General features: G+C 39.2%; 4 protein-coding genes across 7 annotated transcripts; 1 reads left to right on the forward strand and 3 right to left on the reverse strand.

The window, feature by feature from the left end:
• Window positions 1-29,838: 29,838 nt before the first annotated feature.
• On the reverse strand, window positions 29,839-30,522 carry LOC122276993. Its single transcript, XM_043086872.1, has one exon. It carries the CDS (start codon window positions 30,520-30,522, stop codon window positions 29,839-29,841), a length of 684 nt encoding a protein of 227 aa, XP_042942806.1.
• Window positions 30,523-40,777: 10,255 nt separating this feature from the next.
• LOC122275124 (G-type lectin S-receptor-like serine/threonine-protein kinase At1g11410) lies at window positions 40,778-44,120 on the forward strand. 4 transcript variants are annotated; one of them, XM_043084079.1, is made up of 7 exons: window positions 40,778-42,055; window positions 42,184-42,312; window positions 42,540-42,691; window positions 42,779-43,013; window positions 43,102-43,348; window positions 43,461-43,611; window positions 43,688-44,120. In XM_043084079.1, exons 1-7 carry the CDS (start codon window positions 40,795-40,797, stop codon window positions 43,988-43,990), a joined length of 2,478 nt encoding a protein of 825 aa, XP_042940013.1. In that variant the 5' UTR covers window positions 40,778-40,794; the 3' UTR covers window positions 43,991-44,120. The 4 variants fall into 4 exon arrangements, with proteins under 4 accessions (XP_042940013.1, XP_042940014.1, XP_042940015.1 ...); XM_043084080.1 differs by having other exon boundaries at window positions 42,803-43,013; XM_043084081.1 differs by having other exon boundaries at window positions 42,256-42,312.
• Window positions 44,121-58,983: 14,863 nt separating this feature from the next.
• On the reverse strand, window positions 58,984-60,078 carry LOC122276996 (protein FAR1-RELATED SEQUENCE 5-like). The gene has a single exon (XM_043086873.1). It carries the CDS (start codon window positions 60,076-60,078, stop codon window positions 58,984-58,986), a length of 1,095 nt encoding a protein of 364 aa, XP_042942807.1.
• Window positions 60,079-60,081: 3 nt separating this feature from the next.
• LOC122276997 (putative protein FAR1-RELATED SEQUENCE 10) lies at window positions 60,082-60,809 on the reverse strand. The gene is made up of 2 exons (XM_043086874.1): window positions 60,803-60,809; window positions 60,082-60,761 (listed from the first exon to the last, which is right to left on the reverse strand). Exons 1-2 carry the CDS (start codon window positions 60,807-60,809, stop codon window positions 60,082-60,084), a joined length of 687 nt encoding a protein of 228 aa, XP_042942808.1.
• Between the last annotated feature and the right edge of the window lie 11,280 nt (window positions 60,810-72,089).

The following is a 72,089-nucleotide window of genomic DNA, read 5'->3' on the forward strand; positions in this document are numbered from 1 at the left end:
ATATTCTATTTATTTGCAGTTGGGGTTGGGAGAAATCAAACCAACCACTGTGGTATTACAATTGGCTGACCGTTCAGTCAAAGTACCCCGAGGTGTGGTAGAGGATGTTCTAATTCAAATTGATAAATTTTATTATCCTGTTGATTTCCTAATCCTTGACACTACCTCTATTGTTGATACTACTTCTAAAATTCCTGTGATTTTAGGTAGGCATTTCCTTGCCATTGCTAATGCTCTTATTAATTGCAGGAATGGGCTCATGAAGCTTTCTTTTGGAAACATGATTCTCGAGGTGAATATCTTCCATATTGCAAAACAGCCAGAAGATGATGACGAGAGCCACCATACATACATGATTGACTCACTCATAGAAAGGGAAGTTTCTATAGCTCATGATTTTGACCCCCTTGAGTATTTTCTTGTTAATTCTGAGTTTGATTCTATCAGTAATTCATTTGATGTAGTTGATATTTGTGCTACCTTTGATTGAACTTAGGATTATGGCACTCGGGCATGGCAACCGAAGTTTGAGGAGTTGCCTGAGAAAGAGGAAAAACAAATTCCTTCAAGTGTGGAAGCACCCAAAGTTGAACTGAAACCTCTGCCTAAGGGTTTAAAGCATGCTTTCCATGGTCCAGGTGATACTTTTCCTGTTATTATCTCATCTGAATTATCTGAGTCTCAAGGTGAGAAATTAATTCGGATCCTAAGTGAGCATAAGTCAGCCTTAGGTTGGAGCATTGCTGATATAAAAGGTGTTAGTCCCCTGGTCTGTTCTCATAAAATTAATTTGGAGGAAGGAACTAGCCCTCGTAGAGACGCCCAGCGTAGGCTTAATCCTACTATGAAAGAAGTGGTGAAGAATGAAGAATGAAGCTATTAGATGCAGGAATCATATATCCTATTGCTAATAGTAAATGGGTAAGTCCTACACAGGTTGTTCCTAAGAAGTCAGGTGTTACTGTGGTGAAGAATAACCTGGGAGAGCTAGTCCCTACAAAACTTGTGACTGGGTGGCAGATGTGCATTGATTATAGAAAATTGAATGCTGCCACCCGGAAAGACCATTTTCCTCTCCCTTTCATGGATCAAATTCTTGAGTGTGTGGCTGGTCATCCTTTCTATTGTTTCTTGGATGGTTATTCTGGTTATTATCAAATTGAAATTGCATTAGAAGACCAGGATAAAACCACTTTCACTTGTCCTTTCGGTACTTATGCTTTTCGTAGAATGCCACTTGGATTGTGTAATGCACTTGCTACTTTTCAACGTTGCATGATAAGCATTTTTAGTGACATGGTTGAAAATTGCATGGAAGTTTTTATGGATGACTTGACTATTTTTGGATCTACTTTTGATGCATGCTTATTGAATTTAGAGAGGGTGTTGACTCATTGTGAGGAGAAGGAATTGGTTTTGAATTGGGAAAAATACCACTTTATGGTACCTTCAGGCATTGTGTTAGGGCATATTATTTCTTCTAGGGGGATAGAGGTAGATCAATCTAAAATTGAATTAATCTCTAAGTTGCCTACACCTAGGACAGTAAAGGACGTGAAATCCTTTCTTCGTCATACGGGCTTTTATAGGAGGTTCATACAGAATTTTTCCACCATATCTAGACAACTATGTGACCTCCTAGCTAAAGATGCCCCATTTGAGTGGACACAAGATTGTCAAGAGGCCTTTAAAATGCTAATTGGCAAGCTTACCTCAGCACCCATAATGCAGCCACCTGATTGGACTTTACCTTTTGAGATTATGTGTGATGCAAGTGATTTTGTTGTAGGTGCTGTACTTGGACATCAAAGGGAGGGAAAGCCTTTTGTCGTTTACTATGCTAGTAGAACTCTAAATAGTGCTCAGATGAATTACTCCACCACTGAAAAAGAGTTGCTAGCTGTAGTGTTTGCTTTGGATAAGTTTCGTGCTTACGTGATTGGTTCTCCTATTATTATTTTTACAAATCATGCAGCCCTTAAGTACCTTCTTACAAAGAAGGATGCTAAGGCACGATTAATATGATAGATTTTACTTTTGCAGGACTTTGACATCACCATCAAAGACAAGAAAGGAGTGGAGAACGTAGTGGCTGACCATCTCTCGAGGCTCACATTTGAGGATACCTCTGACCACCTGCCAATCAGGGATGATTTTCCCTATGAGCATTTACTATCTATTACTTCTCTACCATGGTTTGCTCATATTGTGAATTATTTGGCTGTAGGTGAGATACCCGTGGATTGGAGCGCTCAGGACAAGAGGAAGTTCATAACTGAGGTACGTAATTTCTATTGGGATGATCTTTTCTTTTCAAATACTACTCTGACCAAATTTTAAGGCGTTGCATCCCTGATGAAGAGATTGCTAGCATCTTGGAATTTTGTCACTCTCAAGCTTGTGGGGGCCACTTTTCAATGAAGAAAACCGCTGCAAAAATTCTGCAGTATGGATTTTATTGGCCCACCATATTTAAGGATGCAAACATCTATTGTCACTCATGTGAAAAGTGTCAAAAGTTAGGAGTTATATCCAGTCGTAATATGATGCCCTTAAACCCAATTTTAGTGATTGAAATTTTTGATTGTTGGGGCATTGATTTTATTGGACCATTTCCTCCTTCTTTTGGATATCAATATATTATTGTGGTAGTAGATTATGTGTCAAAATGGGTAGAGGCAGCAGCTTGCAGGAGCAATGATAATAGGACGGTAATTAAATTTCTCAAAGAGAATGTGTTATCTCGATTTGGTACACCACGTGCTATCATTAGTGATCGGGGTACACATTTTTGCAACTGTTCTTTTGAAGCTTTGATGAAAAAATATGGAGTGGTACATAAGATCTCTACTGCCTACCACCCCCAGACAAGTGGATAGGTAGAACTTGCAAACAGGGAAATTAAGCAAATTTTAGAAAAAAGGGTCAACCCAGATTGCAAAGATTGGTCTTTAAGACTAGTTGATGTGCTTTGGGCTTACCGTACAGCTTTCAAAACTCCCTTAGGCATGTCACCTTATAGGCTTGTTTTTGGGAAGCCTTGCCACTTACCTATGGAGCTCGAGCATCGAGCTTATTGGGCCATCAAGCATTTCAATTTTGACATGGGAGAAGCAGGTAAGCTTAGAAAATTTCAGTTGACCGAGTTAGAGGAGTTGAGAAATGATGCTTATGAGAACTCTAGAATCTATAAGGCTAAAATGAAAGCGTTTCATGATAAAAATATTTTGATAAAAACGTTTAAGCCTAATGATCGAGTGTTTTTATATGATTCTAGACTCCATAAGCACCCAGGAAAACTTCGGTCTGGGTGGACTGGCCCTTTTGTAGTAAAGAATGTTTTTGTAAATGAGGCAGTAGAAATAGAAGATCTTAAGGATGGTCAGATCTTTAAAATAAATGGTCAACACCTTAATGTAGTAATTGATAGGCAAGTTCCTGAAGTGGAAGACATTCCACTTGTGGATCCAGTCTATCGACCTTGACCACACCACCCAGGTATGTTTTTCTTTATTTATTTTGTTTTGGTTTGTTCTATTTTTGTTTTCTCTTATTTTCTTTCTTTTCCTTTTTGTTTGCTATTGTTTTCTTTGTTTTTGATTGCAGGATAATTTCATTTCGTCATTTCAGGTTACCATCTTTGGTGCTTAGCGAGCTACCATCGTCACTCATCAGGTGTATTCTACCATTTTCAGTTACTCCTCATTCAATTTTGATTCTTAAACATTGAGGACAATGTTTCATTTAAGTTGGGGGGTGGTGGTGCAAATTCAGTATTTAAAATGCTTGTTGGAACTCTGTGGCATATTTTTATGTGTCAATTTTTTTTTAATTTGCATTACACGTGCATCATTTTCACATGTGTACTCGTTCTCATTCATAGCCATCTTCGTGAATTCACCAAACCCACCATAATCATTTTTGCTTAAGCATTCACAGAACCCTTAATGCACTTATCCAAGTTTTGTGATAAGATGGTGGTTTGACACATGTAGCTAGAGAACTCTTTTGCTTAAGTATTCATGTGAGTTTGGAGAGGATTGAGAGCATACAAATACAGTAAATTGTGATAAGCATTCATTGATCTGTTGAATTGGGCACTTCTTTTGAGAACATCATTATATGGTTTGTGGTACGATGGTGAATATACTTGGGATACGATGAAGGTCAACTTACGATTAACGTTTGAGCCTTTCAACCTATCCCTGTCCATCATAGACCCCTAGTAGCCAACTTTGAACCAATAAACACATGTAGCCTTTTTTTTTCATATGCCCATATCATCCATACCTCTCCACATTGGAGTATAACCTATACACTGAATTTCTTACCCTTTTTACTTCCAAGTGTATACTAGGTGTGGAATTTGCATTCTCTTTCTTTTATTTTATCATTTTTAATTAAAATAGAAGAAGAAGAAGAAAACAATAGAAAAAAGAGAAGAGTACAAGTTGCAAAGTGTTCAATTAAGTGAGCTCCGAAAAAAAGAAAAGAAGAAAAAAAAAAGTTGGTAGAGATGGAAAGAATACAAAAGTGACATGTGTTTGTCTATCAAATTGTTGAAAAAAAAAAGAGGAAGAAGAAGGAAAAGCATTATTATTTGATGATCTGAAAAGTTGGAGAGTACATCAAGTGAGAAGTGTGGTCTATTGAGATATTTAATAAAATTCCCTTTGTATGTACTTGGAAGTTTTTGAATCCCTTTCATTCTTTTTTTTCATATAGCCCCGAAACCAAGCCACATTACAACCTTTTGTGTTGACCGTTATGATCCTAAGTAAGCTGTTGGAAAGACTGGTGGAAGTCTCATTTGTTAGTGTTCCTATCATAAGATCAATGTTTGCTTGTTGCTTGTACATAATTGCCTAATTTTTCATGAGAGTGTGTATACACCCATTGTCAACTCCATAGAGAGAGCCCTTACACGAAACACTATTATACCCGTGAGTTATGGAGTTGAACCTTTTGCTTGAGACATTCTTGATGTTGCATGTGTCAAGGTTAGTAGTAATATGGTTATGGCTTGGAGAACACACACACACTCTGTGGATGGCTATAGGTGGATTGATCTTGATGGGTTATTGGATTCCTTAGATTGTTTTGATATGTGAATTTGGAAAGTGTGACTTGATGGCCTTTATGTGTGATTTTCTTTGGTCTCTTTCGTTGTTTTGACATGAAAATTGCTAGGGACTAGCAATGAGTAAGTTGGGGGGTGTGATGAGGGTGCGAAAGTGCACTCTAAATACCCTATTATTGGACTAAAATGCTAAAATGTGAATAGAAATCATAGGAATTAATGTGTATTATTAAATTAAATTTCTATTTACGTTGGGATACTCTTAAGCAGTTTTTTTATGTCTAATTTCAAAGTTTATAAAAGAGCAAGTCAAGCCCAGTCAAATTCAAAGGATGACATTCATGGGATTTGAGAGCAATTTGGAAGAAAAGAAAAAGAAAAAAAAATCACAAAATGAAAGCACAAGAAGTCCAAGTCCGAAATTCGCTAGGAGACAGTCTAGACATACTTTAGTCTTTTGACTATATCTTTTTACTCACATATTGGATTGATTCAATTCTTGATGCATTAGAAAGCTATCTTAAAGGGCTATAACTTTGTCTCTAATAAGGATTTCCAAATTCGAAACCTTGAAGGGCATACATGGCTGCCAAGATAAGTCCTAAACTTTAGGCGATTGTTTTATGCGGAAATTAAGAGGACATTAGGGTTTCTTTCCTACCCTATATAAGCATATCATTAGCACGAAATAGGAAGGAGGAGGAGCTACAAGAGGTAGATCTAAAGAGAGGAGAAAATCACTTCCGTGGCCACCGTTCGCTTCAGTTTTCTCTGGAGATTTTTGTTGTCCAGTATATTTATAGGTAACTAAATTCTCAAGTAGGGGTGTCAAATCGTGTTAACAGGTCGTGTTCATGTCGTGTCAAATCGTGTTAACGGGTCATATAGGTCAACCCTAACCCGACCCGTTAAGCTTATCATGTCAAAATTTCAAACCCTAACACGACCCATTAACATAACGGGTCGTGTCGTGTCAACCCGTTTTGACCCATTAATAAATATTACGAAATATGTTTTTTTTATAAGTAAACAAATAAATTAAGAAAATATTACGAAATAGGTTAATACGACACAATACAACTCATTTTAAACTATTTATGTAAATGGGTTGAATAGGCCCGAAATTAACCTTTTTAACCTGATTAAATTTAGCATAATTTTATATAAATGTTAAAATTACAATATCTATAAAAATTATAAAACTAATTATAAGTCCAAAACTACAATCCAAATAATAAAAATATTGAAATTGAAATTCTAACAATTTTATTTTTAGATATAAGGGTATAATTGTAACTTTAACTTTCTTAACGTGTCATAACGGGTCAACCCATTATCAACCCGTTAATCAATCGTGTCTTAACAGGTCAACCTGTTTTGACCCGAACCCATTAAGGCTAAACCCTAACCCGCTATTATCGTGTCGTGTTCGTGTTTGGTTAACGGGTTGTGTGACATATTGCCACCCCTATTCTCAAGTACGACTAGGGATGAACTTGCACATTAGATGTATTTGGATCAATTATTTCTATTGAATGGATTAGTTCTTTGATTATGTTTGGATCAATTATTTATTTATATTGATTTAGTTTTTTTGCTGCAATATCTCGCCCTGAGTATATTGTCGTCATTGGATTTTCTCAATAAGGGTAGTAATTAATGTATTTTAAAAGTGGTGAATGTTTTTTTAAAGGGTTAAATTTGATTTAATTTTGGTTTATAAATCTATACCTTCCGATTGGGAATTTCATAAATTGAGTTCCTAATTGAGTTATCAAATGAATTCAGAATAATTAAAATACCGGATTTGTGCAAGGGATTCCTGACGCTCTACTGTTTGTCAAATTTGAGTATTTTTTTCGTTAATCACTTTGCTTCACTTTAATTTACATTTAAAATTAATCTTTGTCCTCCATTATTTATTTAATATTTTTCTTTAGTTTCTTTGTTACTCTTGCTATTCTTTTAATTTGTCTCCCTACGGAATCGACACCCAAAAGCTGTGCTACAATTACCGCGTTATTCTTTGGGCGTAATCACCACCTTAACCCGCCTAGTTCAGTAACAACATCTAACGAGTTGGCTCCCAGACAACTGTCTTTCATTCTTCTAATTGATGCCCACATACACGTTACCATCGGTTTCCGTCAAGCCCAAGAAGTATAAGAAACCCCCGAGGTTCATAGCTAGCCGAGATTAAGCTTCTGACTCACGTGCAATAATCAACTTACACATGATTATTCATCTCCAAATCATGTTTTGAGGTTAATTTCCCTTTCAATTCTCTCTCCTTTTTTATCTAGACCTTATTGTTTTCATTGTTACTCTTTCATCATTTTTAGATTTAATTAGAAGATTAGTCTTGATCCAAGGCATGGCAATTGATGAAGCAAAGCCATACAAAATGCCCAAGTCACCGCAAATCGGCACCTAGGTGCACCTTCATGTGCATTGCAACAAATCGGCCCCAAGCCCATGCCTCTTGCACCATTTTCCCAAGGGAACTTTCATTATTTACACTCCAGATTAACCATCCTAGTTCAGTTCTTGCATCCGCCGAATTAGCTGCAAGAAACCCATCTTTTATTTTTTTTTCTTCCAATTGAAGCCCACAAACACCTTACCATTGGTTTCGGTCAAGCCCAAGAAATGTAACAAGCCCCCAAGGTTCACACCTAGCCATGGTTAAGCTTATGACTTGAGTTAAGGGCGATAATCAACTCACACATGATTATTTATTTGTAGACCGTGTTTTGAGATTAATTTATCTTTTAATATTCTCTCTCACCCTTTTTATCTTGACCTTATTGTTTTCATTGTTGTTTTCCATCATTCTTAGATTTAATTAGAACATTAGTATTGATCCAAGACATGTTAATTGAAACAAAGCCATGTAAAAGCCCAAGTCATCGCAAATCGCCACCTCGGTGCAACTTCAAGAGTGCATTGCAACAAATAGGCGACAAGCCCATGCCTTTTAGACATTTTCTCATTGGAAACTTCACTATTTACACCCCACATTCACCCTCCAACTTCAATTCTAGCATCTAATGAATTACCAGCAAGAAACCCCGTCTTTTATCTCAGTTTTCAGTTGAAGCCCACATACACCTTACCATTGGTTTCCCTCAAGCCCAAGACGTGTAACAGGCCCCCAAGGTTCACATCTAGCCATGTTTAAGCTTCTAGCCAGAGTTAAAGGTCAACAATCAACATACACATGAGTATTCATCTCTAAACCATGTTTTGTACTTAATTTCCCTTTTAATATTCTTTCTCACCTTTTTTCCTTAAACCTTGTTGCTTTTATTGTTGTTTGTCATCATTCTAGGGTTGAATTAGAAGATTGTTCTTCATTCAAGACATGTCAATTGAAGGAAAGCTGGGTAAATGACCAAGTCACCGCAAATCGGCACCTAGCTGCCCCTTCATGTGCATTGCGACAAATCGGCCCCTAGCCCACGCATTTCGCAATATTTTCGCTAGAGAAATCCCACTACTCACACTCCACATTAACCTGCCTAGTTCAGTAATAGAACCCGACGAATTGCCACCCAGATTTAATTAGAAGATTAGTCTTGATCCAAGGCATGTCAATTGATGAAGCAAAGCGATACAATTGCCCAAGTCACCGCAAATCGGCACCTAGGTGCACCTTCATGTGCACTGCAACAATCCGGCCCCAAGACCATGCTTCTTGCACCATTTTCTCAAGGGAAGTTTCATTATTTACCCCTAGATTAACCATCCTAGTTCAGTTCCTGCATCTACCAAATTAGCAGCAAGAAATCCATCTTTTATTTTATTTTTCTTCCAATTGAAGCCCACAAACACCTTACCATTGGTTTTGGTCAAGCCCAAGAAAAGTAAGAAGCCCCCAAGGTTCACATCTAGCCATGGTTAAGCTTATGACTTGAGTTCAGGACAATAATCAACTCACACATGATTATTTATTTGTAGACCGTGTTTTGAGATTAATTTATCTTTTAATATTCTCTCTCACCCTTTTTATCTTGACCTTATTGTTTTGATTGATGTTTTCCATCATTCTTAGATTTAAATAGAAGATTAGTTTTGATCCAAGACGTGTCAATTGAAGCAAAGTCATGGAAATGCCCAAGTCATCGCAAATCCGCACCTCAGTGCATCTTCATGTGTGCATTGCAACAAATCGGCTTCAAGCCCATGCCTTTTACACCATTTCCTCATTGGAAACTTCACTATTCACATCCCACAACCCAGACACCTGTCTTTTATTTAATTGTTGAAATTGAAGGCCACATACACCTTACCATTGGTTTCGGTCAAGCCCAAGAAGAGTAACAATCTCCCAAGGTTCACATCTAGCCACGGTTAAGCTTATGACTTGAGTTAAGGGCAATAATCGACTTCCGCATGATTATCTTTCTCTAGACCATATTTTGAAATTAATTTATCTTTTAATATTCTTTCTCACCCTTTTTATCTTGACCTTATTGTTTTCATTCTAGTTTTCCATCATTCTTAGATTTAACTCAAAGATTAGTATTGATCCAAGACATGTTAATTGAAACAAAGCCGTGTAAATGCCCAAGTCACCGCAAATCGCCACCTCGGTCCACCTTCATGTGTGCATTGCAACAAATCGGCGTCAAGGCCATGCCTTTTAAACATTTCCTCATTGGAAACTTCACTATTTGCACCCCACATTCACCCTCCAAGTTCAATTCTAGCATCTGATGAATTAGAAGCAACAAACCCCGTCTTTTATCTCATTCTTTCAGTTGAAGCCCACATACAACTTACCATTGGTTTCCGACAAGCCCAAGACGTGTAACAAGCCCCCAAGGTTCACATCCTGCCATGGTTTAAGCTTCTAGCTGGAGTTAAAGGTCAACAATCAACATACACATGATTATTCATCTCTAAACCAAGTTTTGTGCTTAATTTCCCTTTTAATATTCTCTCTCACCTTTTTTCCTTAAACCTTGTTGCTTTTATTGCTGTTTTTCATCATTCTTGGGTTGAATTAGAGGATTAGTCTTGATCCAAGACATGTCAATTGAAGCAAAGCCATGTAAATGCCCTGGTCACTGCAAATCGGCACCGAGGTGCCCCTTCATGTCCATTGCAACAAATTGGCCCCTAGCCGACGCCTTTTACACTATTTTTGCAAGACAAATCTCATTACTTGCACCCCACCATAACCCACCTAGTTCAGTAACAGCATCCGACGAGTTGCTTCCAGACAACTGTCTTTCATTTCATTCTTCCAATTGATGCCCACGTACATACTACCATCGGTTTCCGCCAAGCCCAAGAAGTGTAAGAGACCCCCGAGGTCCATAGCCAGCCCACGCACCACAATCAACTTACACATGATTATTCATCCCGAAACCAAGTTTTGAGGTAAATTTCCCTTTCAATTCTCTCTCCTTTTTTATCTAGACCTTATTGTTTTCATTGTTGTTTTTCATCTTTCTTAGATTCAACTAGAAGATTAGTCTAGATCCAAGAAATTTCAATTGATGAAGCAAAGCCATACAAATATGCCAATGTCACCACAAATCGGCACCTAGGTGCACCTTCATGTGCATTGCAAAATAAAGGACCCAAGCCCATGGCCTCTTGCACTATTTTCTCAAGGGAAGTTTCATTATTTACACCCCAGATTAACCATCCTAGTTTAGTTCTTGCATCCGCCATATTAGCTACAAGAAACCCATCTTTTATTTTTTTTTTCCTTCCAATTGAAGCCCACAAACACCTTACCGTTGGTTTCGGTCAAGCCCAAGAAGCGTAACAATCTCCCAAGGTTCACATCTAGCCACGGTTGAGCTTATGACTTGAGTTAAGGGCAATAATCGACTTCCACATGATTATCTATCTCTAGACCATATTTTGAGATTAATTTATCTTTTAATATTCTTTCTCACCCTTTTTATCTTGACCATATTGTTTTCATTGTTGTTTTCCATCATTCTTAGATTTAATTCGAAGATTAGTATTGATCCAAGACATGTCAATTGAAACAAAGTCATGGAAATGCCCAACTCACCGCAAATCTGCACCTCAGTGCATCTTCATGTGTGTATTGCAACAAATCGGCTCCAAGCCCATGCCTTTTACACCATTTCCTCATTGGAAACTTCACTATTTACATCCCACATTAACCCTCCTAGTTTACTTCTAGCATCCGATGAATTAGCAGCAATAAACCCAGTCTTCTACCTCATTCTTTCTGTTGATGCCCACATACACCTTACCATTGGTTTCCATCCAGCCCAAGACGTGTTGAAACCCCTAAGGTTCACAAGTAGCCATGCTTAAGGTTCTAGTTAGAGTTAAAGGGCAATAATCAACATACACATGATTATTCATCTCTAAACCATGTTTTGTGCTTAATTTCCCTTTCAATATTCTTTCTCACCTTTTTTCCTTAAACCTTGTTGCTTTTATTGTTGTTTTCCATCATTCTTGGGTTGAATTAGAGGATTAGTCTTGATCCAAGAGATATCAATTTTAGCAAAGCCATGTAAATGCCCAGGTCATTGCAAATCGGCACCGAGGTGCCCCTTCATGTCCATCGCAACAAATTGGCCCCTAGCTCACACCTTTTACACCATTTTCGCAAGGCAAATCTCATTACTTGCACCCCACCATAACCCGCCTAGTTCAGTAACAGGATCCGACGAGTTGCTTCCAGACAACTGTCTTTCATTTCATTCTTCCAATTGATGCCCACGTACATACTACCATCAGTTTCCGCCAAGCCCAAGAAGTGTAAGAGACCCCCGAGGTCCATAGCCAACCCACGCACCATAATCAACTTACACATGATTATTCATCCCCAAACCAAGTTTTGAGGTTAATTTCCCTTTCAATTCTTTCTCCTTTTTTATCTAGACCTTATTGTTTTCATTGTTGTTTTTCATCATTCTTAGATTCAACTAGAAGATTAGTCTAGATCCAAGGCATGTCAATTGATGAAGCAAAGCCATACAAATATGCCAATGTCACCACAATTCGGCACCTAGGTGCACCTTCATGTGCATTGCAAAATAAAGGACCCAAGCCCAAGGCCTCTTGCACTATTTTCTCAAGGGAAGTTTCATTATTTACACCCCAGATTAACCATCCTAGTTTAGTTCTTGCATCTGCCATATTAGCTACAAGAAACCCATCTTTTATTTTTTTTTTCCTTCCAATTGAAGCCCACAAACACCTTACCATTGGTTTCGGTCAAGCCCAAGAAACGTAAGAAGCCCCCAAGGTTCACATCTAGCCATGGTTAAGCTTATGACTTGAGTTAAGGGCGATAATAAACTCACACATTATTATTTATTCGTAGACCATGTTTTGAGATTAATTTATCTTTTAATATTCTTTCTCACCCTTTTTATCTTGACCATATTGTTTTCATTGTTGTTTTCCATCATTCTTAGATTTAATTACAAGATTAGTATTGATCCAAGACATGTCAATTGAAACAAAGTCATGGAAATGCCCAAGTCATCGCAAATCCGCACCTCAGTGCATCTTCATGTGTGCATTGCAACTAATCGGCTCCAAGCCCATGCCTTTTACACCATTTCCTCATTGGAAACTTCACTATTTGCATCCCACATTAACCCTCCTAGTTTACTTCTAGCATCCGATGAGTTAGCAACAATAAACCCAGTCTTCTATCTCATTCTTTCAGCTGATGCCCACATACACCTTACCATTGGTTTTCGTCGAGCCCAAGACGTGTTAAAAGCCCCCAAGGTTCACATCTAGCCATGCTTAAGCTTCTAGCTAGAGTTAAAGGGAAATAATCAACATAAACCAGATTATTCATCTCTAAACCATGCTTTGAGCTTAATTTCCCTTTTAATATATTCTTTCTCACCTTTTTTCCCTAAACCTTGTAGCTTTTATAGTTGTTTGTCATCATTCTAGGGTTGAATTAGAAGATTGTTCTTCATCCAAGACATGTCAATTGAAGGAAAGCCGGGTAAATGACCAAGTCACCGCAAATCGGCACCTAGCTGCCCCTTCATGTGCATTGCGACAAATTGGCCCCTAGCCCATGCATTGCGCAATATTTTCGCAAGAGAAATCCCACTACTCACACTCCACATTAACCCGCCTAGTTCAGTAATAGAATCCGACGAATTGCCACCCAGACAACTATCTTTTATTTCATTCTTGAAATTGAAGGCCACATACCATTGGTTTCGGTCAAGCCCAAGAAGCGTAACAATTTCCCAAGGTTCACATCTGGCCACGGTTAAGCTTATGACTTGAGTTAAGGGAAATAATCGACTTCCACATGATTATCGATCTCTAGACCAAATTTTGAGATTAATTTATCTTTTAATATTCTTTCTCACCCTTTTTATCTTGACCTTAACGTTTTCATTGTTCTTTACCAACATTCTTAGATTTAATTCGAAGATTAGTATTGATCCAAGACATGTTAATTGAAAAAAAGCCGTGTAAATGCCCAAGTCACCGCAAATTGCCACCTCGGTGCACCTTCATGTGTGCATTGCAACAAATTGGCACCAAGGCCATGCCTTTTAGACATTTCCTCATTGGAAACTTCACTATTTGCACCCCACATTCACCCTCCAAGTTCGATTCTAGCATCTGATGAATTAGCAGCTAGAAAGACCGTCTTTTATCTCATTCTTTCAGTTGAAGCCCACATATAGCTTACCAATGGTTTCCGTCAAGCCCAAGACGTGTAACAAGCCCCCACGGTTCACATCTAGCCTTGGTTAGCCTTGGTTCACATCTAGCTAGAGTTAAAGTTCAACAATCAACATACACATGATTATCCATCTATAAACCATGTTTTGTGCTTAATTTCCCTTTTAATATTCCCTCTCACCTTTTTTCCTTAAACCTTGATGCTTTTATTGCTGTTTTTCATCAGTCTTTGGTTGAATTAGAGGATTAGTCTTGATCCAAGACATGTCAATTGAAGCAAAGCCATGTAAATGCCCAGGTCACTGCAAATCGGCACCGAGGTGCCCTTTCATGTCCATTGCAAAAAATTGGCGCCTAGCCCACGCCTCTTACACCATTTTCACAAGACAAATCTCATTACTTGCAGCCCACCATAACCCGCCTAGTTCAGTAACAGCATCCGACGAGTTGCTTCCAGACAACTGTCTTTCGATTGATGCCCACATACACGTTACCATCGGTTTCCGTCACGCCCAAGAAGTGTAAGAAACCCCCGAGGTTCATAGCTAGCCGTGGTTAAGCTTCTGACCCACATGCCATAATCAACATACACATGATTATTCATCTCCAAACCAAGTTTTGAGGTTAATTTCCCTTTCAATTCTCTCTCCTTTTTTATCTAGACCTTATTGTTTTCATTGTTGTTTTTCATCATTCTTAGATTCAATTAGAAGATTAGTCTTGATCCAAGGCATGTCAATTGATCAGGCAAAGCCATACAAATAGGCCAATGTCACCACAAATCGGCACCTAGGTGCACCTTCATGTGCATTGCAAAGTAAAAGGACCCAAGCCCATGGCCTCTTGCACTATTTTCTCAAGGGAAGTTTCATTATTTACACCCCAGATTAACCATCCTAGTTCAGTTCTTGCATCCGCCGAATTAGCTAAGAAATCCATCTTTTATTTTTTTTTCCTTCCAATTGAAGCCCACAAACACCTTACCAATTGTTTCGGTCAAGCCCAAGAAGCGTAACAATCTCCCAAGGTTCACATCTAGCCACGGTTGAGCTTATGACTTCAGTTCAGGGCAATAACCAACTTCCACATGATTATCTATCTCTAGACCATATTTTGAGATTAATTTATCTTTTAATATTCTTTCTCACCCTTTTTATCTTGACCTTATTGTTTTCATTGTTGTTTTCCATCATTCTTAGATTTAATTCGAAGATTAGTATTGATCCAAGACATGTCAATTAATACAAAGTCATGGAAATGCCCAAGTCACCGCAAATCTACACCTCAGTGCATCTTCATGTGTGTATTGCAACAAATCGGCTCCAAACCCACGCCTTTTACACCATTTCCTCATTGGAAACTTCACTATTTACATCCCACATTAACCCTCCTAGTTTACTTCTAGCATCCGATGAATTAGCAGCAATAAACCCAGTCTTCTACCTCATTCTTTCAGTTGATGCCCACATACACCTTACCATTGGTTTCCGTCCAGCCCAAGATGTGTTGAAAGCCCCCAAGGTTCACATCTAGCCATGCTTAAGCTTCTAGCTAGAGTTAAAGGGCAATAATCAACATACACATGATTATTCATCTCTAAACCATGTTTTGTGCTTAATTTCCCTTTTAATATTCTTTCTCACCTTTTTTCCTTAAACCTTGTTGCTTTTATTGTTGTTTTCCATCATTCGTGGGTTGAATTCGAGGATTAGTCTTGATCCAAGAGATATCAATTGAAGCAAAACCATGTAAATGCCCAGGTCACTGCAAATCGGCACCGAGGTGCCCCTTCATGTCCATTGCAACAAATTGGCCCCTAGCTCACACCTTTTACACCATTTTCGCAAGGCAAATCTCATTACTTCCACCCCACCATAACCCGCCTAGTTCAGTAACAGCATTCGACGAGTTGCATCCAGACAACTGTCTTTAATTTCATTCTTCCAATTGATGCCCACGTACATACTACCATCGGTTTCCACCAAGCCCAAGAAGTGTAAGAAACCCCCGATGTCCATAGCCAGCCCACGCGCCATAATCAACTTAGACCTGATTATTCATCCCCAAACCAAGTTTTGAGGTTAATTTCCCTTTCAATTCTCTCTCCTTTTTTATCTAGACCTTATTGTTTTCATTGTTGTTTTTCATCATTCTTAGATTCAACTAGAAGATTAGTCTAGATCCAAGGCATGTCAATTGATGAAGCAAAGCCATACAAATATGCCAATGTCACCACAAATCGGCACCTAGGTGCACCTTCATATGCATTGCAAAATAAAGGACCCAAGCCCATGGCCAATTGCACTAATTTCTCAAGGGAAGTTTCGTTATTTACACCCCAGATTAACCATCTAGCATCCGATGAATTAGCAACAATAAACCCAGTCTTCTATCTCATTCTTTCAGCTGATGCCCACATACACCTTATCATTGGTTTCCGTCGAGCCCAGGCAGTGTTAAAAGCCCCCAAGGTTCACATCTAGCCATGCTTAAGCTTCTAGCTAGACTTCAATGGCAATAATCAACACGAACAAGATTATTCATCTCTAAACCATGCTTTGTGCTTAATTTCCCTTTTAATATATTCTTTCTCACCTTTTTTCCCTAAACCTTGTAGCTTTTATTGTTGTTTGTCATCATTCTTGGGTTGAAATAGATGATTGTTCTTCATCCAAGACATGTTAATTGAAATAAAGCCGTGTAAATGCCCAAGTCACCACAAATCGCCACCCCGGTGCACCTTCATCTGTACATTGCAACAAATCGGCGCAAGGCCATGCCTTTTAGACATTTCCTCATTGGAAACTTCACTACTTGCCCCCCACATTCACCCTCCAAGTTCAATTCTAGCATCTGATGAATTAGTAGCAAGAAACCTTGTCTTTTATCTCATTCTTTCAATTGAAGCCCACAAACGCCTTACCATTGGTTTTCGGTCAAGCCCAAGAAACGAAAGAAGCCCCCAACGTTCACATCTAGCCATGGTTAAGCTTATGACTTGAGTTAAGGGCGATAATCAACTCACACATGATTATTTATTTGTAGACCGTGTTTTGAGATTAATTTATCTTTTAATATTCTCTCTCACCTTTTTCTATCTTGACCTTATTGTTTTCATTGTTGTTTTCCATCATTCTTAGATTTAATTAGAAGATTAGTATTGATCCAAGACAAGTTAATTCAAACAAAGCCGTGTAAATGCCCAAGTCACCACAAATCGCCACCTCAGTGCACCTTCATGTGTGCATTGCAACAAATCGGCGCAAGGCCATGCCTTTTAGACATTTCCTCATTGGAAACTTCACTACTTGCACCCCACATTCACCCTCCAAGTTCAATTCTAGCATCTGATGAATTAGTAGCAAGAAACCTAGTCTTTTATCTCATTCTTTCTGTTGAAGCCCACATACAGCTTACCATTGGTTTCCGTCAAGCCCAAGACATGTAACAAGCCCCCAAGGTTCACATCTAGCCTTGGTTTAATGTTCTAGCTCGAGTTAAAGGTCAACAATAAACATACACATGATTATTCATCTCTAAACCATGTTTTGTGCTTAATTTCCCTTTTAATATTCTTTCTCACCTTTTTTCCTTAAACCTTTTGCTTTTATTGCTGTTTTTCATCATTCTTGGGTTGAATTAGAGGATTAGTCTTGATCCAAGAGATGTCAATTGAAGCAACGCCATGTAAATGCCCAGGTCACTGCAAATCGGCACCGAGGAGCCCCTTCATGTCCATTGCAACAAATTGGCCCCTAGCCCACACCTTTTACACCATTTTAGCAAGACAAATCTCATTACTTGCACCTCACCAAAACCTGCCTAGTTCAATAACAGCATCCGACGAGTTGCTTCCAGACAACTGTCTTTCATTTTGTTCTTCCAATTGATGCCCACATACTCGTTACCATTGATTTCCGTCAAGCCCAAGACATGTAACAAGCCCCCAAGGTTCACATCTAGCCATGGTTTAAGCTTCTAACTAGAGTTAAAGGTCAACAATAAACATACACATGATTATTCATCTCTAAACCATGTTTTGTGCTCCCTTTTAATATTCTTTCTCACCTTTTTTCCTTAAACCATGTTGCTTTTATTGCTGTTTTTCATCATTCTTGCGTTGAATTAGAGGATTAGTCTTGATCCAAGACATGTGAATTGAAGCAACACCATGCAAATGCCCAGGTCACTGCAAATCGGCAGCGAGGTGCCCCTTCATGTCCATTGCAACAAATTGGCCCCTAGCCCACGCCTTTTACACCATTTTCGCAAGACAAATCTCATTACTTGCACCTCACCATAACCCGCCTAGTTCAGTAACACCATCCGACGAGTTGCTTCCAGACAACTGTGTTTCATTTCGTTCCTCGAATTGATGCCCACATACACGTTACCATTGGTTTCCGTCAAGCCCAAGACGTGTAAGAAACCCCCGAGGTTCACATCTAGCCATGGTTTAAGCTTCTAACTAGAGTTAAAGGTCAACAATAAACATACACATGATTATTCATCTCTAAACCATGTTTTGTGCTTAATTTCCCTTTTAATATTCTTTCTCGCCTTTTTTCCTTAAACCTTGTTGCTTTTATTGCTATTTTTTATCATTCTTGGGTTGAATTAGAGGATTAGTCTTGATCCAAGACATGTGAATTGAAGCAAAGCTATGTAGATACCCAGGTCACCGCAAATCGGCACCGAGGTGCCCCTTCATGTCCATTGCAACAAATTGGCCCCTCGCCCACGCCTTTTACACCATTTTCGCAAGACAAATCTCATTACTTGCACCCCACCATAACCCGCCTAGTTCAGTAACAGCATCCGACGAGTTGCTTCCAGACAACTGTGTTTCATTTCGTTCTTCCAATTAATGCCCACATACACGTTACCATCGGTTTCCGTCATGCCCAAGAAGTGTAAGAAACCCCCGAGGTTCATAGCTAGCCGTGGTTAAGCTTCTGACCCACGTGCCATAACCAACTTACATGTGATTATTCATCTCCAAACCAAGTTTTGAGGTTAATTTCCCTTTCAATTCTCTCTCCTTTTTTATCTAGACCTTACTGTTTTCATTGTTGTTTCAATCATTCTTAGATTCTGTTAGAAGATTAGTCTTCATCCAAGGCATGTCAATTGATTAAGCAAAGCCATACAAATATGCCCATATCACCACAAATCAGCACCATGGTGCACCTTCAAGTGCATTGCAAAATAAAGGACCCAAGCCCATGGCCTCTTCCTCTATTTTCTCAAGTGATGTTTCATTATTTACACCGCAGATTAACCATCCTAGTTTAGTTCTTGCATCCGCCAAATTAGCTACAAGAAACCCATCTTTTATTTTTTTTTCCTTCCAATTGAAGACCACAAACACCTTACCGTCGGTTTCGGTCAGGCCCAAGCAATGAAAGATGCCCCCAAGGTTCACATCTAGCCTTGGTTAAGCTTATGACTTGAGTTAAGGGCGATAATCAACTCACACATTATTATTTATTTGTAGACCCTGTTTTGAGATTAATTTATCTTTTAATATTCTTTCTCACCCATTTTATCTTGACCTTATTGTTTTCATTGTTGTTTTCCATCATTCTAAGATTTAATTACAAGATTAGTATTGATCCAAGACATGTCAATTGAAACAAAGTCATGGAAATGCCCAAGTCCCCGCAAATCCGCACCTCAGTGCATCTTCATGTGTGCATTGCAACAAATCGGCACCAGGCCCATGCCTTTTACACCATTTCCTCATTGGAAACTTCACTATTTACATCCCATATTAACCCTCCTAGTTTACTTCTAGCATCCAATGAATTAGCAGCAATAAACACAGACTTCTATCTCATTCTTTCAGCTGATGCCCACATACACCTTATCATTGGTTTCTGTCGAGCCCAAGACGTGTTAAAAGCCCCCAAGGTTCACATCTAGCCATGCTTAAGCTTCTAGCTAGACTTCAAGGGCAATAATCAACATGAACAAGATTATTCATCTCTAAACCATGCTTTGTGCTTAATTTCCCTTTTAATATATTCTTTCTGACCTTTTCTCCCTAAACCTTGTAGCTTTTATTGTTGTTTGTCATCATTCTTGGGTTGAATTAGATGATTGTTCTTCATCCAAGACATGTCAATTGAAGGAAAGCCGTGTAAATGATCAAGTCACCATAAATCGGCACCTAGCTGCCCCTTCATGTGCATTGCGACAAATCGGCCCCTACCCCACGCATTGCGCAATATTTTCGCAAGAGAAATCCCACTACTCACACTCCACATTGACCCGCATAGTTCATAATAGAATTCGACGACTTGCCACCCAAACACCTGTCTTTTATTTCATTCTTGAAATTGAAGGCCACATACACCTTACCATTGGTTTCGGTCAAGCCCAAGAAGCGTAACAATCTCCCAAAGTTCACATCTGGCCGCGGTTAAGCTTATGACTTGAGTTAAGGCAATATTCGACTTCCACATGATTATCTATCTCTAGACCATATTTTGAGATTAATTTATCTTTTAATATTCTTTCTCACCCTTTTTATCTTGACCTTATTGTTTTCATCGTTGTTTTCCATCATTCTTAGATTTAATTCGAAGATTACTATTGATCCAAGACATGTTAATTGAAACAATGCCGTGTAAATGCCCAAGTTACCACAAATCGCCACCTCGATGCACCTTCATGTGTGCATTGCAACAAATCGGCGCCAAGGCCATGCCATTTAGACATTTCCTCATTGCAAACTTCACTATTTGCACCCCACATTCACCCTCCAAGTTCAATTCTAGCATCTAATGAATTAGCAGCAAGAAACCCCGTCTTTTATCTCATTCTTTCAGTTGAAGCCCACATACAGCTTACCATTGGTTTCCATCAAGCCCAAGACGTGTAACAAGCCCCCAAGGTTCACATCTAGCCATGGTTTAACCTTCTTGCTAGAGTTAAAGGTCAACAATAAACATACACATGATTATTCATCACTAAACCATGTTTTGTGCTTCATTTCCCTTTTAATATTCTTTCTCACCTTTTTACCTTAAACCTTGTTGCTTTTATTGCTGTTTTTCATCATTCTTGGGTTGAATTAGAGGATTAGTCTTTATCCAAGATATGTCAATTGAAGCAAAGCCATGTAAATGCCCAGGTCATTGCAAATCGGCACAGAGCTGCCCCTTCATGTCCATTGCAACAAATTGGCCCCTAGCCCACGCCTTTTACACCATTTTCGCAAGACAAATCTCATTACTTGCACCCCACCATAACTCGCCTAGTTCAGTAACAGCATCCGACGAGTTGCTTCCTGACAATTGTCTTTCATTTCGTTCTTCCAATTGATGCCCACATACACGTTACCATCGGTTTCCGTCAAGCCCAAGAAGTGTAAGAAACCCCCGAGGTTCATAGCGAGCCGTGGTTAAGCTTCTGACCCACTTGCCATAATCAACTTACACATGATTATTCATTTCCAAACCAAGTTTTGAGGTTAATTTCCCTTTCAATTCTCTCTCCTTTTTTATCTAGACCTTATTGTTTTTATTGTTGTTTTCATCATTCTTAGATTCTGTTAGAAGATTAGTCTTCATCCAAGACATGTCAATTGATGAAGCAAAGCCATACAAATATGCCCATGTCACCACAAATCGACACCTAGGTTCACCTTCATGTGCATTGCAAAATAATGGACCCAAGCCCATGGCCTCTTCCACTATTTTCTCAAGGGAAGTTTCATTATTTACACCCCAGATTAACCATCCTAGTTTAGTTCTTGCATCCGCCGAATTAGCTACAAGAAACCCATCTTTTTTTTTTTTCATTCCAATTGAAGACCACAAACACCTTACCATTGGTTTCGATCAAGCCCAAGAAACGTAAGATGCCCCCAAGGTTCACATCTAGCCATGGTTAAGCTTATGACTTGAGTTAAGGGCGATAATCAACTCACACATTATTATTTATTTGTAGACCGTGTTTTGAGATTAATTTATCTTTTAATATTCTTTCTCACCCTTTTTATCTTGACCTTATTGTTTTCATTGTTGTTTTACATCATTCTTAGATTTAATTACAAGATTAGTATTGATCCAAGACATGTCAATTGAAACAAACTCATGGAAATGCCCAAGTCACCGCAAATCCGCACCTTAGTGCATCTTCATGTCTGCATTGCAACAAATCGGCTCCAGGCCCATGCATTTTACACCATTTCCTCATTGGAAACTTCACTATTTAATTCTCACATTAACCCTCCTAGTTTATTTCTAGCATCCGATGAATTAGCAGCAACAAACCCAGTCTTCTATCTCATTCTTTCAGCTGATGCCCACATACACCTTATCTTTGGTTTCCGTCGAGCCCAAGACGTTTTAAAAGCCCCCAAGGTTCACATCTAGCCATGCTTCAGCTTCTAGCTGGAGTTAAAGCGCAATAATCAACACACACAAGATTATTCATCTCCAAACCTTGCTTTCTGCTTAATTTCCCTTTTAATATATTCTTTCTCAACTTTTTTCCCTAAACCTTGTAGCTTTGATTGTTGTTTGTCATCATTCTAGGGTTGAATTAGATGATTCTTCTTCATCCAAGACATGTCAATTGAAGGAAAGCCGGGTAAATGACCAAGTCACCGCAAATCGGCACCTAGCTGCCCCTTCATGTGCATTGCGACAAATCGGCCCCTACCCCACGCATTGCGCAATATTTTCGCAAGAGAAATCCCACTACTCACACTCCACATTGACCCGCATAGTTCAGTAATAGAATCCGACGAATTGCCACCCAGACACCTGTCTTTTATTTCATTCTTGATATTGAAGGCCACATACACCTTACCATTGGTTTCGGTCAAGCCCAAGATGCGTAACAATCTCCCAAGGTTCACATCTGGCCATGGTTAAGCTTATGACTTGAGTTAAGGCAATAATTGATTTCCACATGATTATCTATCTCTAGACCATATTTTGAGATTAATTTATCTTTTAATATTCTTTCTCACCCTTTTTATCTTGAGCTTATTGTTTTCATCGTTGTTTTCCATCATACTTAGATTTAATTCGAAGATTACTATTGATCCAAGACATGTTAATTGAAACAAAACCGTGTAAATGCCCAAGTCACCACAAATCGCAACCACGGTGCACCTTCATGTGTGCATTGCAACAAATCGATGCCAAGGCCATGGCTTTTAGACATTTCCTCATTGGAAACTTCACTATTTGCACCCCACATTCACCCTCCAAGTTCAATTCTAGCATCTAATGAATTAGCAGCAAGAAACCCCGTCTTTTATCTCATTCTTTCAGTTGAAGCCCACATACAGCTTACCATTGGTTTCCATCAAGCCCAAGACGTGTAACAAGCCCCCAAGGTTCACATCTAGCCATGGTTTAAGCTTCAGGCTAGAGTTAAAGGTCAACAACAAACACACACATGATTATTCATCTCTAAACCATGTTTTGTGCTTAATTTCCCTTTTAATATTCTTTCTCAGCTTTTTTCCTTAATCCTTGTTGCTTTTACTGCTATTTTTCATCATTCTTGGGTTGAATTAGAGGATTAGTCTTGATCCAAGACATGTAAATTGAAACAAACTCATGGAAATGCCCAAGTCACCGCAAATCCGCACCTCAGTGCATCTTCATGTGTGCATTGCAACAAATCAGCTCCAAGCCCATGCCGTTTACACCATTTCCTCATTGGAAACTTCACTATTTACATCCCACATTAACCCTCCTAGTTTACTTCTAGCATCCGATGAATTAGAAGCAATAAACCCGGTCTTCTATCTCATTCTTTCAGCTGATGCCCACATACACCTTATCATTGGTTTCCGTCGAGCCCAAGACGTGTTAAAAGCCCCCAAGGTTCACATCTAGCCATGCTTAAGCTTCTACCTAGACTTCAAGGGCAATAATCAACATGAACAAGATTATTCATCTCTAAACCATCACAAAAGCTTCCGACGAGTTGCTTCCAAACAACTGTCTTTCATTTCGTTCTTCCAATTGATGCCCACGTACACGTTACCATCGGTTTCCGTCAAGCCCAAGAAGTGTAAGAAACCCCCGAGGTTCATAGCTAGCCGTGGTTAAGCTTCTGACCCACGTGCCATAATCAACTTACACATGATTATTCATCCCCAAACCAAGTTTTGAGGTTAATTTCCCTTTCAATTCTCTCTCCTTTTTTATCTAGACCTTAGTGTTTTCATTGTTGTTTTCATCATTCTTAGATTCAGTTAGAAGATTAGTCTTCATCCAAGGCATGTCAATTGATGAAGCAAAGCCATACAAATATGCCCATGTCACCACAAATCGGCACCTAGGTGCACCTTCATGTGCATTGCAAAATAAAGGACCCAAGCCCATGGCCTCTTGCACTATTTTCTCAAGGGAAGTTTCATTATTTACACCCCAAATTAACCATTCTAGTTCAGTTCTTGCATCCCCCGAATTAGCTACAAGAAACCCATCTTTTATTTTTTTTTCCTTCCAATTGAAGCCCACAAACACCTTACCATTGGTTTCGGTCGAGCCCAAGAAACGTAAGAAACCCCCAAGGTTCACATCTAGCCATGGTTAAGCTTATGACTTGAGTTAAGGGCAATAATCAACTCACACAGATTATTTATTCGTAGACCATGTTTTGAGATTAATTTATCTTTTAATATTCTTTCTCACCCTTTTTATCTTGACCATATTGTTTTCATTGTTGTTTTCCATCATTCTTAGATTTAATTACAAGATTAGTATTGATCCAAGACATGTCAATTGAAACAAAGTCATGGAAATGCCCAAGTCACCGCAAATCCGCACCTCAGTGCATCTTCATGTGTGTATTGCAACAAATCGGCTCCAAGCCCATGCATTTACACCATTTCCTCATTGGAAATTTTACTATTTACATCCCACATTAACCCTCCTAGTTTACTTCTAGCATCCGATGAATTAGTAGCAATAAACCCAGTCTTCTATCTCATTCTTTCAGCTGATGCCCACATACACCTTACCATTGGTTTCCGTCGAGCCCAAGACGTGTTAAAATCCCCCAAGGTTCACATCTAGCCATGCTTAAGCTTCTAGCTAGACTTCAAGGGCAATAATCAACATGAGCAAGATTATTCATCTCTAAACCATGCTTTGTGCTTAATTTCCCTTTTAATATATTCTTTCTGACCTTTTTTCCCTAAACCTTGTAGCTTTTATTGTTGTTTGTCATCATTCTTGGGTTGAATTAGATGATTGTTCTTCATCCAAGACATGTCAATTGGAGGAAAGCCGGGTAAATGACCAAGTCACCGCAAATCGGCACCAAGCTGTCCCTTCGTGTGCATTGCGACAAATCGGCCCCTACCCCACACATTGTGCAATATTTTCGCAAGAGAAATCCCACTACTCACACTCCACATTGACCCGCATAGTTCAGTAATAGAATTCGACGAATTGCCACCCAGACACCTGTCTTTTATTTCATTCTTGAAATTGAAGGCCACATACACCTTACCATTGGTTTCGGTCAAGCCCAAGAAGCGTAACAATCTCCCAAGGTTCACATCTAGCCACGGTTAAGCTTATGACTTGAGTTAAGGGCAATAATCGACTTCCACATTATTATCTATCTCTAGACCATATTTTGAGATTAATTTATCTTTTAATATTCTTTCTCACCCTTTTTATCTTGAGCTTATTGTGTTCATCATTTTTTTCCATCATTCTTAGATTTAATTCGAAGATTAGTATTGATCCAAGACATGTTAATTGAAACAAATCTGTGTAAATGCCCAAGTCACCACAAATCGCCACCTCGGTGCACCTTCATGTGTGCATTGCAACAAATCGGCGCCAAGGCCATGCCTTTTAGACATTTCCTCATTGGAAACTTCACTATTTGCACCCCACATTCACCCTCCAAGTTCAATTCTAGCATCTAATGAATTAGCAGCAAGAAACCCCGTCTTTTATCTCATTCTTTCAGTTAAAGCCCACATACAGCTTACCATTGGTTTCCATCAAGCCCAAGACATGTAACAAGCCCCCAAGGTTCACATCTAGCCATGGTTTAAGCTTCTAGCTAGAGTTAAAGGTCAACAATAGACATACACATGATTATTCATCACTAAACCATGTTTTGTGCTTAATTTCCCTTTTAATATTCTTTCTCACCTTTTTTCCTTAAACCTTGTTGCTTTTATTGCTGTTTTTCATCATTCTTGGGTTGAATTAGAGGATTAGTCTTGATCCAAGACATGTCAATCGAAGCAAAGCCATGTAAATGCCTAGGTCATTGCAAATCGGCACCGAGCTGCCCCTTCATGTCCATTGCAAAAAATTGGCCCCTAGCCCACGCCTTTTACACTATTTTCGAAAGACAAATCTCATTACTTGCACCCCACCATAACCCGCCTAGTTCAGTCACAGCATCCGACGAGTTGCTTCCAGACAACTGTCTTTCATTTCGTTCTTCCAATTGATGCCCACATACACGTTACCATCGGTTTCCGTCAAGCCCAAGAAGTGTAAGAAACCCCCGAGGTTCAGAGCTAGCCATTGTTAAGCTTCTGACCCCCGTGCCATAATCAACTTACACATGATTATTCATCTCCAAACCAAGTTTTGAGGTTAATTTCCCTTTCAATTCTCTCTCCTTTTTCATCTAGACCTTACTGTTTTTATTGTTGTTTTTCCTCATTCTTAGATTCAGTTAGAAGATTTGTCTTCATCCAAGGCATGTCAATTGATGAAGCAAAGCCATACAAATATGCCCATGTCACCCCAAATCGGCACCTAGGTGCATCTTCATGTGCATTGCAGAATAAAGGACCCAAGCCCATGGCCTCTTGCACTATTTTCTCAAGCGAAGTTTCATTATTTACACCCCAGATTAACCATCCTAATTCAGTTCTTGGATCCGCCGAATTAGCTACAAGAAACCCATCTTTTATTTTTTATTTTTTCCTTCCAATTGTAGCCCACAAACACCTTACCATTGGTTTCGGTCGAGCCCAAGAAACGTAAGAAGCCCCCAAGGCTCACATCTAGCCATGGTTAAGCTTATGACTTGAGTTAAGGGCGATAATCAACTCACACAGATTATTTATTTGTAGACGTTGTTTTGAGATTAATTTATCTTTTACTATTCTTTCTCACCCTTTTTATCTTGACCTTATTGTTTTCATTGTTGTTTTCCATCATTCTTAGATTCAATTAGAAGATTAGTATTAATCCAAGACATGTCAATTGAAACAAACTCATGGCAATGCCCAAGTCACCGCAAATCCGCACCTCAGTGCATCTTCATGTGTGCATTGCAACAAATCGGCTCCAAGCCCATGCATTTACACCATTTCCTCATTGGAAACTTTACTATTTACATCCCACATTAACCCTCATAGTTTACTTCTAGCATTCGATGAATTAGCAGCAATAAACCAAGTCTTCTATCTCATTCTTTCAGCTGATGCCCACATACACCTTACCATTGGTTTCCGTCAAGCCCAAGACGTGTTAAAAGCCCCCAAGGTTCACATATAGCTATGCTTGAGCTTCTAGCTAGTGTTAAAGGGAAATAATCAACATAAACAAGATTATTCAACTCTAAACCATGCTTTGTGCTTAATTTCCCTTTTAATATATTCTTTCTCACCTTTTTTCCCTAAACCTTGTAGCTTTTATTGTTGTTTGTCATCATTCTAGGGTTGAATTAGAAGATTGTTCTTCATCCAAGACATGTCAATTGAAGGAAAGCCGGGTAAATGACCAAGTCACCGCAAATCGGCACCTAGCTGCCCCTTCATGTCCATTGCGACAAATCGGCCCCTAGCCCACGCATAGCGCAATATTTTCGCAAGAGAAATCCCACTACTCACACTCCACATTTACCCGCCTAGTTCAGTAATAGAATCCGACGAATTGCCACCCAGACACCTGTCTTTTATTTCATTCTTGAAATTGAAGGCCACATACACCTTACCATTGGTTTCGGTCAAGCCCAAGAAGAGTAACAATCTCCCAAGGTTCACATCTGGCCAAGGTTAAGCTTATGACTTTATCTTTTAATATTCTTTCTCACCCTTTTTATCTTGACCTTATTGTTTTCATTGTTGTTTTCCATCATTCTTAGATTTAATTCGAAGATTAGTATTGATCCAAGACATGTTAATTGAAACAAAGCCGTGTAAATGCCCAAGTCACCGCAAATCGCCACCTCGGTGCACCTTCATGTGTGCATTGCAACAAATCGGCGCCAAGGCCATGCCTTTTAGACATTTCCTCATTGCAAACTTCACTATTTGCACCCCACATTCACCCTCCAAGTTCAATTCTAGCATCTGATGAATTAGCAGCAAGAAACCCCGTCTTTTATCTCATTCTTTTAGTTGAAGCCCATATACAGTTTACCATTGGTTTCCATCCCAATGTTCAAGCCCAAGATGTGTAACAAGCCCCCAAGGTTCTCATCTAGCCATGGTTTAAGCTTCTAGCTAGAGTTAAAGGTCAACAATCAACATACACATGACTATTCATCTCTAAACCATGTTTTGTGCTTAATTTCCCTTTTAATATTGTTTCTCACCTTTTTTCCTTAAACCTTGCTGTTTTTCATCATTCTTGGGTTGAATTAGAGGATTAGTCTTGATCCAAGACATGTCAATTGAAGCAAAGCCATGTAAATGCCCAGGTCACTGCAAATCGGCACCGAGGTGCCCCTTCATGTCCATTGCAACAAATTGGCCCCTAGCCCACGCCTTTTACACCATTTTCGCAAGACAAATCTTATTACTTGCACCCCACCATAACCCGCCTAGTTCAGTAACAGCATCCGATGAGTTGCTTCCAGACAACTGTCTTTCATTTCGTTCTTCCAATTGATGCCCACATACACGTTACCATCGGTTTTCGTCAGGCCCAAGAAGTATAGGAAACCCCCGAGGTTCATAGCTAGCCGTGGTTAAGCTTCTGACCCACGTGCCATAATCAACTTACACATGATTATTCATCTCCAAACCAAGTTTTGAGGTTAATTTCCCTTTCAATTCTCTCTCCTTTTTTATCTAGACCTTATTGTTTTCATTGTTGTTTTTCATCATTCTTAGATTCAATTAGAAGATTAGTCTTCATCCAAGGCATGTCAATTGATGAAGCAGAGCCATACAAATATGCCCATTTTAGCAGCTAGAATATGAGAAATTTTTATCTTATTTCATCCATAATTTAATTATCATCTGAACTTCTAGTTCACATATGATAATCAAGATAACGTCGAATTATTTCATTTTATTTGCTTCTAGCAACTTTTTTTTTTCCACTCCTGGTGGTAAGGGTTTATAGTAAAAGAAACTCCTGGTTCTTTTATGGACGTCTATATGAAAATTTATTCGATTTATCGTAATTGATTTCGGATGATCAAGATAATCATGAAAAAGATACAAATATTTTGAATCATATCACTTTTGATGCATCATAATTTTTTTTTGATTCAATAATTGTATAATATCATCTCAAAGAGAAAGCTGATAGTTTTTCCAATACAAGCTTCTGGCCCGAAATCATAAAAGTATTATAAAAATATTCATTACCACGTCCAATCTCTTAGTTTTGTTAAAGAAAAATGCATCATTCTCTTCACTTCATGGAATAAAATGATATAAATCTAATATCATTCACTTCAGGGAATGATGTGGAACTATTAGGACGTGACTAATGATTTCTTAACAAAAACTCATTATTTTGTTTAGCCACTAGAAGACCAGATATAAATTTAGAATATATTGTGAACTTTTGTACTCGATATTGCTACTTCATGAGCACATTCGAGTCATTCATTTAAACATATATTCTTTAGTGGCTTTTCTCTACACAATTTCAATTATGCAACTTCAGGTACATTAATCATAATGAGCTTTTGGTACACGTATCATTCATTTAAACTATGAGATACTCAATAATATTATTGATTTAGAGCGATTTTTCAGGAATGCTCAATTTCTATTTCAAGATGAAACTTAATATCAATAATTCATAACAACTATAAAAAGTAAATAGAACTTGTATATTTTTATTTTTTATTTTTGATAGAAAACCTGCTTTCATTGATCAACTTGCAATAGCAATAGATACATCACTCAAAACAGAGTTCATAACTGCCAAGGGTCCACTCTTAACCCACACCCTCTCGTTGGACTCCCTAATAGCTAATCTTGCAGCATTGTGAGCTGCACCATTAGCTGACTTGAGAACAAAAGATAGCTTCCAACCCGGATGAAGGCTCATCACTTGCTGCAAATCATCTGTATCTTGGCCACCCCACGAAAAATCCTCATTTCTTGAATTGACAGCCTCTATGATTGCCTTTGCATCTCCTTCGAAGACAACATGGTTCAAGTCCATGTCTATACACATATCCAATGCCCTCTGCAGTGCTGCTTTTTCTGCTTGGGCAGCCGAGAAAACCTTGTCCCTTGATGTAGTTAGGCAGGCTTTTAACTTTCCTTCACAATCTCTTACTACTATGCCTATTCCACCTCTATTCAAAGACTTATCAAAAGCAGCATCGAAATTCACCTTTACAATAGGCCACTCAGGTAATTGCCACTGCCTACTGACCACTGCAGCCAATCCCCCTCCCTCCAACCTGCTACTAACCTTGGAATTAACCTCCCTCAGCACTGAAACTTCAGCCTGAGCCATTGCTGTAATGGTCTCAGGACTCATGAACTGGTCCTTGAAGACAAAAGCATTTCTCCTGCTCCATAGGAGGTGACACAGCACTGCAGCCATTTGTAGCTCCTCTCTGTCGAGTCTTGTTGACATTTCTTTCCATAACTACTGAAAGTCACAGAAGGAACTGTTCCACTTCTTGAGCTTGCTACTGTCAACTCCCCACACATCTCGAGCTGCTGGACAGGTCCACAGGGTATGTATTACAGTTTCAGGCTCTCTGATACAGATAGGACAAAGGTTACTCTCCACAATGCTCTTCCTGCACAGCATATCTTTGGTTGGAAGTACATTGGATAGGCTCCTCTATACAAACATTCTGATTTTCCCCGGGGCTTCTAACTTCCATAGGTCCTTCCACATCCCTGCACAATCCCCTCCTGAGGAGGGCTCTCCCCTACTTCTTTTTGAAAAACTAGTATCGATGTAATAAGCGCTTTTGACTGTGAAAGTTCCTTTTGTAGACCCTGCCCATATCCTTTTGTCACTAGCCCCTCTCTTGCTAATGGGGATTGAAAGAATCAAGTTTGCTTCCTCTTTACTGAAAATGGCCTTGACTAAATCCTCCTTCCATGACTTTGTGCTTGCATTGATTAAAGCACTCACCTTACAGTTTGAATCCAAAGTGTTGGAGGGGGTCTGTACTTGGTATGTTACTGGTCGAGGCAGCCACTTTTCCTTCCATATTGATATGTCTCTTCCATTGCCCACTCTCCATACTAACCCTTCTTTTACCAGGTTCCTACTAGACCAAATGCTTCTCCATATATACGATGGAGAACCCTTCAACTCAGCCTCCATCACATCACAGTTCAGGAAATACTTCTCTTTGAAAACTCTTGAGACTAAGGATTGTGGCTCTTTAATCATTCTCCACAGTTGTTTTGCTAATAGAGCCCTGTTGAAGCTATTAAAGTCCCTGAAACCCAACCCACCTTGGTTTTTAACTGTTCCCATGCTGCTCCATGATTTCCAATGGATACCCCTTCCTGCCTCTTTTTGACACCACCAGAATTTGGCTATGATAGCTTCTATTTCTTTTAGTAGCTTTCCAGGCATCTTGAACACACTCATGGCATAGGTTGGGATGGCTTGCAACACACTTTTAATTAGAATTTCCTTCCCAGCAGTGGAAAGGAACCGATGCTTCCAGCTATTGACCCTCCTCCACACCTTTTCCTTAAGACTTTGGAAGGTGTTATATTTCGATCTGCCCACAATTGTTGGAAGTTCAAGATACTTGTTATAGTTGTTACACCTTGAGCCATTTATCTGCTGCAAAATTAAATTCTTTGTTTCAACCCTTGTATTGGAGCTAAAAAACACACTTGTCTTCTCTTTATTTAGTGTTTGGCCCGATGCTTCCTCATATACTGTCAGAAGGCCCTTGATCTGGTACCATTCCACCAGTTTAGCTCTGCAAAAAATAGCACAGTCATCTGCAAAAAGCAGGTGGTTAATTCTAGTTCCATTCCTTGATACTGCTACCCCCTTGATGATGCCTCTCTGTTCAGCACCACTCAAAAGAGAACTGAGAGCTTCAGCACATAAGAGAAATAGATAAGGTGACAAAGGGTCACCTTGTCTCAAGCCTCTTGTGGGTGTGATTACCTCTCCTGGTATGCCATTCAAAATAGTAGAGTAAGTGACTGTTCTGACACAGTTCATTAGAAGGTTAGTCCACTTCAAGCCGAATCCCAACTTAATCAGGATAGCCTCTAAAAAATCCCACTCCACCCTATCATAGGGTTTTGACATGTCTAGCTTAATTGCCATAGAACCCTCCTTTCCTTTCTTTTTTGAATTCATAGTATGTAACAGCTCGAAAGCCACCATTATATTGTCTGTGATGAGCCTATTGGGGAGAAAGGCACTTTGGTTCCACGATATAACCTCTTCCAAGACCCCTATCATTCTATTTGCTAATACTTTGGAAACTAGCTTGTAAGCAACATTACAAAGGGATATAGGTCTGAAGTCTTGGACAGAGATAGGCTGGTTTACCATAGGAATAAGGACAAGATGGGTATGGTTCAAACTCCATGGCATTATTCCTGAACTTAGAAACTCCAAAACGGCACTGGACACATCCTTCCCCACAGTCTTCCAATGTTCTTGATAGAAGCCTGCACTATACCCATCGGGTCCAGGTGACTTGAAGGGAGACATTTGCTTTAGAGCCACTTCTACTTCCTTTACAGTGAAATTCCTTTCCAGCTTAGTTCTCATTTCATTAGAAACCTTAAGTTCTATTCCCTGCAGACACTTGTTGATGCATGTAGAATCCGGTTGAGTGGACTGATAAACTGAATTGAAAAAGGCCTTAAAACCTTCTGCTATAGCTTCTTTCTCTACTAGTTCAATCCCATTCAAGTCCTTCACTCTCCTGATGGCATTTTTCATTTTTCTTTGGTTCACGCAGGCATGATAGAATTTGGTGTTTCTGTCTCCTTCTACCAACCAGTGTCTTTTAGCCCTTTGTTTCCACTTTATGTCTTCTTGGTTTAAAAGGTGATTAAGGTCCACTTGAAGCTTTTTCTGTTCTCTTGAGTTCTTAGACCCTGCATTCCTTTGTAAGGAATCTAGTTGGTGAGTCTTTTCTTTAATAGCCTCTAGCCTTTCTCTATTCAAATTCCTACTCCACTGACTGAGCTTCCTTTGGGTGGTTTCTAGCTTCCCCATCAAAACTTCCATCCTGCTCCTCTCTCCCATACATTTATTCCATGCTTCTGCTACTACCTCACTACAACCCTCCTCATAGTTCCAGCTGGCCTCATACTTGAAGAAATGATGCCATCTTCGAAATGAGCACCTCTCAATACTGAAATCTAACAATATTGGGCTGTGATCAGAACAGATGGAGAGTCTCAACTGTGTGCACCGGGTATAGAGATTTCCAATCAACATTAGCTATAGCTCTATCCAATCTCTCTTTTGTAAAGGATTCATCTTCATGGCAATTGCTCCAGGTGAATTTGTTTCCAGCCCACCCCAGATCACATAAACTGCCTTCCTCCATCACCTCCCTAAATTGTCTCATCAAATACTCACTCCTAGGATTTCCTCCTTCCTTCTCATCACTATACAGAACCTCATTGAAATCACCTATGACGCCCCACCCCCCTACTGCAGGCTTAAAAGATGATAATAAGCTCCAAGTCTTATTTCTTAAGCTTGTAACAGGATGGCCATAGAGACAAGATAGCAACCATCTATACTGCCTGATTCATCACTCATACGCACATTAATATGATACTGAGAGTAGTTGATGAGCTCTACCATACTCTCTTCCTTCCACATGAGCATAAGTCCCCCCCCCCTCTTCCCACTGCCTCTACAACTACACAACCTTGAAACCTGAACCTCTTAGAGATCCTACAGGCTTTTGTATACGATAACTTGGTCTCCATTAGAAAGACCAGCTCGGGCTTCTTTTCCTTGATCAACATACCAAGGTATTGAACTGTTTGGGGGTTCCCAAGCCCCCTACAGTTCCAACTTAGGATTCTCATAACCCCTGGTGGGGCTGCCTTGCAGCCTCCACCATATCCACTGAGAGGGTTTCCTCTCCAAGTATGCCATTAACAGCAATTGACTTATGTTTTTTCAAGGGGCTATAGTTTGCTAGACTCACCATAATTATGCGATTTTCCCCTTGGGATCGGGTAATCATGGTTGAGGAGGATGGTTGCTTCAGATTTCTTGCTAGCCTCTTCCATCTTCGATCAGTTCTTTTACTCTGTGTCTCCTGTACAGTACAGGCAACTGTATCTATTCCATTGGCCAGAGAGCTAGCCGTTGAGGATGAAAGCCTCTGGCTAATTGGCTTTGGGGCCGATAGGATTGGGTCTCCTTCAGGCCCAACATCGAGACCCGGCCTGCTCTCTTGTTCTTCTACAAGCTTGTCTTCCCGCCCTTTTCTTTCCTTCTGCTGACTTGCTTTCACTGTATCTCCCATACCGGGTTGTTGCACATCGACCCAGGTTGCCATACCTTCCTCTGACACTGCTGAGGTTCATACTAGTTCCTTTTCCACTGTTCTTCTTCTAGCTTCGACCGTCACTGGTCCCTGTGTGTTGGAGAAGGTTGAGCTAGAGTGCATGTTTCTTCCATTGGCTTGCCGGTCTCCTTCCTCATTTCCCACACCACCCTCCACCTCTGCCTGCCCACTGGCCTCTCTTCCCTTGTTGTTTCGGTAAGAGAATAAGTTGCGCTTTGAGAAGCTCTCTGCCCTTAGCCAGGATCCAAACTAAGGCTCCGACCCTCCCTCCACTGTTTGATCTGCCTGCTTAGCCAGGCAGCCCTTCTCTCCATGAACAATCCATCCGCACTTAAGGCAGATTCGGGGAAGGTTTTCATAACGGAAGAAAACCTAGTGCTTTGTTTGCTCTACGTTGATAAAGCGACCCCTCGGGATAGCCTTCATCAGTGCTAGCTCTAGTTTTACCCTTAGACACCTTCCCCATCCGGTACCATCTTCTTCCACGTCAACCTCTAAAACCCTTCCCACTAAACTTCCGATTTGGTTTCCCCATTCCATAGACATGCACCCTAGAGGCATGTTATGGATTTGTAACCAAAAGGTTTCTTTGTCGAAAACCATCTCCCAGAGGCATAACTTCCCCTCGTATGGGATCAGGACAAGCAAAGATGAATCAAAAGACCACAGTTTCCCTTCAAGAACTCTGTACATGTCTGCATGAGTTTCAAATGAGATTACGAATGTGTTACGTTCCACTTCTTGAAAGACTGCCCTTATGCTAATATGCCATATTTTTGCCATGGTATTGCTAATCAATGTTTTGCTAGCTGGGCGGTCTGAACAGACCCTTCCTATCAGACTCTTTTCTCCCTTGCGATCAATCTCTTTATTTCCAGTTTGCATTATCTCCACTACTTCTTCTTCCTCCTCAGATAGTTTGAGCTTTCTCCATTGAGCCATTAAAACTTCAGCTCCACCACGTTCTCCGCTAGCCATGAAAACCACGGGACTGTATAAGAAACACCACCTCCGAAGCTTTGAAAAAGCTCTAGAGAGGAGACTCAATAGATGTCATAAAAAAATCGTGTATTTTTAATAAAACTTGAATATAAACTATGTGAATAAAAATTTATCACCGATATAACTGAGATGTAAACTATGTAAATAAACATAGAATTTTATCAAATAATAATAATGAATATAATCTTTAATACTCACCTTGGGATTGTAAATAATATATTGAAAAACTTACTTGAAGTAGAAGATCGCTAACTTCAGAATCATCAGAACCTTCTTGCTCGTAGAGCGGGCTTTTCTGCTATTTTTTTCTTGTCTTTTCCTTTTTCAACGCATAAGATTCTTCTCATAACGTGAAACCATTATCTATACAAGAAGTACTGCAGTTAGAATTCTCATTGTTCCTATCCGAACTCTCTGTTTGTACCACCGTAAATATTGACTCGTCTGGTCGATGTTTGATTAAAACAAAATAACTTATAGGTATAGTTGTTGGTTGGCAGTACACACAATAATTATCCTCTATCGTCTTGTAAGCCACTTTTAAAAACTTTATTAAAGTCTTAAAAGTCAAAGTCTTGTCCCCATCAAGAAATTCCTTTACAAACGGCTCCACCATCACCACCGTTTTTGACAAAAAATTCAATTACAATGGTAGCATGAATCGGGTGATAGTTTTGCCAACGGATTGACTTGTCGTTTTCCAGCAACCATTTTGCACTTTTACCTTTTTCTTTTCTCCGATTTGACTTGTCGTGTATGCAGAGTCGCTTCCGAGAAAATGCGTTTTGGAGATTGAACCTCATCTGGGCCATCGTTACAGGCTCCTTGAGTGCTGGTTTCCTGGATTTATTGGCTGCAACGTCGATCGAGTTTGAACCGGGTCCCACAGTGCCTTCTCGTCGTTTTCGTTCGCTTCCCCGAAGAGAAGGGGCTTTGAAAATCAAAGTGCTCTCAAAACTTTGACGGGGGAACTTGTAGCGATTCGGCGACAGCAATTACCGTGCAACCTTCGTCGCCGAGATTCCCCATGAGTGGGACCCCCACCTCCGGAGCCCAACGCAAGATCGAGATTGCCGTGGATCTCAGCGACGAGAGCGCCTTCCGTCAAATGGGCCGTCCAGAACTACCTCTGATGAAAACGCCGGTGGTTGTAAGTATGGGTGATTTCCTCTCCCGCTTTCTTCGTGGCAGCGTAGAGACTCGCTGGTTGGTCTGTCCGATCTGGGCTCCGAGTTCTGATTATATAAAATGGCTCGTTCATGTGGACCTCGCTCAACCCACGCGGCACGACGATAATCCTTGAGGAGGACCCCAAGTGGGTGCAGTTCGTCGGCTTGGGAGCTGGGAAGCTATCTCTGGAGGAGTATCTGAATTTGGATCTTTTTTCTGCACAGCCCGATGGATTAGAACAAATCCGGATGGGAGGCGATTTTGGCCTTGTCTGATCATGGTCTGAGTTCAGACCGTAGAAGTCACCCGTAGGACTGATCCGTTTACGGGTTCGGCTTTCCCAACCATGTTTGGTAGAAAAGAAAACGAGAGAGGTTCTGTGTAGGAAGATTTTTATTTTCGCATCGTACTGATAATGTGTTGTAAACTAAATGAAAAAGAGAGAAAACTTCAAAGATAGAGAGAGAATGAGAGAGGATTCTTATTTCCGGTGTTCAACCGGTACCGGACCGGATATCTGAGTATATCTGGCTCGGTACCCGGGTGTCAAATCCGAACCGGATTCCGGCCCCGTTATGACCCCGGGCCGAAACCCGGCTTAATCTGAGTTTTAATTACCCGGAAATCCGGGTTTTGGGTTGTACCCATTTTTTTTTTTTTTAAAGTCTGTTTTAGAAGCAGATTTTTTTTTAAAAAAAAAATTATATTTATATGAAAATGTTGAAAAGCATAATTCTCTTATATTTATTTGAAAAATTAAAAAAAGTGTTGAAAATCATACTTTTAAAGACTATTATATAAAAGGTTTTTCTAATTCATTAAAAAGCATAATACTAACATTTCCAAAATATTAAAATTATATAAAAATGAAAAACTAAAATACATGCAATCCATTACATATTACATTATTTTATTATTTACACATTACATTACAATACAAAACTACAAGATTTGAATTACAAAATAAACAACATCGTTTACTTCATCACAATAATAACCAATCAGTTTTACCAAGCTGGGATGATATCATAAACAACACCCTTTACTTCATTACACTTGTTCAGTACTACTACTTGAGGGCTGGCCTCCTTTCATTCTTCAATCAGCTTATCCCTTGCAACCAGCTTCTTGTGGTTCTAGAATGTGCTCCACCCAGTCGTCAACAGAGCATAATGGCATAAAAGAGTTCAGATAGCAAAAATTCAATTATTTCAGATAACATTTAAGTAAGTAAATAGGGAGATAGAAGAGCCATTGGTTTTGATAAAATCCACTTGGCATATCCAAATGCACAACACACTGTTTTGAATTCAAGTTCCCATAAAACATTGACATTTGTGCATATCCAAAGATCATCTTAAACCCAACAAAACCACATCTTCAAATCAGTTATTTCGTGTGTTAATTTCATCTAAGGCTACATCTTATATTATGCATATTTTGAGAAAAAAGAGCAACACTGAGTATCAAGCATAAAGTATTAAGCAAAGCATTGTCATCAAAATAGACTCAATAGAGAGAACAAAGGAAATAAAAGATAAAGAACCAAATATCATAACTCACAAGGAACAGGGAAACATAATTCATAAGGATCTATTTATAACATCAAGCATCTGTTTATATCATAACTCACAAGGAATAATTTTCAATAAAATTTAAATAATAAACCAAATAGCATCAGATCTAAAGCTTTAGGGAAGAAAAACGCTACCACCGAAAACCCTCAAATGCTTAAAAAAAACATACACACATACACACAAGCCATGTTTAAAAAAAGCCCAACTATAATATGAGAAGAACATAAACATAGATCCAACCAGAAATTAAAAAAAGAACACATATTTATGATGAACAAAATCTTACCCAAAAGCTATGTCTTACCTAAAGAAGAGGAAAGCTGAGTTGTGAGAGGCTAGGATTTCGATGCAACAAAGAGAGAGATAGAGAGAGCTAAATAGATCGGTGGCTTAATCGGCTATCTCTAGAGACAAATAAACCCATATGGCATATACACTTGCATATATCCAGAAAAATCGACAACAACAAACAACAAATATAACAAGTATCTTTAGATCAAATAACAAGCATAAAATCTCTTTGACCCAAGAAACCGAGAAGATGATGAAGCGACGGAGTAAAACAGAACCAAATTACAAAGAACAAACCTTCGTGGCCACTGGCTAGGGTTTCATGTGTGATAGAGAGAGAGAGGGAGAGGGAGAGAAGACCTTCGAGCCCAAGATATAGGATGAAGAAAATGGAGTGAGTTTCTGGAGAGAGAGAGAGAGAGAGAGAGAGAGAGAGAGAGAGAGAGAGAGAGAGAGAGAGAGAGAGAGAGAGAGAGAGAGAGAGAGAGAGAGAGAGAGAGAGCAGATCTGTAGATGAGTGATTCGGGGGAGGGGGGGCGCAAGAGATAGACATAGAGGGTCTGAAGAATGGGGTGAGTTTCATTTCCGTGGGGGTGGGGGGGTGCTAGGGCTTCCAAAAGATAAGCACGTTTCTATTAAATGCGGGTACCAGGTTTAAAATCCAGTACCCGGTTTGTCAAAACCGTATCCGGGCTGCATGGGCCCGGGTTTGATTATGCAGGTACCGGCTTGAATCCAGACTGGGCCGGGTAAAACCCGGCCCATATGAACAGTCCTAATTTCCATAATCTGAACTTAGAAATATACCCATATATATAGGGGTACAAAGGTCTTAATTGACGGCTAAGACTTGGTCAATAATGACAGCTAAATGTGGTCATACAATACAAGTTGGTTTATAACCTTATATAGATATTTCAGGCATTGTATATAGTATTTTGTTAGAAAAAAGTAAGAAATTTAGTCAATTGGCCATTGAGTCGACTCAATCATTGTTGGCCACGCCTAAATGGAACCGTTCAAATGCTTTTCTTAGGCATTCGAATGGTTGGCACCCAAGAGTCAATCTCGGGAGCCGTTTCACAGGTGTTCAAATGGTAACGACTAGACCACTCGAACGGTTACATAGGCGATTACATGAGGCGGTTGTATTTAATATTTTTCTTTTTAAATTTTTACACAAAATAAAATAAATAATTCAGTTTTTTTGAATCACAAAATAAAAATAATCTTAAAAAATATATTCTAACAATATTTTATTCAACTTTAAACTTTTATTTCAATTTATCTCATCTCATCTGCAAAAATAAACGACGTTGTAATTTTCAAATAAGAGAAAGGATAGTTGCAGTCGTGAGTTTGCAAGCGTCGTGCAATTACCTTGAAAAAAGTAAATAAATACGAGAATTACATGAAAAAAATTAATTCTTTAATAGTAAATCATACTCTTTTTCAAAACGATTGCACAACTGTATGTGTAATTATAAGTGCATGTGTGATAATAATATATAGAAGAAAAATGTAGGGGTGACAATATGTTACACGACCCGTTAACCTAATATAAACACGACACGATAATAACGAGTTAGGGTTTAGTCTTAATAGGTTTGGGTCAAAACGGGTTGACCCGTTATTGACCCAAACCTATTATGATACGTAAAGAAAGTTAAAGTTACAATTATACCATTCTACCCACAAGTAAAATTGTTAGAATTTTAATTTTGATATTTTTATTGTTTAGATTGTAATTTTGGACTTGTAGTTAGTTTTATAATTTTTATAGATATTGTGATTTTAACATTTATAAAAAATTATGTTAAATTTAATCAAGTCAAATAGGTTAATTTCAGGCCTATTTAGTCCATTTATATAAACAGTTTGAAACAAGTTGTATTGTACCATGTTAACTTATTTAGTAATATTCACTAATGGGTCAAAATGGATTGACACGACACGACACGACACATTATGTGAATGGGTCGTGTTAGAGTTTAAGATTTTGACACGATAAGTTTAATTGATTAGGTTAGGGTTTACCTATATAGTATAATATACATACTTTGACATGATACGAATATGACCTGTTAATACGATTTGACATCCCTAAAAAAATGCTACTTTGTCTTATAGCTTTTCTTCATTTATTTTGATTGCTTATATATTATATTATATTTTTATAATTTTTAAATTTTAATTATTAAGAAAGTGATTATTAATAAATTAATGTATGTTTTAATTTTTTAAATATTTAAATGTACTCGAGCACGTCCGACTGGCTTGGTTGGAAGAACGATGTCCTCACCTTCTAAAAAGTTATTGACTCCACTGTTGCTTCTCTCTCTCCTTTTCCAAATATGCGTTTCCCAAGATACCATAACGCCGGACGAGCCTCTTAAAGACGGTGACATCCTCGTCTCCAACCGAGAAACGTTTGCTCTTGGATTTTTCAGCCGGCTTGCCAATTCCAGCCGTCGCTACGTCGGGATTTGGTATAACAAAGTTCCAGTACAGACGGTTGTTTGGGTCGCTAACAGAAACGATCCACTCGATGGCACCACGGGTATCCTTTCCATCGACGGTCATGGAAACCTCGTCCTCACCGAGACAAACCGAAACATCCCTAGCTGGTCTACTAACGCTTCTGTTGTCTCCGCGAACCATTCCATGGCTCGGCTCTTGGACACCGGGAACCTCGTTTTGGTTCATCCAGAAACCCAGCGCCCTATATGGCAGAGCTTTGACTTTCCGACCGACACTTGGCTTCCGTTTATGAAACTCGGGCTCGATCGCCGGGCTGGGCTGAACAGGTTCCTGACATCTTGGAAGTCCAAGGATGACCCGGGAACCGGCAACTGCACCTTAGCGATTGATCCAACCGGGTATCCGCAGCTGTTCTTATACAAGGGTGGGGCTCCTTTGTGGCGGCTCGGATCTTGGACCGGACAAAGATGGAGCGGCGTACCCGAAATGACACAGAACTTCATCTTCAACTCCACCTTCGTGGATAATCAAGATGAGATCACCATTGAAGACCGTCTCACTGTACCTAACGTTTTCTCTATTGTGGTGCTAAAGGAACCTGGGGTCACAGAGCGGTTTACTTGCAATGGGAACGGGTGGGTCCGGTATTTTTCCAGCCCGACAAAGAATTGCGATTACTACCAAAAATGCGGACCAAATAGTTACTGTGACCTGAACATCCCAGAAAAGTTCGAGTGCACGTGCTTGCCCGGGTTTGAACCCAAGTCAGCCCATGATTGGTTCCTGAGAGATGGGTCGGGCGGGTGCGTGAGGAATCGAGGAGGAGAAGGGTTCGTGAAGCTTGCACGTGTGAAGGTGCCGGATACCTCGATGGCACGTGTGGACATGAGTCTATCAATGAAAGAGTGCAAGCAAGAGTGCATGAAGAATTGTAATTGTACGGCATACACCAATGCAATTGAGACAAAGGGAGGGATTGGGTGCCTTACATGGCACGGGAACTTGGTGGACATGAGAGTCTATTACAACGTAGGACAAGATTTATATCTACGCGTGGATGCTGCTACATTAGGTACTCCAATTTTATTATTCTTTTTTAACTTAAAACACGATCCATGTCCCATCTAAGTCTGAAGAAGATTCAGGTTCATGAATCGCATATAAAGATTGAGTTTTCCACTCTTTTTTTATTTTTCTTAACTCAACATGCAAAGAAGAATGGTCTTCTTCAAAATAAAGGAAAGCTGGCGATTCTTGTGGTTTTTGTTGCAGTAATGCTACTTATTGTGGCTTCCATTGTGTATTGGTTCATAATGAGGAAGATAAAAGGTAAGTAAAACATGATTTTTAAAGCGGTTTCTTCATTTCAAATATTTGTTTATTTTTAAGCCTATTGAACATAAAAGTACTGTACTTTCAAGAATTTTTCATTTATTCTTTTCCTCCATTTGCTTCCTTTCTTTTAGGGTCTATCTTCAGTCAATTTCATTCTGTGAAGAATTCATAATTGCTTAAAATGTTGCACTTTGAAAATTTCTAACTGCGTTTGACGACAGAGAAAAGGCAAAACAAGTGTACAAGGGAGCTCGATAGAAGTACGAGAAATTCAGATTTACAATTCCTTGACCTAAGAATGATAGTTGCAGCCACGAATAACTTCTCTGTTTCTAACAAGCTAGGAGAAGGTGGTTTTGGATCAGTGTACAAGGTAATCTCCTTGAAAATGTATTGAAAACTGCATAAATTCAATTCATACGTGTCCGATGCATCAGTAATTCCATTCTGAATGTTTAAGGTTGAAATTGGTATTTGCTTTCGGGGTTGCTTACATGATGGAAAGGAAATAGCAGTGAAAAGACTATCGAAGTACTCTGGACAAGGCATAGAAGAGTTCAAGAATGAAGTTACAATCATTGCTAAACTTCAACACAGGAACCTTGTGAGGATTATTGGTTATTGCGTTCAAGGAGAAGAAAAGATGTTAATCTATGAGTACTTGCCAAATAGAAGTTTGGACACTTTAATTTTTGGTATGTCTTTTTTTCACATAAGCTTCTTCTTCTATTGTTCAGAATACCTACCAAGCAAATAATCTAAAGATCTTATCTCTTCATTCAGATGAAACAAAAAGGTCATTGTTAGATTGGGCCAAATGCTTCGAGATTATTTGTGGGATTGCTCAAGGGATCTTATATCTTCATCAAGACTCAAGATTAAGGATTATCCACAGAGATCTAAAAGCCAGCAATGTTCTGCTTGACAATGCAATGTATCCAAAAATTGCAGATTTTGGTATGGCTAGAATCGTTGGAGGGGAGTCAGGGGACCAAATTGAAGCAAATACAAATCGGGTTGTTGGAACATAGTAAGTGTGTTACAAATCAAGGATACATTAATAGTACAAACCAAATTGGTTTTTGAGCAAAACATTAAACATATATTGTTAGTTATGTGGTAATTTCATTACGTTGTTGCAGTGGTTATATGTCTCCGGAGTATGCAATGCAAGGGGTATTTTCCGTGAAGTCAGATGTATACAGCTTTGGGGTTTTGCTGCTTGAGATCATTATTGGCAAAAGGAACAATACTTCTTATCATGATGATCCCCCCTCAAACTTGGTTGGACATGTGAGTCCACGTGTATGCAAATAATTTGTCTTATATTATTTAAACCTAAACATTCAAACATGCTGTTTAATTGTAGCTTTGGGAGTTATGGAAGAAAGGCAAAGCCATGGAAATAGTTGATTCATCAATGGGTGACAAGACCCCCGATAATGAAGTTGCAAGATGCATTCAAATTGGACTTTTGTGCGTGCAAGAATATGCAACAGATCGACCAAACATGTCAGCAGTTGTTGCAATGTTGGGTAATGACAAACATCTTCCTTCTCCACAACAACCTGCATTTGTTTTGACGGGTCATAGCTGTAAGAAAGACACGTCAACTAGCGAAGGAGCCATTTCTGCCAATGAAGTAACAGTTTCTTTGCTTCACGGTCGTTAAAGTCGAATTATGTTCATTGCAATGTACTGATATGAAGTTAGTGTTAGATGTTATTGAATACTTTAGATATTATCTATTTCAGTTGAAATAAAAATGACTTTTGTCCCCTGGAAAAAGGGATATTTCTTTCCTCGTCACCTACAATTTATAAATACTAATAATCAAAATAGATATATATATATATATGTGTGTGTGTGTGTGTGTGTGTGTGTGTGTGTGTGTGTGTAATTTATATTGGGAGTTAAAATCGTGAAGCGTGAGATGTGATTTTGTTTATCTGATTTATATGAATTGGACATAAAACATTATTGATAATAAGTATTTTGAGGATATTTACTTAGAATGATGTTACTATGTCTCTCCATTTTGTCTTCTCATTATCATTCTTGTATTTAATTTTTTTTTTAAATTTCTTTTACTTATTGATTATTAATGTATTAGCATTTTTTTTATATTTTTAAAAAATATTTAAAAATGTTTAAAAAATATGTATACAAAAATTAAAAAAAAAAATTATCCAAGTAAAAGTATGTCTAATTAAAAATATTAATCACAACATAAATTAAAACAATACAATAGTTTCATAATATAATAAGATAAAATAAAATCTATTAAAAGTTGCTAACACCGATTATATATAAAATACACAAACCCAAATTAAACACCATGCTCACATGAGACAGCCTGTAAAAATATGTTCTGATAGTTTTTCTAATAAACTCAAACCCAACCCGATTTAAAGTAATAAACTCAAACCCTTTGAAAGGAAGAAAAAGAAATGGAGGTTTACCCAAGGAAAACAAAGAGCAGAGACACCGTGGGGAAGAACAGGACATCCGTGTGACTACCATTCTAGGCTGCCAGACCGAGGTCATCCACATCTACCTTCCTGCGTGGTGGGGGAGATTCGAGGCGGCGTGAGGGTAACGACGATGGAGCTGGGCTGAGTTCAACAGTGATTCTTGCGACGCAAGGTGCGGCGACGTCACTCAGCTTCTGCCATGCAAGGGCTAAGACCACAACCGTGCTCTGCTTTGGCTACTAAAAACAGAGGCTTCGGTTCTCTATGCAAGTGGTTGGGCGACGGTGGAAGAACTTCGAGGTGGAGGAGCACGGTGGCCTGGGTTGGGTTGCTCTGTTTCTGGGAGTAAAATCAGAACCATGCATGAAGGTGAGGGTAGCTGGTATGGCTTTCGTGTTGGCTGGGTAGTGGAGTTGCATCGTGGAAATGGTCTTGGGGGTTCTCAATGCAGGTCTAGGCCTCTGATGGTACATTGGTCCAGGGGTATCACAACTGAGCTGAGCTGTATTGACGGTGGTGGTAAGCGGAGGGGGGTGTTTCTCAATCCAAACGGCTTCTAAATCCTTGCCCCCATTTTCACTCCAACTATAATATGTGTGCCATACTTCTCAACAAACCTGGAATTATCCAAACACAGCATAAGTTTGATACGTTCTTTACACTTAATACAGTAGGATTATATCATACACTTTACAGCTACCCACAGACCGATGAGAACAAAGCTGAAAGCCATAAAACTCAGCTTCCCAATGCAGTAGGATCCCATGATGATGGTACAGCTTGTTTAACATGATCACGCAATACCACCTATGATTTTTCTAGTTTAATGTTGTACAGTGTGATGAAGACACCATCAAAAGCGAGGCTTTTAGTAGTGTTGGTAGCATCTGAATTCAAATGTAGTATTGAAGTAGCCCGATGGGATTTTACCCGAAAGAGAGAGTTCCTTGTTAAACTATTCTGACAATTAGAAGCATAAAACACTTTATTAAAGCATTTAGAGGTTAAAGTGACAAGTGGAATCAGAGGACAATAGAACAAGACCTAATGATTGAGAAGAAGGATAAACAGGTGAAATTCTTTCCGATCATTCTTTTTGTCAATTCTATTCTGAACATAGTCTCTGGCCACCAAACCTAGCTAGAATTTATTTTTCAGATATTTTCATTGACATGAACAATTTCATAAAGGCTGAATTCAGTACAAGAAAGTGCAACTCATATATCTTCTTGTTAAGGTGTGTTTTGTAGCTATCATTGTAACCGTTGTCTAACACCTACAAGAGGAGGAAGGAAAGGGTGGCTGGGAATGGATAGCCTTCGATGCCAAAGTTAGCTATCGTGAGAACTTAATCTCTGAGAACAGAGAGGAATAGTCTTACTTGTCAAATACCTCGATCTCTTAACTTCGTGCCACGGGCTTGCTTTTATTCGTGCCCTGTTCCTAAAAAAAACTCGCCCATCATGGTCGTCATTCTCCTTGTCGAGAAGGTGGGATATTGCATTTCATGCCGCCAACCGTGCGAGGTACAAGGGTTTGACCTAGAGGGAGGCCACTCGGACGCATTTAATGCGTTTACTTCTTCGGGGGACAAAATGCTAAGATGTCTTGGTTCCATTAATGCACTGGACAGGAGACAAGGGTCGGCCATTAGCTAAGCCTCATGGCGGTAGGCTTGCCCAAGCCTTTAACCCTGAGTTCTTTTGGCCCATTCCCCTTACTGCCCGTGGGCTCTGCTAGGTAGTGTGGGCCTAACCCAAGAGTGCACAAATCACCATTCCAATTACCCCGTGAATTCCCTCTGCATTCCCTATGCGCTGGCAAGGAGGGAATTTAAACCTTTCCCACATCCATAATATGCCCACACATTCGTATGTCTTCCTACCTCGGGAATACGAGCAACAATTGCCTCATCGTGTCCAATCACACTTCCTACTAGGGTCTCCAACCATCTCCCTTACCCTATTTCCTCCCCTCTCTGGTTCCCATCGTGACACTCACTCGACCTTTGTGTACTCTCCCTTCGGCAGCTTTTACCTCCTCTCGCTTCGTTGCCCATGTTGTACTACCTTCATCCTGGTTATCTCCCATGGCTTTTAGAAATGCCTCTCGTGGCAGACCTCTATCATTCGATGGGTCTGCCCTTGGTGACTTGCCGATTACATACTTGATCTCGGAATCGATGGTTTTGGAGCTTCCCAAGGTTGGCTGCACCATTATTGACTCAGCGGGGGACTCCGAGAAAGTGGCTCTGTACACTAATGCGTTTTCCCATGGGCTTAGCGAGTGGCTCCCTACCCCGTGAGCTTCCAAGCACCCTTTGAAGGGCACCTCCTCTGTGGTGACAAAGAGACCTTACACGGAGGAAGGGACCACATCTACGGACCTGACACGGATAGGTGGCAAGCTGAGTCCTTCTTGGGCTTCCTTCTCAGAGTTTCCCTCTGCATCTTCCTTTGCTTGGAATGCCTCTTCCACTTCATCTAGTGACTCGAGGGCCTCTACCTAGAATTTAGACAACGAGCCACTAGGTCACCTTCTTCTAAGCCTTAGCAAAGACAGGCTCCAGGCCTCTACTGGCTCCCCATGTTGAGCATCCAGAGGCACTTGAGTGTCCTGACTTGTAGGTTCCGCCAGTGTTAACATGTGGAGAAAATGGTTTGCACCCCCCACCATTGGCACCATGCATCTTGAGGTTGTTTTCCACAACAACCCAGTGACGCTTAGAGAGGACGGATCTTCACCTTTATCTGGGGAGTCCTCCAACCACTATACCCCCTTACCAATGAAATTGATGCGAGGTCTCACCCAGCCTTCTCTGCTGGGGGTGACCAAAGGTAGGGGCTGATCAGAGTAAGAGAGGGGCCCGGGGCTTTGCCCCAGCGGGAGCCCAACGTCCTGAGGTGAAGAAGAGGCATCGCCATCTTGTCTCATCCCGTTGGGACATCTGTAGGGAATGCTCGATCTGAGGTAGTTAGGGCGATGATAGCCTAGGTCAACGACATCTTTTCCTTCCTTTCTTTTCTCCTTCTTGTGACTTTGCCCACATGTATCAGCTTCCTAACTAATCTTTTGTTGGTAGGCCATTAAGGTGCTAGCAGCCTGGGAGGTGGATAGGTGGCCTGAGGTGGAGGAACAAGTTTGCCTCAGGGTTATGTTTGAACGAGCAGAGAGAGCTACAATGAAGTTATGGATGAGAACAGGCTTTTCTGACAACTTGCCAAGGACCAATGCAAGGTGCAGTCTGACCTCTGGGTCGAGACGGAGGCAATGAGGCGGGAAATCTCCTGCCTTTAATTTGTTGCATCCACCATTGTTGAGGAGAGGGGGCTAGAGCACTCGTGGTTGCGTTGTCTTGAAGAAAAGGTGGTGAGGCTGGGATGCCCTCTGAAGAGCATGTCGCTATCCTAGCAGAGGCAATAGACGCTAACCATGATTTGCATGTGCGCTTGTACTTGACCACTCTGGAAGGCGAGGGAGGAGTGGAGCACTTGGGAGAGGTGTTTTCCCTTTTTGTCATCAAGGCACAAGTGTGGGGCATCGGCCTTAAGGGTCAAACAAGATCTGGATCGACTGCTCTGGAAGGTGAGGGGCACCACTTGGGAGAGGTGTCCCCCCTGTTGTTGTGGCACTAGCGTGGGGCATCAACCTTTCAACATACTACTCTCATTAACTTAAAACCTCAAATTTGGAAAAAAAAAATCACTTCTAAAAGAATTTTCGAGTCTCTAAACCTCAAGTCTCAAAAGCTCAAACCTTTAAGTAATAGAAACTCTAAACCTCAGATCTCAAAAATATTTTAAATCCTAAAGTCTACAAAATCTTTAACCTGGCTTAGCTCTAACTTATGAGCATTTCTAAAAATTTAAGCCTATTACTGAATGCACAATTTCAAATCTGACTTGCTTTAAACTTAAAACCTCAAATTATAAAGTCTACAACAGTCTCTGATACCATCTATAATGCCCCGGTCCCGTAGTGGAGAGTTAATTAACTGTAACTTAAACTCACCTTTCAATAAAATATTTACAGACTCCAAAATACACAATCTTCACAACATATCACAATCTTTTAATAAAATTGTCAATACTCATAAAAACCTCATATGCTTAAACCACTATGCTTGAAAGTCATCTCCCCCTTCCTCCATAATTCTAATCCTTAGCTGAAATATTCATAATCATCTGAAAAATGTTATAGAGATAAGGGATGAGTTATCAACAACTCAGTAAGTATAGGACATATACTAGTATGTAAAAATGAGCATTTATAGAGCTCAAAATGCAGAATAGAACATTTTCCTTTGCATTTTCAGAGTGCGGAAGCATAAACATGTTATAAAAAATCAAAGCAAAGTTTTAGAAATATTCATATTCAAAAGTACTTTGGCATAACATATCTGATTCATCATCATCATCATATCAAAACATCATATCAAATCAAAGGCCATGTTTAACCCATCTGGTAGGGTTGTGCATCTGCGGATACCCAAGCAGGTGCATATCAGAACTGAAACAGATTACCACTATTCTTTCCTGTGGTAGGGCCATATCATATCATATCAATGACGACATGGCTAAGGCCTAACGGAGAAAATCATGGCGATGTGGTGGAGGTGACTCACTCAAAAATGAGTAGCACTAATGCTATCCCAAGTGCAGGAGGATGTCGTGTAATAATTAGGAATAAATTCCTAGATCGTCTCCTCAGGGAAAAGTTGCTTAAAATTAAACTTGTTAAAAAAAATGTGAAAAACTTCACAAAGAGAAAATAATATGATGGTATATGCAATGGATGAAATAGGGTACTAGTCATGGACTAGATTCATGTCTTTTGAATTTTGTTGGATTGGAATGTAAAGGACTTATAAATTAAACTCAGAAATTAATAAAACTAAATTAAGCATTAAACTAAATTAGAAAGTAATCGACAAAACATAAACGGAAAATTTAAAATGCCCAAAACTAAGATTCTAGAATTCATCTTTGTAATTAAATTACGAATTCTCAAAATAACATATAACAGTTGTAATTACTATTAAATGAAAACTTAAAGAAGTAAGAAAAATAAATAACACAAAAACTTAAAAGTATTCTATAAACTTTAAACTGAAGTTAAATAAAATAGGGAACGAAAAATCTAAACGAAAACGTCCTTTCACGATTTGATTGAAATTCGAAACGAAAAGGAACAATTTCTTACGTATCACTCTTGAAAATTAATCTCTAAACTTTTAATAAAAACTCTATAACAATTCCTCTACTCTTCACGTATGATATTCAGAAAAATCAAAAACAAAAACAAAAGCTTAAAATCAAATCTTTCTTGCAATAAATTAAAGTAACACAATTAATTTAGAACTTCTAAAACAATTCCTTTTATTGTATGAAACAAACTAGTAACTTAATGGAAATTAAAGTATTAAACTTAATGAAATACAATTCTAGAACAAATATTAATACACTTAATAAAAACTCTAAAACAACAAAGCATTGCAACAAAAAAAACTGCCGAACAAAAACTAAAGATTTCAGCTTTCTCTCCCTACTTGTCTCTTCCCCCACTTCCCTCTCAAATTGTGTCTCCTCTTTTTAACTCCTCAACCGGTCTCAATTTATAGCAAAAAAATTCAAGAGCCGAAACATCCACTTGGCTGAAAATTCTGCACCTATCCCTTTCACTCTTTCAATCTCGGTGCACACTCCTTCAAGCTCTACCATCAACCCAAATTATTCTTTTCTTTTATAACCAGCCGACCTCCTCTCCTGAATGAAAAAGCCAAGCAAAGCAAGTAGCTCACGGCACCCCAAAGACCTCCCAGCCCTCTCTCCTCTCAAACGAAAAAGAAAATAGCTCCCCTCCAATTCTACTGCTGCCTACCCCCTAAACGAAAAGTAATAAAAATAAAACATCCTTTAGTCAAACGGAAAGGAAAGAAAAATGAAACTCTCCTTCGACTTGGATGAAACACACTTCAGCTAATTCCAATTCCAGCCCCACATCAATTGCTTTCCGTAAATGTTGACTCTTCTTCTTGCTTATTTTCCTTCATTTCGTGTATGTCTTTTGCTTTTTATTTCTTTTACTTTCCGAATTCTTCCAGCTTTTCGGTTATTTTCCTTCATTTCGGCTGCTGTATGTCTTAGTTGAAAATTCTGTACTTCTCTCTCCAATTCTCTCAATCCGTATCTCTTCTCCATTTCTTCAACCAACCTACACGTCTCTTTTACTCTTCACCCACCAGCTCCACCAACTTTGCTTTCATTGAATCTACTTTCTCTTCTTTCTTCAGCTCATCACCAACTTTGCTTTCTCTTTAATCATGCACCGGCTCTCTATCACTTCTTCCCCTCATTTTTAATTTTTTATTCAATCATGCACCGCCTAAATAGAGAAAATTCAAAAGCTTATATATATTTCCCGCATAAGCTCAACAATTCTTTTCAACAGCCACCTGTTTTGATTTCGTAAAAATGCTTCTGTTTGTGTGTTCCACTAATGTTGGTCCCGCCTGTATCTATAAACAACCACTGAAAAGTCATCTCCCATGTGAATTTTATTCAAGCTGAAAATAAGTAGATAAAAATAACACTCAAACATAAATTAAAATAAAAAAAATAGATTATCACAAATATGTTATATATGTGAAGAAATATTGCCCAATTACATCATAGTTATAAAATTAAGCATAAACATGATATCAATCAATTAAAAATTCGCAACTCGTATTTATGCTTATTAACTATTTTTCCATCTAAAACCAATAATAATGTCATGAAGAATTTAAAATACATTGGTTTTAAATAGCTAAAACATGTAATATTTCAGCTCAATCAGGAGGCTGCAACGTGGTGGTATACGGTGGAACTCTGCTCTATTTTTTATTTATTTTTTATTAAAACAGAGACTGTGCATGCATGTGATTACTTCCATGTGAGGGTGGCTTTGATGAGAACTTTGTAGGCATTTTCCAATGCACAAGGTCAGAAGATGGGTGGTGCAACTTGCAGCTAAGGCAAGCCGTCGTGGGTGGCTGTAGGGTGGTTGGGCACTCGGATGAAGTGGTGAATGCATAATGGCATCAACGGCTTCACTATAATGTGGTTGATAGTGTAACACAGTGGAGGCTAGAAATAGGGATGCATGCACAGGTTGGATTAACTATTCGAAGCTACTAGGTGATACAAAATCCGTGCTAGTGAAAGAAGTTTATTCTCTTGAGTGACTATAGATGTGTGAAATAGAAAGATAAAATTATAAGGAGAGAAAGACAAAGGAACTGGTGAGAGTGGTTGGGAGTGTTGGGAGAGAGACAAAAGTTTGTGGAGTAGATGAGAGATTTTGGTGAGATCCTAAGGGATGTTGTTGTGGGATGAAGAAGAACCAAACCCCACATGAACCAATGCGAAAAGAAACAAAAAAAATAAAAATAAAATAAAACTAGGGTCAACGGTCAGGGTTCACGGGTGTTACATTTTGTGTCCAAGGTGTGAGCGCGGGGCATTAGTATTAAAGACCAGGTAGGATCTGGGTCGACCGCTATGGGTACGTGCAGTTATTGCTTCTGTTCGAGTAAGATGGTACATAAAGACGTGTGAACTTTCATTTTTATATTAGCAATTGTTTACACTGGGTCCATTTGCATATATAGGGGAAACTAAAGTAGATATAGGATATCAACGGAGTTGGGAAAAAACATTCAGCCAGTTTTGGGAACGTCCCCTATCCCACTAACTAGCCCTGGGTTTGCCCCATCGCTTCCCTCAGATTCTTGCATGTAACTCCCTTGCTATGACTTGCTCCCTGCACACGACCCTTGCACATTCTTCTGTTGAGAATTTCATTTTTAGGTTTTTAAGGTTGGTCACTCGATTATGGCATTATATGAGGAGTGAGCATTGACCACGAAGAAGTCTGTCATTGTTGTCAATGAGAACCTATCCACCCCCACAGTAACGGGGAGCATTATGGCTCCCATGGGCTGCACAACCTCACCTAAGAACCCCCTCAACAGGGTGGGGAAGGGGCGCAAGCTATGGTTGATTCTCATCTTGATAAAGGCCTCCCAGATGAGGATGTCGGTTGAGTTGTTGTTGTCCACTAGTATCCTCTGAGTTGTGTAGTTGGCCACCAATATAGTTACCACCAAGGTGTCATTGTGGGGATAGATGACCCCTTCACAGTTTGCATCGTCGAAGGCGATCGTGGGGGTCCTCTGGGTCCTACCTTGCTTGGGCAGTCTTCTGAAGCTGAAAATCTCCTTGTACCTTGCCCTCTTACTATTAATTTCTTGTCTGCAAACATTTTTTTATTACTAGAGTTCTATCTCTCACCAATCATAATGCGCGAAATATTGTAGTCCTATGAAATTTGGACATAGGTATAAATGTGATGAGAATTTGGAGGAAATATTGGTAAGGCTTGCAGCTACAATTGGGGTTGGAGAATGGCTGGGTCAAGGTTTTCATGTGCGTTTTAGCTGTGTGCTTGTTATGACCTTTAAATGGACAACAAACATTCTATTAGTTACTTTCATGAGTTTTAATGTTTTGGTTTAGTGCCATATATGATGAGTAGTTGAATGGGTTAAAGTTACACTTTGTGTTTAAAATTGTTCAAGAGAAGTTGAGGAAGGCACTTTAAGGTGTTGGTTAATAAAGCTTAGAATGAAATGGATGTTGATGTGTTTATTCCATCTCATTGAATAGGAGATTGTCAAGTTCAAGGAACTCGATAGTAAAGCCTTGAGGTAGGTAGTTATGACCATGCTTCTTACGCCAAGTTCTCTTTATAAAAGAATGTCCATCTCTCTTATTGCAAATGTTCTTCTGATGAAAAGAGTAAATGTATATATTATATACAAGCTTTTCTTGGTAGCCATGTTAAGTATCCTATATTATGAATGTATGTGTATGTATGAAGTAAAGCATGCACATGAAAGATTTAGATCATGAGATTTATCATGCATATGTTTCTTGAAAACTAGTAATCTTCCTTATTGTATATGTATAGCATGAAACACATTTTTATGCATGTTGCATTGAATTAAGAAAGATGATGAAATTCTATGAATGGAAAAGAAAGAAAGAAAAGGAAATTAAGGTTTTTGTATTGTAGCGCCCCCAGCCCCCCACTTGGGATTTGGTGGTGCCTGAGATGCCGGGATGTGCAACACAAGGCTACACACCTCTCGAACATGACAGATCATATGCAATGCTCTTAGATATTCTAACAGTATGCAATAAATGTTTTGCAGAAAATAGTAAAAGGTAATGAGAAATCTAAGCAATGCCGTAGGCAATTGCAAAGTACATGGTACAAAAAAAAAAGCTTTTATCCCAAACCTTGTCCCGATCATTAACATTCATAATAAGAGAGTTTCCAAAATATAATTTGAGTTTGCAATTCCCAAAACACTGGACCTAGAAAGGGGTAGGCCACCTAAACCTCCCTAAGTTATCATTATGCAGTCTCCCCACTACCAAGGATCCATCCGGAGATAGAATTAAGCAAGCTCCCATTGACTTCTGCATTTTTGGCGATGGGAGTCCTAACTCCATAATGAGCCTCATTCCATCCACATAGGTTCTACTAGCTTCCCCAAGAAGTTGCATTACTTGATCCAGGTTCCAAGAAAACTTCAAAATTCATAAGGGATCCAAAAACAAAACGTCAAAATTAAGGTCGTGAAGACCCTCAATAACTCTTGGAGAAAAGGAATAGTGCATTCCAACACAGCCGATGCATAACGTATACGCCCCCAAATTGTGTACTCGTCTTCTATCATGGTACCGTCTAGATTCATGCTTCGAGGTTATTTAGCATACCTATAGCTACTTCTATCATTTCGGGAAATGAATGATAGTGGAAAAGTGGAACAGTGAGATTTCAAGAAATCTCAGTAAGTAATCACACAACATACCATAGTTAACACAAACATACAAGAGGTATATCATGCAATGCATGCATAGACATGGACTTAACTTATAACAGGGACAGAACTGAGATTCATGCTTTGACCATTCTTTCACTTATAATAGAGACTTAGCTTTGTTGGAAAAACATATTTTCATCATACTTTCATATCTTAGTTAATCATGTGATTTGGAATATATCATTTCATATCAAATAATTCACATCATGTGATCCATAACATATCATGTAGGCACATGGCCTCGTTCTTATAACACTTGTGGACACATCATGGCTCCCCTATGCACAGCGTGTTCCTGCTAGTTACCGCACCACCAACGGTCCGTATAACGTGGTGAATACATCTTAAATATATTCATATCATAGTAATACAACAGTAATTCATCGAGTTACTTGCCATAGTCATGGAACCCACTAGCGTTCATCCTTAAAAAGATTCCATTCGAGGCACGCCAATTGTTCTTTGTCGATCCAGGGTTTACTAATCCATTCTTAAGCACTCCAGAGTGGATAGAAGAGTTCCACTAGGACATTCCGCCGTCCTAGTATTTGGGGTAGTGATAAAACTTTTCTTTAAAAATATTACTTTATTTCCAAAACTCTTTCTGTTCTTGAAAACATTTTTCTTTAAAAATCACTCTTTCCAAATGCATGTAACATGAGACTTAAGATATACGTTCTTATACTTGACATATGATTCATGAAATGTCGTGCAAGAAATAACCAAGCATAACGCTTTTGATTCATGGCATGATAACATAGAACACATGAGATATCAATACATGGAATTATGAAATTAAGCCTTGGCTAAAACATACATTCATAAAATCATGAAAGATCATCACTTAAACATGTTTCAAACTTCATCCAAGATACTTAGAATTCGTGATATAGTAAAACAAGACATGAAATCATGGCATTTGAACAAGATCTGAATCACTCAAGACATGGTAAGACCGAATCATCAAAAGTCTTAAAACCTTAATATCTTTTTCCTCAAAATTGAAACATGTAAGGCATCTTATTACCATTTTTCCATCATAAACCGATTCATGTTAATCATTTCGTATTCATATTCCAAGTTTATGTAAGAGTATTCAATCAAGCAAATAAGAATAACAACCAATGTAATAGAAACAAACCAAGGATTTACACAAAAGTATACATGTATTAACAAGAAGTAAGTTGAGTGGATAATTACAAAAATTCATGTAAAGAAATGAATAGCAAGTTATAAATCAACGTGTCACTAGTTAGAATGAAGGTTCTAAAAACCCTTATTGCAGGCCAATTAAGTGGACTGCATTGCAGACATAATGAAATGGAGCGTTTCATTTTAATGAAACATTGCGTTTCATTTCATTTAACGGAGACCTCCAGCAAAACACGTCCGAAGCTGTTTGACCCCCAGATACCCAAGTCTTTCACCCCATACCCAAATCATTGGCAGAAGCTGTTTGACCCAAAACCTAGCAGACCCAGTCCGATACCCAGCAGCTTCGGTACCGTCGCCGTCACCGTCATGGCTCCCCATCACCGTCGGAGCTTCCAATCGGCGCAAAAAATTCAACACTTCTCTGCTGTAATGTATTTTGAAACTATAGTCCATCTTATTTTTCTTTTCCCTTTGTGTTTTGTGCTGGAAAATTGGTGGGGGGTTCTGGTAATTGGTGTTTAATAATGGAAAATCGTAGATTTGTGTTTAATATTGTCACATTGTAAATTTGTGTTAAGATCTTTACTTGTAATTAGAAATTTTCTGGTTTTGATTGTGTGCACTCTAAATGTTTGTTACAATGCCTCTTTGGTCATTAACAAAGAAATTTTAGCAAATTGTAATTAATATGAACTTCAAAACTCTTACTCTATGTTATTATCTAAAACTCTTACTCTTACTCTATGTTGTAATTAATTTTAGTACAAGATCAAACTGATGGCTCATCCAACTAGGGAAGTTACTCATATTTTGCACTAATTTATAACCATGAAAGTGCACTACATAACTGTGTATATTGAGGCCTGAGGCTTCGAAGTTATTTGAATCCAGCTACTGATCATGTACCAGAATAATAAATTGTGCTTAAATGATTAAGCTCTCTTTTAATTTTTGTCCAAACCAAAAGGATTTCAAGTGAGAAGGAAATAGAGAAATAAAACAAATCATATAAAATTTATTGTCATCGGTATAAATATTTTGGGCAACACTAAATGAGTAATAAATGTTATAGAACCAATTTCATGTATCTATATCTCTCAAGTTCTGGACAATAAGAATTTTCCAGCGAGCTTATTGGCATACACTCTTAGATTAACTACATATTATTACTAAACACATCCATGCACAGACACCATATATATAAGGGATTAAACTACATCTTATTGCTACCAATTCATCTCATGTGGTCAGATTATGCTTTCACTACACTCCCACCAACTTTCATTTTTTTTACATAATAATATTTACATAACTAACTGCTGTAGGCATATAGCAGGGCAGCACTACACAGTTTCAAAAACAGCTTTTGTTCTTGATACGCAATGTCTTCTTCATCGAATTCTTCGAATTATGCTCCAAAATGTTTATGCGGAGAAATGGCACGCCTAAAGTTATCGAAAACACCAAAAAATCCGATACGACCTTTTTATTCCTGTCCAAATTATAATAGAGAGGTAAACACTAATTAGTCTTGTTTGTGCAAACATTCTTGTATTAATTATAATTTTTCACACTAATTAGATGTTTGCTACAGGGAAGGCCCTACTACGAGTACTTTTTATGGGCAGATATTGAAGTAGAAAATGAAGAAAAAGTTATCTGCGAAAGAGAACATCGCTTCCAAAAGAGAGATGAAGAACTCCAAAAGAAAGAGGAAGAACTCCAAAAGAAAGAGGAAGAACTCAAACAATGGGAGGAATATCTCCAAAAGTGGGAGGACAATTTGAATGATCGAGATGAGCTTCATGGTGTAATGAAAGACATAAATCGTACACGCATACGACCTTGCATGTATTGGGGACTTGCAATTCTAATATTTTGTTGTTGGATAGGATCAAGAACAGTTACAAATTAAGTATCTTTGTATCAAACTATGTAATGTTGTTATGTAGGTTGTAATAGATAGGTTTACAACCTTTATCAATATTGCAATATTCAAACCCATCAGTTGTGTATGGAACTTTTTGAACCTGTGATATCCTATCAGTTATTATAAGTGTTATGCTTTTAGACAATTTGGATTGCCATCTTTTCAATACTAAAAGTGACGAAATTATCTCATGTTAAAACTTTTCTCTACCAATGTCATGAACATGACGAACCTGTAATAATTTGAGAATGAGGAAACATATCTCAATACACAGAGTTTAAAATGGTTGCAATATCCAAGCTTCCACAATACATATCGATTTAAAATGGTTGCAATATCCAAGCTTCTTCAATACACCAACGTCACAACAATACACCAAGTTTACAAGAATACAAAATAGAGTTCTACAATTGAACTCTAAAACATAGTCCACATGAACAGTCTACAACGTTGTCAGATCTTATTAATAGCTTTTGGCGCAGTAGTCTTACATGTCTTTCATCAATCATCGAGAGGGCCATGAGATGCAATGTTCACCTGCAAGTAGATTAAAATATGGCTAAGTAAAAAATCATGCAAAACTTGGACTCACAGGGATGAGGGATTTAACATTTACCTTTGAAATAACGCTTTGTTGTGTAGTAGGTATTTGCGAAACACCTTGTGGTGTGCCATGCAGTATCACCTCATCTGTGGGGTTTAATACATCTTCCGTATGTGATGTTGCCTACATTTAAATACATAAACAAATTATATAAGTAAAAAATAAATGCGTTAAAACAAAATGACATTATTTAAATTGCCTACACTTTTTCTTTGTCGCTTGCAACCAGCCTTTTTGTTTTTGGTTTGCAGCTTCTCTATTGTAGGTTGTCTCCTCTTTGATGGGGGCCTCCCTTTGCCTTTGACAACATGAGGACTCAACACTTTTTTCGAACTACCAGTTTCGGCATAAATGGAAGTATGAGTGCTTGCAACTGTGGCCTGGGGCTTTGATTTGGTGTAAAAAGAATTTTACCTTTAGCTTTTGTGTCATGTCTAGGGAATTATCTTTGCTTTCACATGCATTTGTAGCTACTTCGTAATATAATTTTATCAAACCAGAGTACCGACTAGTAGCTGGTTTACCACTCAAGTCATCATAACTGCTGCGAATGAGAGCATATCTACGTTTAATGTTCTTTCTCCACCTCTCCATAATGTACTTTTCTGACATCTCTTGAGGCAAAAATAGAAAGAATGTGCCTACATATAATTCCTCTCATCTCAAATAGTCCACACATGCACTTTGCCTCACACTCTTCTTCATTGAAGTACGCCTGCAAAGTTGACTTCTTGATGCCATCTTCAACTTCTCTTTGGTCATTAACTTGATACGTAGTAATTGCCCATTCTGTTTTTATGATAACACAGTGAAAGTAAATAATCCCCATTACTTCTGACTGCACTTCCTTAAATTTGGAATTTGTGTACACTGCTTGAAATTTTTTCTCCATGGGTAAATGAGATATACAAGGGACTGTACAATTAAATGAAGGGAAATCCGCTGCCATCTCATTCTCTACTTTCTTCCTCAGTGCATTGTCAAATTGATCTACGAATTCTTTCAATGTAGTTCCTGAATGTACATATCCATCAAAAAAAGCATTCATGCTCTCACTCCTCTGAGTTGTGCTCATCCCAGCCCAAAATGTATTTTTCAGGTATACCGGAACCCAATACGTGCGCTCACTATAGAGACTCTGAAGCCATGCATTTTCATGCAATTTGTAAGTGTCAATAAACACCTCCCAAGACTTGTCAAACTCGTCAGAAGTCTGAGAATCATACACACATCGTTGCAATGCACTTTTCAAACCACACTTAAATTCAGCATGTGAGCCCAACTTCTCTGGCAGTTTTCTCATTATGTGCCACAAACAGTATCTATGCCGGGTATTTGGAAAAGCTATTGCAATAGTATTTTTCATGGCCCTGTCTTGATCAGTGATGATAGCTTTTGGCGCTCTCCCATCCATACACTTCAACCAAGTGTCAAATAACCAAACAAATGTTTCAGTATTTTCACTTGATATCAAGCCTGCTCCCAAAAGTATTGACTGTCCATGGTGGTTCACACCCATAAATGGGGCAAATGGCATGACATATCTATTTGTTAGGTATATTGTATCAAATGTCACAACATTCCCAAAATACTCATATGCTGCTCTACTGCATGCATCGGCCCAAAAGACGTTTTTTAATCGACCATCGTCATCCAAATCCATCGATTAGTAAAACCCATCATTCTTATATTTCATCCTCTCAAAATAACCACGAAGTGCATCAGCACCTCCTTTTCCAAGTCTAAGGTGTCGAGCCTTATCGATATAATTCCTTGCATCTTTTTCAATAAATGAAAGTTTCTCAAAGCCACCAACCTCAACAACCAATGCGTTAAAACTTTTGGCCATACCAATGCCTGCTTTGTCGTTAATATCTAACTGCCTCTTCACGAAATCATCAATTGCATGATTAAATCTAAAAAATCTTGCCTTTTGTGGACTTAACCCATGATTTTGCACATTATAGACAGTAGTTATGCATAAGACACCATCAACCAAACTTGCATTAATTCTCACCTTACAATCAGTTTTCGTTGTCGGGCGTGGTTTAGAAAGGTTGGTAATACGTTTCCTTGCCTTACCACCAAGAGCACAACCAACTGTTACATATTGAACAGTCCCATCTTCTTCCCTTTTACTTCTTTGGGTCATTATGCCGAATCCAGTCTGTCTCCCATATTGCTTGTAGTAGTAAATGAGTTCTTTCTCAGTTTTAAAAAACATCCCCGGTGTTGGCTCTAAAACTCCATCATCATCATTTCTTGGCGTTGGCTCTGAAACCCCATCATCATCATTTCCCGACGTTGGTTCTGAAACCCCATCATCATTATTTCCTGGTGTTGGCTCTAATACCACATCAACATCATCATTCTCCAGCACTACTTACTCATCATCTCTAACATATGGGGTATCCATATCATTATTGTTTTCATCAAAAAACAGCGGTCACCTAGTAGATGTGCATTCCTCCCCTTTCTCCATCAACAACAATCTTGATATATTTAAGCACAACACAACATGAAAGTAAAAAAAATTAAATAAAGGCAATCTGAAAACAACATAAAGAAAAGATATATAAAAGCATGATGGAGTAGATATATTGATATATTTCTTCAAGTTTGTTGGGATAAAACATGTACGTAATATTTTCTGACAACTTTGAAACTAGACTTTTGATCATGAACCCACGCATATTACTGACATTACCAATACACTATCCAAAGCAAAGATTATATGTGCACGCATGGTAATTAAATGAACTCCTTTATTTATAACAAATTATATATATTTATATAATGGTGCTTAAATTATATATTTGATCAAAGCGTTTAATGAATTAATTAAATTTAAATATTGTACTCTAAGAGTTTAATTAATGAAGAAGCTAGGTAGCTTTTCAAAGTTAGTAGCTGGTATGCAATATATATTAAATGGCCATTATACGGCCCAATAGCTTTTCCTTTTAATTTTCCATGATCCCTTGAGGTGGATTAATGCTTGATCTTTGGGGGGACAGGAAAAAGTTGGAAAGGAGGGAGAGATCAGGGAGGTAGATGAAGGGGGGTGGGGTAGTCTGTTGTTTCTTGGATAGGCTTGAAATCAACAAAAACACAGGAAAATCAAGGCACACGCATATTGAAAATCAAGGCACAAGCAGCAATATTCAGAGCAACAAAAATCAAATGAAAATCATCAAAACAAGAAGAAAGTTGATACTAGAAAATTCCAACCAAGACCAGGCACACGCATACTGAACTGAAAGGCACAAGCAGTAATAGATAATCAACTCACACATGATTATTTATTTGTAGACCGTGTTTTGAGATTAATTTATCTTTTAATATTCTTTCTCACCCTTTTTATCTTGACCTTATTGTTTTCATTATTGTTTTCCATCATTCTTAGATTTAATTAGAAGATTAGTATTGTTAAAGACATGTCAATTGAAACAAAGTCATGGAAATGCCAAAGTCACCGCAAATCCGCACCTCAGTGCATCTTCATGTGTGCATTGCAACAAATCGGCTCCAAGCCCATGCCTTTTACACCATTTCCTTATTGGAAAATTCACTATTTACATCCCACATTAACCCACCTAGTCTACTTCTAGCATCCGATGAATTAGCAGCAATAAACCCAGCCTTCTATCTCATTCTTTCAGTTGATGCCCACATACACCTTACCATTGGTTTCCGTCGAGCCCAAGAAGTATTAAAAGCCCCCAAGGTTCACATCTAGCCATGCATAAGCTTCTAGCTAGAGTTAAAGGGCAATAATTAACATACGCAAGATTATTCATCTCCAAACCATGCTTTGTGCTTAATTTCCCTTTTAATATATTCTTTCTCAACTTTTTTCCCTAAACCTTGTAGCTTTGATTGTTGTTTGTCATCATTCTAGGGTTGAATTAGAAGATTGTTCTTCATCCAAGACATGTCGATCGAAGGAAAGCCGCGTAAATGACCCAGTCACTGCAAATCGGCACCTAGCAGCCCCTTCATGTGCAATGCGACAAATTGGCCCCTAGCCCACGCATTGCGCAATATTTTCATAAGAGAAATCCCACTACTCACACTCCACATTGACCCGCCTAGTTCAGTAATAGAATCCGACGAATTGCCACCCACACACCTGTCTTTTATTTCATTCTTGAAATTGAAGGCCACATACACCTTACCATTGGTTTCGGTCAAGCCCAAGAAGCGTAACAATCTCCCAAGGTTCACATCTGGCCATGGTTAAGCTTATGACTTGAGTTAAGGGCAATAATCGACTTCCACATGATTATCTTTCTCTAGACCATATTTTGAGATTAATTTATCTTTTAATATTCTTTCTCACCCTTTTTATCTTGACCTTATTGTTTTCATTGTTGTTTTCCATCATTCTTAGATTTAATTCGAAGATTAGTATTGATCCAAGACATGTTAGTTGAAACAAAGCCGTGTAAATGCCCAAGTCACTGCAAATCGCCACCTCGGGTGCCCCTTCATGTGTGCATTGCAACAAATCGGCGCCAAGGCCTTGCCTTTTAGACATTTCCTCATTGGAAGCTTCCCTATTTGCACCCCACATTCACCCTCCAAGTTCAATTCTAGCATCTGATGAATTAGCAGCAAGAAACCCCGTCTTTTATCTCATTCTTTCAGTTCAAGCCCACATACAGCTTACCATTGGTTTCCGTCAAGCCCAAGACGTGTAACAAGCCCCCAAGGTTCACATCTAGCCATGGTTTAAGTTTCTAGCTAGAGTTAAAGGTGAACAATCAACATACACATGATTATTCATCTCTAAACCATGTTTTGTGCTTAATTTCCCTTTTAATATTGTTTCTCACCTTTTTTCCTTAAACCTTGCTGTTTTTCATCATTCTTGGGTTGAATTAGAGGATTAGTCCTGATCCAAGACATGTCAATTGAAGCAAAGCCATGTAAATGCCCAGGTCACTGCAAATCGGCACCGAGGGGCCCCTTCATGTCCATTGCAACAAATTGGCCCCTAGCCCACGCCTTTTACACCATTTTCGCAAGACAAATCTCATTACTTGCACCCCACCATAACCCGCCTAGTTCAGTAACAGCATCCGACGAGTTGCTTCCAGACAACTGTCTTTCATTTCGTTCTTCCAATTGATGCCCACATACACGTTACCATCGGTTTCCGTCAAGCCCAAGAAGTATAAGAAACCCCCGAGGTTCATAGCTAGCTGTGGTTAAGCTTCTGACCCACGTGCCATAATCAACTTACACATGATTATTCATCTCCAAACCAAGTTTTGAGGTTAATTTCCCTTCCAATTCTCTCTCCTTTTTTATCTAGACCGTATTGTTTTCATTGTTGTTTTTCATCATTCTTACATTCAATTAGAAGATTAGTCTTCATCCAAGGCACGTCAATTGATGAAGCAAAGCCATACAAATATGCCCATGTCACCACAAATCGGCACCTGGGTGCACCTTCATGTGCATTGCAAAATAAAGGACCCAAGCCCATGGCCGATTGCACTATTTTCTCAAGGGAAGTTTCATTATTTACACCCCAGATTAACCAACCTAGTTCAGTTCTTGCATCCGCCGAATTAGCTACAAGAAACCCATCTTTTATTTTTTTATTTTTCCTTCCAATTGAAGCCCACAAACGCCTTACCATTGGTTTCGGTCGAGCCCAAGAAACGTAAGAAGCCCCCAAGGTTCACATCTAGCCATGGTTAAGCTTATGACTTGAGTTAAGGGCGATAATCAACTCACACATGATTATTTATTCGTAGACCGTGTTTTGACATTAATTTATCTTTTAATATTCTTTCTCATCCTTTTTATCTTGACCTTATTGTTTTCATTGTTGTTTTCCAACATGCTTAGATTTAATTAGAAGATTAGTATTGATCCAAGACATGTCAATTGAAACAAAGTCATGGAAATGCACAAGTCACTGGAAATCCACACATCGGTGCATCTTCATGTGTGCATTACAACAAATCGGCTCCAAGCCCATGCCTTTTACACCATTTCCTCATTGGAAACTTCACTATTTACATCCCACATTAACCCTCCTAGTTTACTTCTAGCATCCGATGAATTAGCAGCAATAAACCCAGTCTTCTATCTCATTCTTTCAGTTGATGCCCACATACACCTTACCGTTGGTTTCCGTCGAGCCCAAGACGTGTTAAAAGCCCCCAAGGTTCACATCTAGCCATGCTTAAGCTTCTAGCTAGAGTTAACGGGCAATAATCAACACACGCAAGATTATTCATCTCCAAACCATGCTTTGTGCTTAATTTCCCTTTTAATCTATTCTTTCTCAACTTTTTTCCCTAAACCTTGTAGCTTTGATTGTTGTTTGTCATCATTCTAGGGTTGAATTAGAAGATTGTTCTTCATCCAAGACATGTCGATCGAAGGAAAGCCGGGTAAATGACCCAGTCACTGCAAATCGGCACCTAGCTGCCCCTTCATGTGCATTGCGACAAATTGGCCCCTAGCCCACGCATTGCGCAATATTTTCGTAAGAGAAATCCCACTACTCACACTCCACATTGACCCGCCTAGTTCAGTAATAGAATTCGATGAATTGCCACCCACACACCTGTCTTTTATTTCATTCTTGAAATTGAAGGCCACATACACCTTACCGTTGGTTTCGGTCAAGCCCAAGAAGCGTAACAATCTCCCAAGGTTCACATCTGGCCATGGTTAAGCTTATGACTTGAGTTAAGGGCAATAATCGACTTCCACATGATTATCTTTCTCTAGACCATATTTTGAGATTAATTTATCTTTTAATATTCTTTCTCACCCTTTTTATCTTGACCTCATTGTTTTCATTGTTGTTTCCATCATTCTTAGATTTAATTCGAAGATTAGTATTGATCCAAGACATGTTAGTTGAAACAAAGCCGTGTAAATGCCCAAGTCACCGCAAATTGCCAACTCGGGTGCACCTTCATGTGTGCATTGCAACAAATCGGCGCCAAGGCCATGCCTTTTAGACATTTCCTCATTGGAAACTTCACTATTTGCACCCCACATTCACCCTCCAAGTTCAATTCTAGCATATGATGAATTAGCAGCTAGAAACCCCGTCTTTTATCTCATTCTTTCAATTCAAGCCCACATACAGCTTACCATTGGTTTCCGTCAAGCCCAAGACGTGTAACAAGCCCCCAAGGTTCACATCTAGCCATGGTTTAAGTTTCTAGCTAGAGTTAAAGGTCAACAATCAACATAAACATGATTATTAATCTCTAAACCATGTTTTGTGCTTAATTTCCCTTTTAATATTGTTTCTCACCTTTTTTCCTTAAACCTTGCTGTTTTTCATTTTTCTTGGGTTGAATTAGAGGATTAGTCTTGATCCAAGACATGTCAATTGAAGCAAAGCCATGTAAATGGCCAGGTCACTGCAAATCGGCACCGAGGGGCCCCTTCATGTCCATTGCAACTAATTGGCCACTAGCCCACGCCTTTTACACCATTTTCGCAATACAAATTTCATTACTTGCACCCCACCATAACCCGCCTAGTTCAGTAACAACATCCGACGAGTAGCTTCCAGACAACTGTCTTTCATTTCGTTCTTCCAATTGATGTCCACATGCATGTTACCATCGGTTTCCGTCAAGCCCAAGAAGTGTAAGAAACCCCCGAGGTTCATAGCTAGCCGTGGTTAAGCTTCTGACCCACGTGCCATAATCAACTTACACATGATTATTCATCTCCAAACCAAGTTTTGAGGTTAATTTCCCTTTCAATTCTCTCCCCTTTTTTATCTAGACCTTATTGTTTTCATTGTTGTTTTTCATCATTCTTAGATTCAATTAGAAGATTAGTCTTCATCCAAGGCACGTCAATTGATGAAGCAAAGGCATACAAATATGCCCATGTCACCACAAATCAACACCTGGGTGCACCTTCATGTGCATTGCAAAATAAAGGACCCAAGCCCATGGCCTCTTGCACTATTTTCTCAGGGGAAGTTTCATTATTTACACCCCAGATTAACCAACCTAGTTCAGTTCTTGCATCCGCCGAATTAGCTACTAGAAACCCATCTTTTATTTTTTTATTTTTCCTTCCAATTGAAGCCCACAAACGCCTTACCATTGGTTTCGGTCGAGCCCAAGAAATGTAAGAAGCCCCCAAGGTTCACATCTAGCCATGGTTAAGCTTATGACTTGAGTTAAGGGCGATAATCAACTCACACATGATTATTTATTCGTAGAACGTGTTTTGACATTAATTTATCTTTTAATATTCTTTCTCATCCTTTTTATCTTGACCTTATTGTTTTCATTGTTGTTTTCCATCATGCTTAGATTTAATTAGAAGATTAGTATTGATCCAAGACATGTCAATTGAAACAAAGTCATGGAAATGCCCAAGTCACCGCAAATCAGCACCTCGGTGCATCTTCATGTGTGCATTGCAACAAATCGGCTCCAAGCCCATGCCGTTTACACCATTTCCTCATTGGAAACTTCACTATTTACATCCCACATTAACCCTCCTAGTTTACTTCTAGCATCCGATGAATTAGCAGCAATAAACCCAGTCTTCTATCTCATTCTTTCAGTTGATGCCCACATACACCTTATCGTTGGTTTCTGTCGAGCCCAAGACGTGTTAAAAGCCCCCAAGGTTCACATCTAGCCATGCTTAAGCTTCTAGCTAGAGTTAACGGGCAATAATCAACACACGCAAGATTATTCATCTCCAAACCATGCTTTGTGCTTAATTTCCCTTTTAATCTATTCTTTCTCAACTTTTTTCCCTAAACCTTGTAGCTTTGATTGTTGTTTGTCATCATTCTAGGGTTGAATTAGAAGATTGTTCTTCATCCAAGACATGTCGATCGAAGGAAAGCCGGGTAAATGACCCAGTCACTGCAAATCGGCACCTAGCTGCCCCTTCATGTGCATTGCGACAAATTGGCCCCTAGCCCACGCATTGCGCAATATTTTCGCAAGAGAAATCCCACTACTCACACTCCACATTGACCCGCCTAGTTCAGTAATAGAATTCGACGAATTGCCACCCACACACCTGTCTTTTATTTCATTCTTGAAATTGAAGGCCACATACACCTTACCATTGGTTTCGGTCATGCCCAAGAAGCGTAACAATCTCCCAAGGTTCACATCTGGCCATGGTTAAGCTTATGACTTGAGTTAAGGGCAATAATCGACTTCCACATGATTATCTTTCTCTAGACCATATTTTGAGATTAATTTCTCTTTTAATATTCTTTCTCACCCTTTTTATCTTGACCTTATTGTTTTCATTATTGTTTTCCATCATTCTTAGATTTAATTCGAAGATTAGTATTGATCCAAGACATGTTAGTTGAAACAAAGCCGTGTAAATGCCCAAGTCACCGCAAATTGCCAACTCGGGTGCACCTTCATGTGTGCATTGCAACAAATCGGCGCCAAGGCCATGCCTTTTAGACATTTCCTCATTGGAAACTTCACTATTTGCACCCCACATTCACCCTCCAAGTTCAATTCTAGCATATGATGAATTAGCAGCTAGAAACCCCATCTTTTATCTAATTCTTTCAATTCAAGCCCACATACAGCTTACCATTGGTTTCCGTCAAGCCCGAGACGTGTAACAAGCCCCCAAGGTTCACATCTAGCCATGGTTTAAGTTTCTAGCTAGAGTTAAAGGTGAACAATCAACATAAACATGATTATTAATCTCTAAACCATGTTTTGTGCTTAATTTCCCTTTTAATATTGTTTCTCCCCTTTTTTCCTTAAACCTTGCTATTTTTGATCCTTCTTGGGTTGAATTAGAGGATTAGTCTTGAGCCAAGACATGTCAATTGAAGCGAAGCCATGTAAATGCCCAGGTCACTACAAATCGGCACCGAGGTGCCCCTTCATGTCCATCGCAACAAATTGGCCCCTAGCCCACGCCTTTTACACCATTTTCGCAAGACAAATCTCATTACTTGCACCCCACCATAACCCGCCTAGTTCAGTAACAGCATCCGACGAGTTGCTTCCAGACAACTGTCTTTCATTTCGTTCTTCCAATTGATGCCCACATACACGTTACCATCGGTTTTCGTCAGGCCCAAGAAGTATAAGAAACCCCCGAGGTTCATAGCTAGCCGTGGTTAAGCTTCTGACCCACGTGCCATAATCAACTTACACATGATTATTCATCTCCAAACCAAGTTTTGAGGTTAATTTCCTTTTCAATTCTCTCTCCTTTTTTATGTAGACCTTATTGTTTTCATTGTTGTTTTTCATCATTCTTAGATTCAATTAGAAGATTAGTCTTCATCCAAGGCACGTCAATTGATGAAGCAAAGCCATACAAATATGCCCATGTCACCACAAATCGGCACCTGGGTGTACCTTCATGTGCATTGCAAAATAAAGGACCGAGGTCGATGGCCTCTTGCACTATTTTCTCAAGGGAAGTTTCATTATTTACACCCCAGATTAACCAACCTAGTTCAGTTCTTGCATCCGCCGAATTAGCTACAAGGAACCCATCTTTTCGTTTTTTATTTTTCCTTCCAATTGAAGCCCACAAACACCATACCATTGGTTTCGGTCGAGCCCAAGAAATGTAAGAAGCCCCCAAGGTTCACATCTAGCCATGGTTAAGCTTATGACTTGAGTTAAGGGCGATAATCAACTCACACATGATTATTTATTCGTAGACCGTGTTTTGACATTAATTTATCTTTTAATATTCTTTCTCATCCTTTTTATCTTGACCTTATTGTTTTCATTGTTGTTTTCCATCATGCTTAGATTTAATTAGAAGATTAGTATTGATCCAAGACATGTCAATTGAAATAAAGTCATGGAAATGCCCAAGTCACTGCAAATCCGCACCTCGGTGCATCTTCATGTGTGCATTGCAACAAATCGGCTCCAAGCCCATGCCTTTTACACCATTTCCTCATTGGAAACTTCACTATTTACATCCCACATTAACCCTCCTAGTTTACTTCTAGCATTCGATGAATTAGCAGCAATAAACCCAGTCTTCTATCTCATTCTTTCAATTGATGCCCACATACACCTTACTGTTGGTTTCCGTCAAGCCCAAGACGTGTTAAAAGCCCCCAAGGTTCACATCTAGCCATGCTTAAGCTTCTAGCTAGAGTTAACGGACAATAATCAACATACGCAAGATTATTCATCTCCAAAGCATGCTTTGTGCTTAATTTCCCATTTAATCTATTCTTTCTCAACGTTTTTCCGTAAACCTTGTAGCTTTGATTGTTGTTTGTCATCATTCTAGGGTTGAATTAGAAGATTGTTCTTCATCCAAGACATGTCGATCGAAGGAAAGCCGGGTAAATGACCCAGTCACGGCAAATCGGCACCTAGCTGCCCCTTCATGTGCATTGCGACAAATTGGCCCCTAGCCCACGCATTGCGCAATATTTTCGCAAGAGAAATCCCACTACTCACACTCCACATTGACCCGCCTAGTTCAGTAATAGAATCCGACGAATTGCCACCCACACACCTGTCTTTTATTTCATTCTTGAAATTGAAGGCCACATACACCTTACCATGGGTTTCGGTCAAGCCCAAGAAGCGTAACAATCTCCCAAGGTTCACATCTGGCCATGGTTAAGCTTATGACTCGAGTTAAGGGCAATAATCGACTTCCACATGATTATCTTTCTCTAGACCATATTTTGAGATTAATTTAACTTTTAATATTCTTTCTCACCCTTTTTATCTTGACCTTATTGTTTTCATTGTTGTTTTCCATCATTCTTAGATTTAATTCGAAGATTGGCATTGATCCAAGACATGTTAGTGGAAACACAGCCGTGCAAATGCCCAAGTCACCGCAAATCGCCAGCTCGGGTGCACCTTCATGTGTGCATTGCAACAAATTGGCGGCAAGGCCATGCCTTTTCGACATTTCCTCATTGGAAACTTCACTATTTGCACCCCACATTCACCCTTCAAGTTCAATTCCAGCATCTGATGAATTAGCAGCTAGAAACCCCGTCTTTTATCTCATTCTTTCAATTCAAGCCCACATACAGCTTACCATTGGCTTCCGTCAAGCCCAAGACGTGTAACAAGCCCCCAAGGTTCACATGTAGCCATGGTTTAAGCTTCTAGCTAGAGTTAAAGGTCAACAATCAACATAAACATGATTATTAATCTCTAAACCATGTTTTGTGCTTAATTTCCCTTTTAATATTGTTTCTCACCTTTTTTCCTTAAACCTTGCTGTTTTTCATCATTCTTGGGTTGAATTAGAGGATTAGTCCTGATCCAAGACATGTCAATTGAAGCAAAGCCATGTAAATGCCCAGGTCACTGCAAATCGGCACCGAGGGGCCCCTTCATGTCCATTGCAACAAATTGGCCCCTAGCCCACGCCTTTTACACCATTTTCGCAAGACAAATCTCATTACTTGCACCCCACCATAACCCGCCTAGTTCAGTAACAGCATCCGACGAGTTGCTTCCAGACAACTGTCTTTCATTTCGTTCTTCCAATTGATGCCCACATACACGTTACCATCGGTTTCCGTCAAGCCCAAGAAGTATAAGAAACCCCCGAGGTTCATAGCTAGCCGTGGTTAAGCTTCTGACCCACGTGCCATAATCAACTTACACATGATTATTCATCTCCAAACCAAGTTTTGAGGTTAATTTCCCTTCCAATTCTCTCTCCTTTTTTATCTAGACCGTATTGTTTTCATTGTTGCTTTTCATCATTCTTACATTCAATTAGAAGATTAGTCTTCATCCAAGGCACGTCAATTGATGAAGCAAAGCCATACAAATATGCCCATGTCACCACAAATCGGCTCCTGGGTGCACCTTCATGTGCATTGCAAAATAAAGGACCCAAGCCCATGGCCTCTTGCACTATTTTCTCAAGGGAAGTTTCATTATTTACACCCCAGATTAACCATCCTAGTTCAGTTCTTGCATTCGCTGAATTAGCTACAAGAAACCCATCTTTATTTTTTTATTTTTCCTTCCAATTGAAGCCCACAAACACCTTACCATTGGTTTCGGTCGAGCCCAAGAAACGTAAGAAGCCCGAAAGGTTCACATCTAGCCATGGTTAAGCTTATGACTTGAGTTAAGGGCGATAATCAACTCAAACATGATTATTTATTTGTAGACCGTGTTTTGACATTAATTTATCTTTTAACATTGTCTCTCACTCCTTTTATCTTGACCTTATTGTTTTCATTGTTGTTTTCCATCATTCTTAGATTTAATTAGATGATTAGTATTGATCCTAGACATGTCAGTTGAAACAAAGTCATGGAAATGCTCGAGTCACCGCAAATCCGCACCTCAGTGCACCTTCATGTGTGCATTGCAACAAATCGGCTCCAAGCCCATGCCTTTTACACCATTTCCTCATTGGAAACTTCACTATTTACATCCCACATTAACCCTCCTAGTTTACTTCTAGCATCCGATGAATTAGCAGCAATAAACCCAGTCTTCTATCTCATTCTTTCAGTTGATGCCCACATACACCTTACCATTGGTTTTCGTCCAGCCCAAGACGTGTTAAAAGCCCCCAAGGTTCACATCTAGGCATGCTTAAGCTTCTAGCTAGAGTTAACGGGCAATAATAAACATACGCAAGATTATTCATCTCCAAACCATGCTTTGTGCTTAATTTCCCTTTTAATATATTCTTTCT

The sequence above is a fragment of the Carya illinoinensis genome, chromosome 9, assembly GCF_018687715.1.
Source record: "Carya illinoinensis cultivar Pawnee chromosome 9, C.illinoinensisPawnee_v1, whole genome shotgun sequence".
Lineage (NCBI taxonomy): Eukaryota > Viridiplantae > Streptophyta > Magnoliopsida > Fagales > Juglandaceae > Carya > Carya illinoinensis.

Bases quoted from the DNA above. Each gene is read 5' to 3' on its own strand.
- LOC122275124 (XM_043084079.1), top strand. From the start codon at position 40,795: ATGTCCTCACCTTCTAAAAAGTTATTGACTCCACTGTTGCTTCTCTCT. The intron at 42,692-42,778 runs GTAATCTCCTTG...TGAATGTTTAAG, and splicing joins GTTTTGGATCAGTGTACAAG to GTTGAAATTGGTATTTGCTT. The intron at 43,349-43,460 runs GTAAGTGTGTTA...ACGTTGTTGCAG, and splicing joins AATCGGGTTGTTGGAACATA to TGGTTATATGTCTCCGGAGT.
- LOC122276993 (XM_043086872.1), bottom strand. From the start codon at position 30,522: ATGGCTGCAGTGCTGTGTCACCTCCTATGGAGCAGGAGAAATGCTTTT.
- LOC122276996 (XM_043086873.1), bottom strand. From the start codon at position 60,078: ATGGATTTGGATGACGATGGTCGATTAAAAAACGTCTTTTGGGCCGAT.